The sequence below is a fragment of the Rosa chinensis genome, chromosome 6 (genome assembly GCF_002994745.2).
Source record: "Rosa chinensis cultivar Old Blush chromosome 6, RchiOBHm-V2, whole genome shotgun sequence".
Lineage (NCBI taxonomy): Eukaryota > Viridiplantae > Streptophyta > Magnoliopsida > Rosales > Rosaceae > Rosa > Rosa chinensis.
In genome coordinates, this window is record NC_037093.1 from 44702916 (window position 1) to 44775004 (window position 72089).

At 36.7% G+C, this 72089-nt stretch overlaps 5 protein-coding genes and 2 long non-coding RNA genes across 7 annotated transcripts in view; 4 read left to right on the forward strand and 3 right to left on the reverse strand.

Annotated features, from left to right (window-relative positions):
- LOC121049755 overlaps window positions 1–2147 on the reverse strand; it is a 3136-nt gene extending 989 nt beyond the window's left edge. The window contains exons 1-2 of the long non-coding RNA XR_005801235.1: window positions 1768–2147; window positions 1232–1292 (exon numbers count right to left, since the gene is read on the reverse strand). This is a non-coding gene — a long non-coding RNA (uncharacterized LOC121049755). The remainder of the gene's footprint in view (window positions 1–1231; window positions 1293–1767) is intronic.
- Window positions 2148–3329: 1182 nt separating this feature from the next.
- LOC121050274 lies at window positions 3330–3756 on the reverse strand. The gene is made up of 2 exons (XR_005802533.1): window positions 3586–3756; window positions 3330–3508 (listed from the first exon to the last, which is right to left on the reverse strand). It is a non-coding gene; the product is annotated as an uncharacterized LOC121050274 (long non-coding RNA).
- An 11907-nt stretch (window positions 3757–15663) lies between these two features.
- LOC112172112 (3-hydroxy-3-methylglutaryl-coenzyme A reductase 1) lies at window positions 15664–17706 on the reverse strand. The gene has a single exon (XM_024309300.2). It carries the CDS (start codon window positions 17553–17555, stop codon window positions 15771–15773), a length of 1785 nt encoding a protein of 594 aa, XP_024165068.1. The 5' UTR covers window positions 17556–17706; the 3' UTR covers window positions 15664–15770.
- Window positions 17707–34346: 16640 nt separating this feature from the next.
- Window positions 34347–36782, forward strand: LOC121050025. The gene is made up of 3 exons (XM_040508559.1): window positions 34347–34649; window positions 34852–36656; window positions 36770–36782. The coding sequence occupies exons 1-3, from the start codon at window positions 34347–34349 to the stop codon at window positions 36780–36782; spliced, it is 2121 nt and encodes a 706-aa protein (XP_040364493.1).
- A 3-nt stretch (window positions 36783–36785) lies between these two features.
- On the forward strand, window positions 36786–38198 carry LOC121050026. The gene is made up of 5 exons (XM_040508560.1): window positions 36786–36918; window positions 37051–37150; window positions 37233–37319; window positions 38086–38146; window positions 38188–38198. Exons 1-5 carry the CDS (start codon window positions 36815–36817, stop codon window positions 38196–38198), a joined length of 363 nt encoding a protein of 120 aa, XP_040364494.1. The 5' UTR covers window positions 36786–36814.
- A 1220-nt stretch (window positions 38199–39418) lies between these two features.
- LOC112174516 lies at window positions 39419–40906 on the forward strand. Its single transcript, XM_024312296.2, has 3 exons — window positions 39419–39488; window positions 39576–39905; window positions 40760–40906. Exons 1-3 carry the CDS (start codon window positions 39432–39434, stop codon window positions 40877–40879), a joined length of 507 nt encoding a protein of 168 aa, XP_024168064.1. The 5' UTR covers window positions 39419–39431; the 3' UTR covers window positions 40880–40906.
- Window positions 40907–51544: 10638 nt separating this feature from the next.
- Window positions 51545–53720, forward strand: LOC112170950 (3-hydroxy-3-methylglutaryl-coenzyme A reductase 1). The gene has a single exon (XM_024308215.2). It carries the CDS (start codon window positions 51669–51671, stop codon window positions 53454–53456), a length of 1788 nt encoding a protein of 595 aa, XP_024163983.1. The 5' UTR covers window positions 51545–51668; the 3' UTR covers window positions 53457–53720.
- The last annotated feature ends 18369 nt before the right edge of the window (window positions 53721–72089 follow it).

Consider the following 72089-nt stretch of genomic DNA (forward strand, 5'->3'; position numbering starts at 1 on the left):
TCCTAGGTGGCCCTGCGGGGCCCACCTTAGAGATAACTCTACTGAGAATTGGCCAAGTCACCCCTAAAGTGAACTGCCCAAAACTATTAACTCACAAAATATCAGAGCCAAATGAAGAAGTGCAGAAGCTATTCATCAACTATGCCTCGAACCACGTACGCCCGACCTCAACTAACAACTCCAGCAAACTGGGAATTAGAAACCGAAAGGCCCAGGGGAAAGTAGACGAAAAACGTTAGCGTGAGTGGACAAAAATAAACAATTTAAAAGAACAAGGATTTCATACTTTCCCACATTTATTCCTTTAAAAACTCGATGCATGCACAAATGTTAAAAACACATTTAGCTTTAAATCCAAGGATTTCAAAACGATAAACCGACTAGCCTCGCTAGTCACAACATTCGAAAAAATAGATCGTAAAACCGAAATATCGTTTCTCAAAAAGATAAGGCCAGCCCCGCTGGCTACAGTGAAAATCGGACTAGCCCCGCTAGTCAAGCAACAATATAATATGGGGAAGAAGTTTCACCATACGAAAGAAGGGAGCCTCCCAGGCTTGGGTCGAAGTGTCCCACACTCTGGAGCATCCCATGCTCTGCTCTTACTCACCCACAAACATATAGTAAGCAGGGAGGAGTACTAATAGGCTAGCTAATAAATATGACGACCCAGGTATGGTGGGTTAAAATCATACGAAAATCGAAAATCAGTAAGGCTTCCCCATAAGTCCCGCGAATCAAGAAAACACGGGTACGATTCCCAACAGTACCCGGAAATTCTCGTAGAGAGTCACATAAATAGACAGCGTGTCCCACACGCTAAAAGAATAATTAGATCATCAACAAGGCATTCCCAATGCCAAAACCGAAAGTCGATAGATAAATAAGAAATAACTTCATCGAAATCCCATTTCGAAAACCTTTCCAGAAATCTCAAAACAACGAATAGAAATATAATTAATTCAGGGAATCACCTCGGAAAATAATTCATCGAAATTCAACATCAATTATAAATTCGAATCTGAGCATAACAAATTAATATCCAAAATTCACCGGTATAAATCATAAATACTTCATGAAAATCATTATTGAAAGCAAATCCACGAGATAAATCGAAATCAAATTCCGAAATCAATTCATATGCTGGGAAAATAATATGTTAATTAAATAAAGCATTAATTCAAGAAAAACATTTGCATGCATCCATATTTAAAAGCAAAGGTCCACTCACAGTACTATTGGGCGACCACGCAAACGAGTTCCTTCATCTAGCCGTAGCTCGCGACATTGCCCTGTACACAATTATATTTCCGTAAACGGCAATCCGATAAAATAAATACGAACCTAAATGAAACCCGAAAATCCCTATCTCCATTACTTCTCAAATTCCACCCAAATCTCTTCCACAACACCAATTCCTCAATTGACATATTCCACAATGAAAACGAGGGAAATCCGACGGTCGGATTTCCCACAATTCCATACAAAACTTCAAACTTCGGAAATTCACAAACAATTCCAAACTCCTCCAAAATTCACCAAACTTCACATACAAGCTCTACAACAATTATACAATTTAATGGGCTAAAAACTGAAATTAAAACACTGCCCTACAAGCCTCCACGCGCCACCAACAGTGGCAGCGCGTGGGCCCCACGCACCACCGGCAACCACCTCCGATGGCCGCCAAATTTTGGCAGCACCATCATCTCATCAGACCCAACAACTTTCTCAACTGAGACAAAGTCAGAAAATGAGTAGAAGCACCTCAACAATTAAGGAGAAGTTGAACCCGATCGGTGAATAGTAACCCAGAATTTCATCTCTTCGATTCTTCCTCCACGTTGCAAATCGTGGCTCAAGGCTAGGGGCAAAAGGATCCTTGGCAAAAACCGAACCTTCGACGCCGGTTTGGTGGCCGGAGACAGCTGAAATCGGAAAATATCGGCGTTGACCACTTCTGCTACAGTGAAACTTCAAGGACCCGATGCGTCGTTTTCCGGCCAAGCCGCCGTGAGTTACCGTCGTGGGGAGGTTGGGTAGGAGTAGAGGAGTCCAACGGTGCCACTCATTCGTCCCCAGGTGGCCGGAATCGTGAGGTGGCCAGAGTTGCAGAGAAGAGGGAGAGAGACGCGGGGAGGAGGAGAGAGAGAGAGGGAAATGAAAAGTTACCGGCTGCTACAGTAAAAATTCAAATATATACTACTTACCATGAACAGTACTTTAGTATTTCACTTATAACTTTCGCATACGAACTCCGATTTTTACATACCACATATGCACGCGCTCGGTTTAACGTCCTCTACAACTTTTATGCAGAACATTTTCTCAAATTTTGACCCGAACAAAAAGTCAACTTTTAGGGCCACTAAAAGGACTAAACCGAAATTAAAAGTGAAAGTAAATGTCGTTTACCGTCCAAATGACTAGTAAACCGGTGGATTCAGGTTCGGGACGTTACAATTCCACATATAGAAAATCCTCTAATAAGGAAGGGACAGCTCACCCTACCGGGATATGGAGTTCTCGTCCACATTCGGGTTCGTTCCCAACTTTCGATCATTTGTCCAAATCCATATGCACACGCTAAAGTCCTTTGAAATAAAAATCGAATTAGTGAGTAACTTAACGTCACTATAACTCAACTAACCAAGCAACCAAAACATTTACTTAATTTCCTTAAAGTCCAATGGATTATCCTTTAATCGAACAATGATCTAGAACTTGTGTTTGTAGAGATCTTCCTTTAATAGATAAATTCTATTACCCATTCCCAAATAATCCAAATGACTAGTGTAGCATTTGAATCATTTGAGATATGGCGATTATACTTGGCACTTTCACCTTCATTTCTTTACCTTTTACTTTAAGAAAACAAATGGCAATTTCCATTCCCGAACATTCTACTAAATAAATTTCTTTCAATTTTCGGGACATGGAGAAATTAACAAAGCTATGATCTGAAATTAAATGTTAGGTCAACTCGTTAGACCTTTCTATTTTCTTGGTATACGTTAGCTTCCTTAATTTCCCTTGTAATCGTCAAGATATTTACTAAACGAACTTCTTATTAAGTTCGGCCCAATAATCATTAGCCAATATAACTTCATTTTGAATACCAATTTCTTATGAACTTGAGCAATTTGCATTTTCGTTAACAATAACCAACTCACTTCTTGTCTTACAACCGTGGTATCCGAAATGATAGTTATAGACATTCTTATTTTACACTTCAACGTTGATAACGAATTTTTGCTAATTCACAAGACCAATTTCCTCTATACTAAACTGATTTCATCCTTTTCCTCTATCATGCAAGGTTTCCAACATAACTCAAACAACAAGTACCACTTTCATTTCTAATATTTCACATACCCATAATTTCACCGAGTACACACAATAAACAGCAAAAACAGATCCAAATACCCAGACCCTTACCATTCTTCTTTTCCAAATTAGAAGCTAATCCAACGTATCTGCATTCCACCACTGTCAACCATTCAGATTCCTAGCAGGCAAAACACAAGTTAATAGACAACCCCGAACCAATCTTCATAACCAGAAACCGAGTTTGAGAATCCTTACCAATCTTCGATATCAATTGGACTGAACCAATAATTTCTCTCTTCTCCAACATCTCCCAGTATGTAGAAATCCACCAAATCCTCACACAATCCCAATAAACGACAGCATTAGGGTCCTTAATCCAATTCAAGATAGAGGCCTTAACCAAGATGAACTAGACGAAAATCCAGCTTACCGCGGTAGCTCATGTGCGTTCGACGGCTCTGGTGAAGTGAATGACCTGGTGGTGCTCACAGCGGCGCTGGGTAGCTCATGTGCGTTCGACGGCTCTGGTCAGAGACAGAACTCGGAGCCATGGGTTTTGGTGATTGGTGAGGCACTGATCCTATTTCTGGGGGTGGTGTCGCTCAGGAGAGGTCAGAGAAAGGTGAATCGATCTTAGTAGAAACTGAAATTCTAGAGAGGGCAAGAATTGAGGTTGACCGGCCATGGAATTTGAAGTTGTGGCTCGAGTTTGCTCGTCATCCTCTGAGCTATGGTTTGGTAGTGGCGGTGATGTGAGGTGGTGACCGGAATTTGGGTTTCCTGGCAATGGCAGAGAGAAGGACAGCGGAAGAGAAAGGTCAGGGTCGATGCATGGCTTCGATTTCAATTGAGCTTAGGTCACATTTTGGTGCTGCGTTGATGGGCGGTGGCAATTTTGTGAGATAGTAGTCGGAGATGTGGTTTTCTGGTGGTGGCAGAGAGAGGATGAGAGGGAGAGGACGAGAGAGAGAGAGAGAGAGAGAGAGAGAGAGAGAGAGAGAGAGAGAGAGAGAGAGAGAGAGAGACAGAGAATGGGATTTTAGTGTAACGTCCCGAACCTGAATTTACCGGTTTACTAGTCATTTGGACGGTAAATGGCCTTTACTTCCACTTTACTGTCGTTTTAGTGCTTTTAGTGGCCCTAAAAGTTGACTTTTTGTTTGGGTCAAAATTTGAGAAAATATTCTTCATGAAAGTTGTAGAGGACGTTAAACCGAGCGCGTGGATATGTGGTAGGTAAAAATCGAAGTTCGTATGGGAAAGTTATAAGCGAAATACTAAAGTTACTGTTCATGTGGTAAGTTTCTATAAATAGCCGAGTTACTGTGGTAAGTTGCCATTTTTGGAAACTTACCCAGTTTTTCTCTCTCTTCTCCCTCGACCTTTTCTTCCTCTTAGGCCCGATTCTTCCTCCTCCGATTTCTTCCTCCTCCGGCCACCCCACGATGGAATCTGGACATCAGCTGGCTCGCCTCCTCACCCTGGTCATGTCTGTGGTGGTGTTTTGCAGCAATTTGGCAGGAAGAGCTCGATTTGGAGCTGTGAAGGTTACTGTAGCAGATCGGGATTTTAGTTGATTTCCGACGAATCCGGCCGTCTCCGGCCACCAAATTGGCGTCGAAGGTTCGGTTTTTGCCAATGATCAATTCCCCTAAGGTCTTTCATTTCAATTTGCAGTGTAGAGGTTGAATTAACGATTTGCAATTTCTAGGGTTCTTGGAGTTTTCTGGAAAAATTTCACCGGCCAATTTGGGGCTCTTCAAGGTAAAATTGGAACTTGTTGTAGTTATGAAAAATGTTGGGTCTGTTGTGTAGATGGTGCTGCCAAATTTTGGTGGCCATGGGAGGTGGTTGCCGGTGGCGCGTGGGACCCACGCGCTGCCACTGTTGGTGGCGCGTGGAGGCATGTAGGGCAGTGTTTTAATTTCAGTTTTTAGCCCATTAAATTGTATATATGTTGTAGAGCTTGTATGTGAAGTTTGGTGAATTTTGGAGGAGTTTGGAATTGTTTGTGAATTTCCGAAGTTTGAAGTTTTGTGATGGAATTGTGGGAAATCCGGCCGTCGGATTTCCCTCGTTTTCATTGTGGAATACGTAAATTGAGGAGTTGGTGTTGTGGAAGAGATTTGGGTGGAATTTGAGAAGTAATGGAAATAGGGATTTTCGGGTTTCGTTTAGGTTCGTATTTATTTTATCGGATTGCCGTTTACGGAAATATAATTGTGTACAGGGCAATGTTGCGAGCTACGGCTAAATGAAGGAACTTGTTTGCGTGGTCGCCCAATAGTACTGTGAGTGGACTTTTGTTTTCAAATAAGTGATGCATGCATTTATTTATTAAAGCATGTTCTATTTAATTAACATATTATTTTCCGAGCATATGAATTTGATTACGATTTATCTCGTGGATATGTTTCCAATAATGATTTTTGTGAAGTATTTACGATTTATACCGGTTGTGACTTTCGGTTATTAAGTTGTTATGCTCGGATTCGAATTTTGTATTTGATGTTGATTTTCGACGAATTGTTCTCGATGTGATTTCCGCATTTATACTATTTATACTATATTTATATTCGTCGATTTGAGACCTTATTTGCGAATTGAGTTTTATTGGAGTAAATTTTCATATTTATTTATCAACCTACGATTTTTGGCATTGGGAATGCCTTGTTGATGATCTAATTATTATTTTAGCGTGTGGGACACGCTGTTGACTGATACGACTTTTTATGAACATTTCCGAGTACGGTTGGGAAACGTACCTGTGTTTTCTTTATTCGTGGGACATGGGGAAGCCTTAAGGATTTATTGGATTTTAATAGTTTTTACCCACCATACCTGGGTCGCTATATTTTATTGCTAGCTAGCCTATTAGTACTCCTCCCTGCTTACTATGTGTTCGTGGGTGAGTAAGAGCAGAGCATGGTATGCTCCAGAGTGTGGGACACTCCGACCCGAGCCTGGGAGGCTCCCTTCTTTCGTATGGTGAAATTTCTTCCCCATATTTTATCGTTGCTTGACTAGCGGGGCTAGTCAGATTTTCATTATAGCCAGCGGGGCTATCTTCTTGAGAAATGGTATTTCGATTTTTCAATATATTTGTTTTTCGAATCTTGTGACTAGCGAGGCTAGTCGGTTTACCGTTTGAAATCCTTGGATTTAAAGATAAATGTGTTTTACCATTTGTGCATGCATCGAGTTTTTAAAGGAATAAATGTGGGAAAGTATGAAATCCTTCTTCTTTTAAATTGTTTATTTTTTTCCACTCACGCTAACGTTTTTCGTCTACTTTCCCCTGGGCCTTTCGGTTTCTAATTCCCAGTTTGCAGGAGTTATTAGTTGAGGTCGGGCGTACGTGGTTTGAGGCATAGTTGATGAATAGATTCCGCACTTCTTCATTTGGCTCTGATATTTTGTGAGTTAATAGTTTTGGGTAGTTCACTTTAGGGGTGACTCGGCCAATTCTCAGTAGAGTTATCTCTAAGGTGGGCCTCGCAGGGCCACCTCGGATTTCAGGGTGAAATCCGGGGCGGGTCCTGTCATTTAGGGTTTTCTACTTGTTAACTTTATATTTATATCCATGTGCGCGAAATGCCCATTTTGCCCTTGCGACGAATTACGAGACTCTCTTAGCTGATTGCTTTCTATTTTGGGCTCGTAATATTTTTCTTTTAATCACTACTTCCGCAGTGTAGGATCCCTTGATCCTTTACTCTTCTTTTTATATCCCTGTGTATAGTAGTATTTCTCTGATAACCTTTGAGATTAGTATTGTTGAGTTTTGTGTTTTGTGAAAGTGGAGTTGTTGGTAATTGAGAGCAGTGTGGCTCCAGGAGTATAAGATTGGTTTGCTTGAAGTATTTTTGTGTGTTTTACAGGTTTTTGGGTAGTCCATTTTAGGGGTGACTCTGCCTAATTTTTGGTAGAGTTGTCCCTAAGGTGGGCCCCACAGGGCCACCTCAGATTTCAGGGTGAAATTCGGGGCGGGCCCTGTCAATTTGGTATCAGAGCATTAGGTTGTTAGGTTCTGTAGACTCGTTTCTATTCCGTTACCTTATATGCTTGATGTTGCCCAGTACCTCTCGAGTGATGACCCGACTGCAGCGGTTCCCCATTGTGTACTCTTTGGTACTGTGGTATTCATCAAGTGCGTAAGGTACAAAGCTAGTTGGTTTTCTTCTGGTGCTATGCCTCTTGTACGCCGACCTCTTAGGGATTCCGCTGCGTATTAGTCTCCTTACATATGCACTTTTCTCTGGTAATGGTAGAGTAAGGTTACTCTACAGATTCGAGTTGTACTATGAAATATGATTCGAGGAAATGTTATAGTTATCCCTTCCTCGATGCCGACAAGTCGTTGGGGCATGGTTAAGGTGCGAGACTGGAGTTTTATTTTGTACTCGATGGTTAGAGATGAGCGACCATTGTTTTGGGCTGTCGCTGAGTACTATAATTCCTTCAGAATCAGGATTGTTGTTAGAATTGGAATTAGTAGTAATGATGGTTCTTACCTTGAATTGAGTTTTGGAGAATGTGTTACTTGATACGATCGGCCCTGTAAGCGGCATGAGGAATATTACTGGAATTCGATGGAGATTCTTTGTGAATCTCATTGTTGGAAATCATTTATAGAAAATCCACATTGGAATGTATCTTAACTGGACACCTTATGTCGGCGTCATGTACGCATCACCCTCCGGTAGACAACAGAGAAAATTGAAGAGATGTTCTGGGTTGTTATGTCTAGAGGTTGTGTTTTCAAGTGGCTATGGTCACTGATGTTGGTAAGTGGGAAGTGATAACAGTAAATGAGAATTGTAAGTGGAAAGAGATTTTTAAAAAATTGTCGATTTGGGTCGTTGACCTAACCAGGGTGTATGAGCATAGTTTTGCTCGGAATAAAAGAAATTGATTTTAGATACCACAACTTATAGTTTTGTCTACCTGAGTCTTGGATGGTATCGAGTAGGGAGATGAACATGAGTGGGTTTTTCTAGTTATGTGCTTGAAGTTCTAAAAATCGGTAGAATGCTTAAGGTTTTATAATAGAGTTACTGTTTTGGTTGGTAAATAATTGGGAGAGTTGGAATCAATTCTTCGTATGTGATATTATGCAAATGGGTGTCCTTAGTTATCCGCTTTTGAGTGAAACAGTTACACATAAGTTTGGGGAATAGCGGTAATGACCTTGTTGGGTGTCCATAGAAGTTCGAATGGAATTACTATGTGATACAGAATCTGATTCGAGTTTTGAATCATAGAGCCTTGAAGGTTGAATTGTGATAGGCTCTTGGTGGAAGTTTTGCCTGACGGATGGGTTGTGATATTATATTAGCGGTTGGTGGAATAACTTTAAGGAAATAAGTTTTCAGTTAGCTCCGGAAATATTTTAAGTCAAGGTTTGACCAGGACTCTTGTTATTTTGGGTGGAAGGTATTGTAGCATGTTTTTAAGTGATGCACTTCAGTGATGATTACTTTGAGGAAATTGGATAATTATTGTGGTGGGACCATGTTCGGATCCGGATATCGCTTGGTGTGCTACAAGATGTTGGACGGGTGTCCTATGATTTATATAAAGGATTGTTCAGGAAAGATCTTGTGAATTGTGTTAGCTACCTTGAGGGATTGATTATTGCTTGAATCGAATATACGTAATGGATTCCTTTGGAAGAATTGAGCGAACTTTGCCACCCTGGTGACCTTTGATTGGAAATGTATAGGAAGTTGTTGGTATGAGTGAAATCCGGTCACCACTTCTCTAAAGGTAAGATGACTTGAATAGGAAGTAGGAGTTGAGTTGGAATAAATTGATTGGGCTTATGTTCTATCAAGGGTTCAACAGATATTTAAGTACTAATTGTTGAGCAACTATGATTGAGTTAAGTTATTGGATTAATTCTTGGTGAGAAGATTTGGAAAGTTTTTGGTACAATTTTAGTTAGCATAGGAAAGTCATAGGGATTCTTGTTGTAGCTGAAATTTTATAAGTTAAGCGTTGATCGAGGAGTGGATTTGTGGCTATCTTATCCTCTTTTCGGTAAGGACCGTCGTCCTTTATCAGCATTGGCCTTAAATTAAATAAGAAGAGTTGACTATATTCTAGTACTTGCAAGTTCAACGTTGTTTGACATGACTGATTTTTGGTAATTCTTGTAACATCAGATAATGAACTTCTTTGATATCTCATTTTCTTGTCTTGGGAATTAGATTTTCGTTTCTGTGGTACGCAAAGTGTTATTTTTTTAATTAATTGACTTTGAGCTTTTCCATTTGGGCTCTTATTCGACTTTCTCTCTAGGTTGTTTTGAGCACAAGAGTTTTTGCAAATTTTTGCTTAGTAGTGGATAAGACTTTTCGGTAATGCTTGAGGGCATATCTATACTTTAGAACTGTTGAGTCAACAAGTGATGCTGTGAATTTTATTGGGATTGTGGTCTCTGAACAGATTCTAGCTTGAGAATTTTTTCATTTCAAATGTTGAATTTCTTTTCCTGTTGGTCAGATTTTGGATCAAATTTGGAGCAATTTCTAGTGTTGTTGGATGCATCATAGTCCATTAGAGGTATGTGTCCATTTGAGGATTTGACACATATATAATTTAGAACTTTTCTATAATGTCATACCTGTAGTAGAATTGTTATGAGGTGATGTCGGACAGATGGTTGGAAATGTTCTACTTGGGACTGGTGGAGCAGTTATGAGAGAGTTTTTCTAGTTATCTAAGGAAGCTATTTTATTTGAGTTTGATCAGAATTCCAATCAAGTATTTAATAATACGGATAGTGGTGTTTTCGGTTGTGAGAATTACATTGGCATACAAAGTAGAATTATCAATTGTGGCATTAGAGGACAGCGAGAACGACATGGATTTAACCAGATTTCTGACTTATGATTATTAAAGAAGTGTAGCCTCAGTTAAGAACAGTTTTAGTGTGATGCATCTCCTCTTGAATTTGAGTTTTTGGGCTGGAGTAGAGTGAGTAGTTACGGTTCTTGCTTTGCACCGGGTTTCGAACGACAGGGTACTCGTTGCATACCGTTAAGTAAACACTATCATGTGAGGAATTTTAGCAGTGTTGATTGGGGACGTTGGTAATTAGTAGATTCCTTGAAACACATTTGATTTAGAAGAGTCTTCCACCCCATTATAATTATTGGAGGTTTTTGAGGGACAATGCTAATTAGCCAGTTTGAGATACTATAAGTGTGGCCAGCAGGGCAACTATCAAATGAGTTTTCGTAGTAGAGACTCGGAACGTCATTTCAAGGCTGGACCAATGATTTTTAGGCAGGTATCAGTGTAGCGCAGCGGAAGTGTAGTGGCCCCATAACTTACATGATTAAGAACTTATAGGTTGTTCGGAGCTAACTTTGTTATACTTGACAATTGTGGAACCTTTATGTGAATGATATTTGATCAATAATCTGTGCACAACAGGCAAAAGAGGAAGTGTTGTTTTGGGGTAGCTAAGTTACTTGTTTTGGACTTGTTGGTTAACAGTGACTATCTTGTGCCATATTAGTAGCAGTTGGGTTACCCCTATGAGCACACATTGATATATTATCACAATGTTATTGAAGAACGGGGTGGAACTTCACTGTGCGATGTATTTGAAGAGGTTACGAATACTACTATTCCGACCGAATGGTTTGTGATGTCGATACCTTGCATCTAAGCCAGTAGTTGACTTGAGGTTGTTAAAGAAAACTTAATCAATGGAAGAGTCGATTTCCCGTTATGCGGTACTTAAAGTATAATTTGTTCAAATAACCGATTTCGATTTAACCTCGAGTCTTTATTCTCGAAATTCTACCATGTGTTTCTTCTCACATATTCAAATAATTTGCGGGTTGCTTCAAACATAATGCTTTGATGATTTTCTTCTTTAGTTGATAAGGACTTTTGGTAATGTTTGGAAGTAAGATGGTGAATTCATTAGGAACGCTATGAGAACTGATCAGATATCACCTTTAGGACTGTTCCTTCTAAGTGTTGATCTCTCAGTTTTACACGGCCAATTCTTGGATCAATTTTGAATCTAATTTCTACATATTACGAGCAGACTTGCATATCGATCGTGCGATATCATCCCCACTTTGTTATGATTCGTGTACTACCTTCGTTGAAGATGTTGTATCGCAGATTAGTGTATGTGTGCTACCTCTACTTTGACAGTATGAAATTTCGAGGACGAAATTTTATAAGGAGGGGAGATTGTAACGTTCCGAACCAGAATTTACTAATTTACTAATCATTAAGACGGAAAACGACATTTACTTTCACTTTTACTGTCGTTTCAGTACTTTTAGGGGGCCCTAAAATATGACTTTTTGTTCGGGTCAAAATTTGAGAAAATTTCCTTCATGGAAGTTATAGAGGACGTTAAACCGAGTACGTGCATATGTGGTACGTAAAAATCGGAGTTCGTATGTGAAAGTTATAAGCGAAAGATTAAAGTTACTGTTTACTGTTACCGTTCATGGTAACTTTCTATAAATAGCCGAGTTACTGTGGTAAGTTTCCATTTTTGGAAACCTACCGGGCTTTTCACTCTCCTCTCCCCCGACCCTTTCTTCCTCTTCGGCCGATTTCTTCTTCCTCCGAATTCTTCCTTCTCCGGCAGACCCACGATGGAATCCGGGCACCGGCAAGCTCGCCTCTTCATCCTTGTCACGCCTGTGGTGGTGTTTTGCGGTGGCTCGGCCGGTGGAGCTTGGAATTGAGCCGTGAAGTTCACTGTATCAGTTTGGGAGTCTTGTCAATTTCCGGTGATTCCGGCCTTCTCCGGCCACCAAACTGGCGTCGAAGGTTCGGTTTTTGCCAAGGATCATTTCGCCCCTATCCTTGAGCCACGATTTGCAGTGTGGAGGTTGAATCAACGATTTCAAATTCTAGGGTTCTTAGGTTTTTCTAGAAAAATTTCACCGGCCAATTTGAAGCCCTTCAAGGTAAAATTGGAACTTGTTGTAGTTATGAAAAATGTTGGGTCTGTTGTGTAGGTGCTGCTGCCAAAATTGGTGGCCGCCGGCGCGTGGGGCCCACACGCTGCCACTGTTGGTGGCTCGTGGAGGCATGTAGGGCAGTGTTTTAATTTCGGTTTTTAGCCCATTAAATTGTATATATATTGTAGAGCTTGTATGTGAAGTTTGGTGAATTTTGGAGGAGTTTGGAATTGTTTGTGAATTTTCGAAGTTCGGAGTTTGTGATTGAATTGTGGGAAATCCGGCCGTCAGATTTCCCTCGTTTTCGTTGTGGAATATGTTAAATGGGGAATTGGTGCTGTGGGAGAGAGTTGGGTTGAATTTGAGAAGTAATGGAGATAGGGATTTTCAGGTTTCGTTTAGGTTCGTAATTATTTTATCAGATTGCCGTTTACGGAAATATAATTGTGTACAGGGCAATGCCGCGAGCTACGGTTAAATGAAGAAACTCGTTTGTGTGGTCGCCCAGTAGTACTGTGAGTGGACCTTTGCTTTTAAATATGGATGCATGCAATTGTTGATTTGTCTTGATTTGATTTGGGAAATGAATTAGTGACTTAAATCATTGTTTTAATTTATCGAGCATATTAAACGGATTTAAATATTTTGTTACTATGTCAATTGGATTTTCGAATTAAAGTTGTTATGCTCGATTTTGAAATTGTGATTTATGTTACATTTCGTTGAAGTAATTGTCTGAGGTGATTTCCGGAATTAAGTATATTGCTATTCGTTGATTTGAGATTTTTGGAAAGATTTTCGAAATGGGATTTCGATGAAGTTATATCCTATTTGTTTATCGACTTTCGGTTTTGGCATTGGGAATGCCTTACTGATAATTTAATTATTCTTTTAGCGTGTGGGACACGCTGTTGACTTATGTGACTTTTTACGACAATTTCCAGGTACGGTTGGGAATCGTACCCGTGTTTTCTTTATTCACGGGACTTATGGGGAAGCCTTTTAGATTTACTGGATTTTAATGGTTTTTACCCACCATACTTGGGTCGCTATATTTTATTGCTAGCTAGCCTATTAGTACTCCTCCCTGCTTACTATGTGTTCGTGGGTGAGTAAGGGCAGAGCATGGGATGCTCTAGAGTGTGGGACACTTCGACCCGAGCCTGGGAGGCTCCCTTCTTTCGTATGGTGAAACTTCTTCCCCATATCTTATCGTTGCTTGACTAGCGGGGCTAGTTCGATTTTCACTGTAGCCAGCGGGGCTGGTCTTATCTTCTTGAGAAACGAGATTTCGGTTTTACAATGTGTACCTACATGTGCTAGAACGAGCATAATTAGCTATAATGAGCCACGCTCATTGTACCGCCGGAGGTACCGAATCTCACCAAGGGGATGACCTGCGAAGTCACGGCCAGGCGGGCTACTGCTCTAGCCCCGGACCGCCCCCAGATCACCGCTGACGCGCTGCCGTGTCAAGATAGCATCAGAAGCCCCTGACGCTGGGAATCGAAGCACATCAGTCCCACATCGGAAACAAGAAGAAGATCAACCCCTTCCTCGCCTATAAAAGGTTCTCTCCTCTCTCCTCATTAATTACGCAATTACTACTCATTTATTGTTATGCTGCGCATATACAGTGACTGACTTAGGCATCGGAGAAGTGAAGACCGCCCAACGCGGTCTCCCTCTGACGCCCTGTCTATCGTGTTGCAGTAACAGGAATCACCTAATCCTAGGAGTAGCGGTCCGCCCACCGGACCCGCGTTAAGCAAGGAATCGGCTACCGCCGGACTTGAGCATTAACACAATGTATATTTTTTCGAATGTTGTGACTAGCGAGGCTAGTCGGTTTACCGTTTTGAAATCCTTGGATTTAAAGCTAAATGTGTTTTACCATTTGTGCATGCATCAAGTTTTTAAATGAATAAATGTGGGAAAGTATGAAATCTTTTTTCTTTTGAATTGTTTATTTTGTCCACTCATGCTAACGTTTTCATCTACTTTCCCCTGGGCCTTTCGGTTTCTAATGCCCAATTTGCAGGCGAATTAGTGGAGGTCGGGCGTACATGACATTTGAGGCATAGTTGTCACTACTTCCGCAGTGTAAGATCCCTTGATCCTTTACTCTTCTTTTTATATCCCTGTGTATAGTAGTATTGCTCTGATAACCTTTGGTATTAGTATTGTTGAGTTTTGTGTTTTGTGAAAGTGGAGTTGTTGGTAATTGGGAGCAGTGTGGCTCCAGGAGTATAAGATTGGTTTGCTTGAAGTGTTTTTGTGTGTTTTATAGGTTTTTGGGTAGTCCATTTTAGGGGTGACTCTGCCGAATTTTTGGTAGAGCTATCCCTAAGGTGGGCCCCACAAGGCCACCTCGGATTTCAGGGTGAAATTCGAGGCGGGTCCTGTCATTTTTTTCCTTTCTTTCTTTCTGTTTATTTTTTTCTCCTTTTTTCCCTTTCTTTCTTTCTGTTTGAAAAAAAAAAAAGAATAAATAAAATAAAGAAAAGAGAATAAATAAAAGAAGAGAAAGGAATAAATTTATTTAAAAAAAAAAAACCGAAGGCATAATGGACATTTCGCTGGGACTTTTAGACGGCAATTACCTATTGGTCTGAAATTTTGAAGTACAGGGACTAAACGTGTGAAATTAGAAAGTCAGGGACTGAAGTGTTTTATGGTCAAAAGTTCAAGGATTAAACAGTATTTAGTTCTTATTTCATCCAAACACGACATAATTGAATGATCGTGGTCTTAAGAATCTATGTCAATGGTCGAAATTGATATGATGAAGTGTGAAGAAGAAACATGTATTACAACGTCTAGGGTTTAGAAGAAGAGACGTAAAAAAGAATATAGGCGTGATTCAATTTTTCTTCTTCTTCTAATATATAGATGTCTGTTTTGGACATTTAACATACCTATAAAATTTGATTTGAAAAATAAAATAATAGGGATGTGAATTTAAAATTTTTCTTTTATAAATCCTTCAATGGAATGTGTTCAAGTAAATCCAAAATATGTGTCTGACCCAAACTCTAGGTTACTTGACCTAGTTGTAATAGGGTTTAGAATTAGAAATATTCTAGGAGATATTCATAAATATCCGATTAATTGTACGATTATCTTTCCTTATACAACTCTGATTCTATGTCTTGTAATCCTCTATATAAAGAGATCCCAATTATCAATGAAAGCATGACTCAATTCTCTCCAAATTTCAGTTTTCCTTAAACAACTTCGTCTCTCTTTTTCAACACAATATTTCTCAACTCAATATCCTAAAAAAAAAAAAATGCAGTGAAAATTGACCAAAAATATGTTTTTGCAAAGATTTGTAAATTTTATGCTTTAGTAAAACATAGTTTGATCAATCATCGCAACAATATTTGAGTAATAAAGAAAAAATTTATTAACATGAGATAAAAGATTAGACTTGAAGTAATTTACAAAGAGATATGTCGCAAAATTTCTTGAGGTTCAAGGTTCTAGCTCTTAAGAGGAAGCAACAGTTGTGACATCTTTGCTCGATCGGTTGTACTTCATGTGGCTCTTAACAAGTTGACCAGCTGCAATAGCTGACATCAGAGATAGCTCTCCAGCAAGAACAGAACCAGCCACAACACAAGCCAACTGCCTTGCGTTTGATCCTGGTGCCTCTCTGTTAGCACCCTTCACTCCAAGCAAGTTTAAACAAGCCGACTGCGATGCAAGTTGGGTACCTCCTCCTACTGTACCAACTTCAATAGAAGGCATGGTTACAGAGACGTGAAGATCCTTTCCATCATTGATGGCTTCCATCATGGTGATGCAGTGAGAACTTTCGATGTTCTGAGCAGGGTCTTGGCCAGTTGCAAGGTAGACTGCAGAAACAATGTTACTGGCATGAGCATTGAACCCACCAAGAGCACCAGCCATGGCAGAACCAGTAAGGTTCTTGAGCATGTTAAGCTCCACCAAGGCCGCCACGTTGGTTTTCAACACCTTTGTCACTATGTCTCCCTTGATCACGGCCTCACAAACCACAGATTTGCCACGACCTTCAATCCAGTTAACAGCAGCAGGCTTTTTGTCTGAGCAGTAGTTACCAGAAATGCCAATGACATCCATGTCAGGGAAGTCATTCTGGAGGAAATCAAGAACGTTTTGAACACCTTTAGAGACCATGTTCATCCCCATAGCATCACCGGTGCTGCAGCAGAATCTCATGTACAGGTTCTTCCCAGCAACGGCACACTTGACCGTCTGAAGTCTACCGAATCGGCTTGATTTGTTGAAAACCATGGAAATGGTTTCATAATTGGCAGGGTCTTCCATGTAGAACTTCAACTCAGCAGCTCTTTTAGCAGAGTTGAATCTGACAACAGGAGCTCTGGTCATTCCATCTTTCAATAGCACACTTGAAGCTCCACCAGACAAGTTAATAGCTTTGCAACCGCGGTTGGTACTCGCCACCAAGCAACCTTCAGTGGTGGCCATGGGGACAGAGAACTCTGTTCCATCAAGCATGAGAGGCCCAGCAATCCCAACAGGAATGGTAATATACCCAACTGGCATTTCGCAACACTGACCCAAGATGGACTCGTAATCAAAGCCTTCCAAAGGCAACCCCTCCAAAGACTTGCCTGTAACTCTCTGCAAAGCCTCACGCCTAATAGAGGCTGCCCTCTTGCAGTCGCCGAGCTTTGACTCGAGTGAGTATGAAGGAATGGTTCCGGCAACCACTGCCTTTATAATCTCTTCGTCTTTTTCAGTAGGTGGTGGTGTCTCGATCATTGCCTTTTCTTCAAACACTTTTGGGGCAACTTTAGGAACAGCTTTTGGTGAAGCAATCGGAGCCATTTTGGGAATTGAACAATCAATGGCCTGGCCACAAGGGATTTTGCGAGCATCCTCCTTAAGAATAATATCTTCATCATCGTCGGCAGCCCAAATGTCATTACTGGGCTGGAGAATGAGGGACTGAACGAAATCCATGCCGAAGAAGCCAAGGAGGTAGATGAAGGATGCTACAAATGCAATGATCGCAACGATCTCGGAGAGATCTATGATATGAAGAGGAGTGTTGGTACGTATCTTCTCACGCCAGCTTGTGAGCAAGAAGTAGACGACGGAGAAAAAGAGAGTGAAGAAGACCGCATTTGTCAGGTACAGAGGCAGAGGCAAGGCGTCTGTGGCTTTGACGACATCCTTTTCATCGTCGACAAACTTGACTTTCATTTTTAAAGGCTTGCCTGACTTGGTGTTATGCTCCATCGCCGATCTCTTTCCGACTTCCATCTTATGTGTTGGATGTGGAAGATGATAGACAAGCCGCCGTGGGTCAGACGGAAGAGATCGAAGAGAGAAAAGTAAGCTTTGGAAAACTGAACAAGAAGGCTTGAATTCCCGTTCTTGTTGTTTTCTGTGTTGGTTTTGAGTTTGATATAAATGGAAGGAGGGAGGTCTATATATAGTGTTGGTTGCGGAGAGTTGTTAGGCGTGTGAGTAAGAGCTCGCGTGCGAAGTAGGAAGCTACGTACAGGGTCATCACTGAGAATGAGTAAAGAGTCAAACGAGTACGCCTATTATTGTATTCGTGGTGTTTAATTCTTTCCCGGCAATTTCTTACTCTCTTTGTCCCAGTATCTTTTCTCTTACTATATATTGCTCAACTCTGCGAATTTGTAGTCTTTATCTCCATCTTTGTTAATCAATTTTAGGGTTCTGGTATTTAAGCCAGACTATGCTCAAAATTTGACGAAAGAAAGAATAAGAAAAATGGTCAAGGTCTGTCCTCCATGATAGAACCCCTATCCTGATCGTTTTAGTGCTATTAGCCACTGTGGCCATTAATTTACTACAGTGTTTACCGGTCCATTTTCGACATGTTTTAAATTTTTAGTTTTCTACATGCACTTTACTTTCATGCAATCTTATTTTAAAAATTCCAAAAAAAAAAAAAAAAAAGAGCAACTTGCCGATGATCCAGACAATTGTGTGATCTGATCTCCTAGTTCTTCACTACTAATGCCATTCTTGGTGCACTCCCACATAAAATCGACTTGCACGAATAAAACTATGCCCTTCGGTTTTATCTTCATCTGTGGTGCGGGATGTGTCTCCCTTCTTTTATTTTATTGTATTATGAGAGTGAGGGAGGGTATTCCACAGTTTAGAGTTCGTCAATTTGTTCTTTTTTGGTTGTCGCTTTCAAAGATTTTGGTTAGATTCCCTCTTTTGTCATTCATTTTTTAGAGTAATAAAACGCAGTGTTAGGGAGGTTGTTCATGTGCTATCACTCATTTAATAAAATAAAATAAGAAATAAATATATAATCTCAAAAGGGATTTGAGGATCCTAACCTTTGAGGCCAGCCCCTACTAAAGTCTTTGCTTCCAAGGCAATTCGAATTTGAGATCGGGATATGATCATTTTTGGGTTATAATCCATAATATGGCAGCTAAATCCGAGGCGCAAACTACTATTAGTACATAAAAACCTCACTATATTTCCTACACAATGAGCTAGTTAGCACGTCCATGTGCACTAAAAAAATCAAATGAACTCGTGTAGACTTCTCAGTAGGAAAATGATTTGTGGCCTCAATTCTAAGTGTCATGCCATGTCAGCTACACAAATCACCTATTTGTCAAATCATGCCATGTAATTCTTGAGAAAAAGACAATCTTTTCCTTCCAAAATCTAATGCCTCTAAATTATTTTGGTTTTCTTCTAAAAAAATTATTTTGGTTTTTCTTTCTTTTCATTATACTCATGCTCATATTTAATCATTTAAACAACAAATTTTTTTCTTCAATCAATAATAGAAAAAATTTCTTGTAATTCAGTCAATAGATTTGTACATACATTCGATCAATTGATTTGCATAACACATGTATATGAATTTGAACTTTGTTGGATTCCTGCAAATTTTAAAAATATAATGTGAAAAATATATATTCATATGATTGTATATATGTATTATTTTGCTCATTTTTTTCTCTATCTATAGCTAGGATTTAAACGTTGTATTTGAGTTTATTTATTTTTACCTTATCGTTAGATTGTAGATGATAATTGCTGGCGGCTACTGACATGGAGTATTTTCTTAATTACCACTTAATTTGGACATATGTATTTTTCAAATTCAATTTATTAATGCTATTTTTTAGATGAAATTAATCAATATTTAGAAACAAAAGTTAATGCCTATTTCTCGACACCTAATTCAATTAATATATTAATACTATTTGGAAATCGAAAAAAATAATAGGAAATAGTTTAATTAAATGAAAAAAAAAATATTGGTCAAAGAATCTGTAGACATATATCCCTTAAATTAATACATAATTAATAGCTGATATTTTTGTTTTGTCACCTAGTTAAATTCATTAATGTCATTGATTCATCCCCTAACATCTAAAAGCACATACAAAAGGGTAAAGTTGGTGTTGCAATAGTATGATGTGGCAAAATATATTATGTGGAGTTGAAAATAAAATTTCTATTTGTTTACATGACATGACACATAGAATTTGAGGGTATAAATCTTAGGCCTCCGCCCATCATTGCCCTCCCAGTTATCACCTGTGCCACGTGGACATGCATGATCGATTCCCTTATACCAATTGAAGTTAGCATTAGAAAAATGAGAGACAAGTTTAGGGGATTGGTGGTATTTCTTCGACGGCCGGAGTTGAAAATAGAACCATTAATTACAGCAAAATATACTAATGAAACTCAAACAAATTTCCTGCTTTTATAATCACGGATCGCCTAGATAGCCAACCAAACAAGAATATATATAGTTTGAAAAGAGTGACAGAGTCAGTATTCGCCTAACTCCATTAGTCAAACATGTTTGATTGCTTCCTGATTTGCAACTTGCTAGTGTGCACTAGTAATTGCCTGAACATAATCTGAAAATCACTTTAAAAAGTCTATGGCCTCTTGTTCTTTGGGATCGATTGAGATTCGTGATTAATTGGCCAACAACCCCTGGCCTCTATAGTCTGAACTGGCTGGCGGGCGCCTATTTCCTTTACTAAGACTGAGAAATTCAATGCACTTCAATTATATGTGATAGTAGTAATACTAGTATATAACTATATATAACTCTGTGTACGTATTTCTGATTTGTTATAGTCCTCAGCACGCACTCTTACCCAGTCAACATCACAAGAAAGAAATATAAATTCTAGCTATATATGGTGCCGTAACTTCAACAATGCAAATATTTTTGACAAAGACAAAAATGTTTTGACTCCTATAATTGATCATGTATGAATGATTCTGTTGATTGTGGATGTATAGCTGGCTTCTTTTCTGAGAAAGCCCATCCTATTTGTTTCTTCATTACAAACATTGAAGAAATTAAAAATCATTTTGATCGCCACGTTATGCGCGCAAAATGCAGAAATGATTTCATTGAGGGTGCAACCTAAAACGTGCACATATGAAATGAAATTTTTTTTTTTTTTTGGTCTGGATATGAAATGAAATTTAATAATAGAATCGATCAACATTGGGTGAAGGAAGATCGATTACGTAGTAGTAGAATGCAAAATCCAAATTGATCCACCAAAATAAAATAATTTAACCGAGTCCACTGACTCAATAGTTTAAATTGTTCACGCGTCATTTGAAAACTACAAGTTGGAATTAGAAAATCCACCATATATATATAGCTAGGTCGGCATGACGGCATTGGCTACAAGCTAGAGCGGTTCTCTTTTTTTAGTCTTATAATCATATATATATATATATATATATATATATATATATACATATCCTATCCAGAGCGAGGCATCGCTTTGAAATTTCAGAGCGAGGTTAGGGTTTAGGGTCACTTTTCGGTCGCATATCCACATCTCAACCGTTCAGTTTCTAGGTACTAATGTATAGATCATCTCTGCAAAATTTCAACGAAATTGATGGTCTTTAAGGTATTCAACTCGCTTAAACCAATGGACGAACTAAATCTGTCCAACCTGAACCGTACTAGATTTAAGGCAGTTATCAATGCCTTAACGACCATCAATTTGGCTGAAATTTTGTAGAGATGATCTATACATTAGTACCTAGAAACTGAACGGTTGAGATGTGGATATGCGACCGAAAAGTGACCCTAAACCCTAACCTCGCTCTGAAATTTCAAAGCGATGCCTCGCTCTGGATAGGATCTGTATATATATATATATATATATATATATATTCCGCAGCCGCTTCTTCGTTCATCTGTTTTCGTCTGCTTTGTTATTTTTCTGCAATATATACTTCACAGAGTTCAGAGACAAAAGAAAAGAAAAGAAAAAAGAACAATGTTCTTCATTTTACCTATTCTGGGAGAAAAATTCAAAAGTACGTGTTGTTCTTCATTTTGTTTTAATCCTTTGCTTGTTTAGTTCTCTAGAGATTCTTCTTTGCAGCCTTGACGGTATGACTTTAAAAACATAAAATCAGGTTTGAATGATTCAACAGTCCAAAGCCTGGTATATATTTAATTTGATCTGATAATAACAAGAGTACTAGAGGAGAAAGAGATTACGTACCTAATATTATTTTCCCAGTTCACACTGGCCATGCCAGTTGCTCAGAATATTAACAACGTGCATGCTGAACTTATATTTCGTAACCGTGTTGGGTGCCGTTATGAAGGCTAACTAGCTAGATCACTGACAGAAGATTCAGAAAGATCTTCATTATTGCTTTAGGTTTTTTAATAGGTGAAGTAACATTATGTACGTAACATGCCAAAAAAAAAAAAAAAACATCTCAAATCATACATCAACTTTAGTCATTTCTATATTTGATCAAAAAAAAAAAAACTTTAGTCATTTCTACACTTTAGCGTACCAACTTTCATAACTATAACATTAGTATATCAAGTTTGCCATAATCTTTTATTTTGGTGTACGCCGCTAACTTTTCCGTTATCTATCCAGTTACCCAAAAAAAAAAAAAAATGACAAAGTGTAGTAGGCTCATACTTTTGAGTTTATTCATTTGACATATTGCAGGTATAAGCCTATCCTCTATACTCGAAGGTAAACAGTAGTTAATTTTACTATTCATAATTTCAATCCTTTCCATACTAGATTTACTTGCTATTTGCAGCAGAACTAGTAAAGAATTAGCAGAAGAAAAAGAAAAATTGAGAAAGTTAGAAGATTTTAGATCAATGGCTTAAAAGAGAAACTCCAGGTTAATGGGATATTATTATCTTCATAGTCCAGAAAATTTTTTATAAAGTCGAGAAAAATATTAGTGAAATTAAAGAAACTTTTGAAGAGGAACAAAAGCCTCTTGATTATTTGAGCATCGGTTAGATCCGTCTAAACTGGTATCAGAGCTTGCTGAGAAAGCTCAAAAAAATCCCTAATGGGGACAATGTCTGAATTAATTATAGAGAAGTTGAACTCTCTATTAAAATCTTCTGATGTGAAACATCAGAATCTAATAAATGAATTATCTAGATCTCAAGATCATCTAGAAAAATTACCAGATATAATCTCTAAATTAGAAAAATTAGAAAATAAACTAGATTATATCAAAGATCTTCCTAAAAGGGCAGAAGAACAGCTAATCAGTGTTAGCAGAAAAATCATAGAATAAAAAGAAATATTGGATTCTATGAAACAATTACTAAAGAATAAGAAAAGTCTTCCAGTAAAATCCAAGAAATCTAATGGATTCAAACCATTAGAGAAACCTATGAAGAATCTTGTTCCAAATATGATTTTTCCAGAATCTACAACTAGTTTGACTAGCATCAAATATGAAAAACCAAAACACTTGGTAGCAAGAGATGCTAAAATAATGAGTATCTTTGGAAAAAAGAAAGGAGTACAACTCCTAAATGCAAAAGAATTCGAATACAACAAAATAGAACAAGAGGTGAAAAAACTCTTCAATTCCAAAACTAGATTTCAAATAAATCTATAAAAGAGGAAAATTTGAACTGATGGATAGCCACCATTTCAAATTATTGGAATTTACAACTCCATCGACAGCAGGAGAAACAGATCTCTTAATCATCACTCCTCAAGAAGTTGCTAGAGCAAAAGAAAAAAATTATCAATTCATGCATATTGGAGTAGTCCAAGTTGGAATAAAAACTCTTGTCCGAGAAGGCATAAACTATTCAGTCCTATGTGTCTTACAAGACAAAAGACTAATAGATTTTGAAGCTAGTCTATTGGGAACACTTGAAGCATCTTTATGCAATCAAGTGGCATATTTCAACTGTTTCCCAAACTCCTCAACAAGCTTGAAAGATGTTGCTCACTGTTTAAGATTAAGAGTCAAGACAGATGGCATAACAATGAAAGAAAATATGCAAGAACTTGTAATAGAATACAGAATATACTATAAACTGATGAGTACCACTGTCGAACCTAAGACAAGGATATTGAATATCCCAGGTCTTACTACTGAGTTTCTCACCAGCCAAATGAATCATTCGCAACAAATACACAATGTTACTTGGAATGAAGTAACTTTTTCAATCGAATGGAAATTATCTGGTTTACAGAAACCACCAAAAAGTGCTACTGCAGCAATTTATGAAAGCAGAAAAACTGGGGATATCAGTCTAAAATTTCATGATCACAGAAAAAGTGATGTTTGTCCTGAGAACATCAGGATAAACAAAAATTTCAGAAGATGCAACAACACTATAGAAACAAGTACCAGTGGTACTAAATTAATTATAGAAGAACTAACACATCCTATTACTGAAGAAGAACTAAAGGCTGATCTAAATAGACCAGTAAATATGCTTATAGCAGAAAAGCTCTATGAACTATATGATGAAGCAGAATCTTGCAAAGACACAACACGATTAGAACAACTAATCGAAGAAATAAAGAATTTCAGAGTATGAAAGGTAAGAAAAGTCCTTCCCTATCAAGATATAGAAATGGAAGAAGGAGAAAACTCCAATTCCAAAACTTTCATCACTAGAGAAAAGGGAAAACTAAAACTCCCTATACAGAAAGCACCTATAGACAGAAAAGAAAAAAGAAACTCTCAAAGATAAGTCCCAGAAGACAATCTGCCTAGAGTACCAATTACAAATTGCGGTACATGGCTGAATTTAGACAAAGTTCTAGATAAAAGAAAAGCTATTGACCAATGGATAGATAGCCTCATGATGGTTGCTGCTCTGACCCTTGGAAAGTTTGAAGTACCAGATCTTTAAGTATATTTTGAAACTACTCTCACTGGAGTAGCCAAGAAATACTACTCTTTTAAAGAAACTGAAAGAGGAAAAGAATGATTAGAACATATCAAAAACTCGAAATCACCATATGATTTTGCAGTATCTCTGTATGACCAATTCTGTGGAGATGTCTTAAACATAAGTGAAAAGGCCAAAGAATCGGCCAAATCAAACATTTATTTTCTCAAGATTTGCAACATGCGATATTTTGAAGAGTATTTAAATGAATTTCAGGAACACTATTGTACAATAGGTGAACTAGAAAACACTGATCTAGTAAACTTGTTACACAGAAAACTTCCTAAACCATGGAGAACAGCTATGAGAGAAAGTATAGCTAAAAAATCAATTGAAAAATTTTTAGTAGGAGGAATTGCTGATAGAAATAGACAAATACTGAGAGAACAATGCAAAGCAAATATAATCACTACTAGAATTTTGGCCTTAGACATCGGCCAGAAACCGATGTTAAAAAAAAAACCATCCGATGTCTTAGTGGGTGATGTTAAAGATCATGAACAAAAAGACATCAGTCAAAAACCGATGTCCAGATCAAAAATAGACATCGAATAAGCTTATGGAACCGATGTAAAACCGTTATTATGATGACATATTAGTGTGTTTAGATATTGTTGAACCTTCATATTTTGGCATTTAATGCTTAATGAAGTATAGGTCCAATAGCAGAAGTATTCATTTTAACATTGTTACTCATATTAGAAATGATGTTTTATATAGTGTCAGACATCGGATTCTTTTCATTTTGCATGCTGTTTGTGAGGTTCACGCATATTTTCCATATATCCTACTATTTAAGATTCAATCTACATTCCTTAGTATTGTATGAACGATGTGCAATGTTATAATAAACATCGTTTCCTTTTATGAAGTGATGTCCATTTTACTATATTACATCAGGTTTTAGGTTAACAACGATGTCCATATTAATAGTAGACATCGTTTCCCAAATTGTAAATCGATGTCCATTTTGAATCTAGACATCGTTTCCCAAATTGTAAATCGCAAATTGTAAATCGATGTCCATATTGATGCTATACATCGTTTTCCAAATTGTAAATCGATGTCCATATTGATACTAGACATCGTTCCCTGTAGTTTACATCGATGTCCATTAGTTTTTTTAACATCGCTTCTTGAATATGGGGCATTGCATTAATTCAAGCAATCTGATTATACACAATCTTAAAGCATCAGCCAGTGAACATATTTTGGACATACAAACCAGGCCAAAATCGAATCAATACATCTTATTTCCTTAAGTACATCATAAATTGAGTAAAACTACAACCTTTCTTGAAACATCAAGTATCCAGATTGCTTCATAGTATATATAAGAGAAGTGCAAACAACAAAGAACGTAGTTCAAATCATCTATTTATTCACAATTGAATCTGGAACATTAATACACAACTATGGGATAACATTTGTACAGGATGTACATCAACCATAAATGTGAATTACAAAGCCCCACAATTAAGTTCACTGAGAATCAGCAACCTTCATATTGCAAAAAGAAAAAGTGTTTTACTCGTGCCAAGTAAGATTTGAGAACTTCAAAAACAAACCTAGGGATCAACAATCCAGCCATGATATAGGGGAATGTCTAATAGATCCAATACTGGAAATTTTGGAGTAAACTCAAAATCACTTATCCTACAAGCATTAAGTAATTTGAATGAAATGTCACAAAATATATCATCATAATAAACTATGGGTGAAGATCACAATTAAAAGTAAATATAGTGTTGTTTACTTGTTTTAGTTTCTGTATGTTATTGCCTTATGACAGCAGCCTCCTTATTGTATCAAAGAACCACCCTGTACCATATTACTAATGCACAAAATTTTACATCTCCCAGTAGTTGTTAATTGATTGATAAGAAAAAAAAATCCATATACACAGCCCTTCCATTCCGAGATGTGCTCTAGAACTATTGTCACCAGGGGTTTGATGTAGCTTTTGCTGACCTGCTGAAGGGATTTAGGTGTGCAGGTAATTTTTCTTTTCGTAATGCACTATAAATAAATGCAGAATCACGAATCAACATAAAGAATTACCTGTTGAAACTCTTCATGGTTCAAAAGAATTTTTGATTGTTTCCAATCACTATGAGGTGCAATTGGTATCCCTCCTGACAGTGCAATAAGATATCCAACTTCAAGACATGGCAGAGGAAACTATCAAAAAGGTTACCATCATAAATAAAACTTTAAAAACACTGAAAAATAAACGTTTACTATAATGAAGAACTACATAGGGTAAGGATTTAAAATGAACAGGTCTAGGTATTGGGGATCAGAATAATCAAATAATAACCAGTTAATAGCAAGAGACCAATTGTATAACTGAACAAAAAATAAAAAATTTACATAGTAGAGTAGAAACTTTATTGAATAGATTGGTATTAATGCTTATCATGGATCTCACCAGTATAACAATCATAAAAAAAAATTCGATGTCAATAAATTACACCAAATAAAAAGCTTTACTTGCCAAAGTACCTGAGAGAGACTAACCCAAATTTCTCTCTCTTTGGTCACCCAAACAACATATGGTTCCTGCAAAAGCGAATTGAGCTGCTGAAACAAACAAGAAAACAAAAGCCCCAAATTGAAAACCCTAAATCGTGAACTCACTGGGTAAGGACGGAGAGAATCGTCGATCAGACGGTGAAGCTTCGACAGATTTGAATCGATGGACATTTTGAATCAAAGTTTCAACTTCGAAAACTAAGAGTCTGAGATTTCAAAGATGACGAAACGGTGCGTTTAGGCTCAAGGTCAGGGATGCTTTCTGATTCTATATCTTCGAATGCTTCCCCTCCAGCTGCTCCGTGGTCGGACTTGATCAGAATCTGGCCGCTTCGCTAGCGGTCTCTCTGGTATGTGGATCATGGTGGATTGAGCGAAGGATTGTTCCCCTTCTTTCAATCTTTTGAGATCTGAGAGAGAGAGAGAGGGAGCGAGCTTGCAGGCAGAGGTGATGGTGCTGGCGAGAGGGAGGAGGCCGTTAATCAGGGAGAGACAGTAGAGGGAGGCGGTGGTGGTCATGCATGGAAAGATAGCGGAAGAGGAAGGAGGAGAGAGCCAGGGTTTCGAGGAAGAGAGAGTGTGTAAAAATTGGGAGATAAAAGTGAGTGAGATAGAAGTGGGAAATCTGACAAAGTGTAGGTGGAATGGAAATTTTGTTGCCCGCCTCTCAAAATTTTTAACTTAATCTTTTCCGCGTTTTTTTAAATTTCAGAATCAAATTGTAGACATCGGTCAACAGTAATAAACGATGTCAATTATATGCATATAAATCGGAATTTGAAGAATCGATGTTAATGACATTTTTTTACATCGCGTGAATTCTTCACCAATGTAATTGGCATGATGTCTAAGAGCAAAATTCTAGTAGTGGTGCTTAAGGTTTTGATCTAACGACCGGGGGTCGGAAGATTTGAGAGTCACAAGTGGTGATTTCTCCTTTTGATTTGATTTAACATTTTGGGTCTTGTGTGACTTGCTTAATGTTTTGAATCTGACGACCAGGGAGGTCAGATGATTCGGAGGTCATGGGGTGACATCTTCTTTTGAGAGTCGTGTAACTTTGGTCCTGAGTGACAGCTTTGAAATGTTTTGATCTGACGACCGGGGAGGTCTGAGGATTCGGGGTTGCTGGGAGTGACCTCAAGCAAATATATCGGGACTTCACGACTTTGGCCGGGTTTGTGGATACGATCAGTTAGAGCTCTAGTCTGTTGCCATTTTACATCATGGGAGGTAGCGGGGAGCTATTTGATGCTCATGAGTACGTGTTTTTTTTAAAAGGGAGTGTCGGGGATTCTTTCTTTTAAATGTCCGGGATGGACTTATGTATAATATTTAAATTGTCAGAGTTTCAATTTATATGATTTCATCACGGTGTGACTTTTATTGTGATTTTGGGAAATGCATATTGAATTGTCAGAGTTTCAATTAATATGGTTTTTATCACGGGGTGATTTGTGTTGTTCTCTTTTGGAAAAAGAATGTGTTGTTTTGGGGAAAACAGAGTGTGTGTGTTTTTGAGTTACTCATAGGGCTTGCAAAAGCTTACCGGATTTGTTGTGTGGCAACCCGGTGCACCATTCAAAGGGTGTAGGGGTTAATCCTGCAGGTCAAGGAAATCGTGGCTGAATCTGAAGTAGCGTGCTAGCAGCTTTACTGTAGGAAGTCATTTTTGTGACCTTACTGTTATTAAGACTTTCGCTTGTAGTGAGCTCTGAGGAGCATTTACTTATTATCATGTTGTGACAATTTAATTCGTAAGCTTGTATAATACATAACTCTATGGAGAGCGATTATATATCAACTTTGAGGGTTCAGGGCATCAGTATGTACTTGGTTTAAAGGGAAAATGTTTCCAAGTATTTTGTATTGATGGCTGAACTATCACTCATGTATAATTATGGGATTATATATTGATTTTTATTTGTGTTAAAAATCAGGGGCGTGACATCCTATATTTTGTGAAGGAGTCGAAAAAGACTTATCACAAACAATGCTTCATACCTGAAGCAAGAAGAAAAACAAAGAATGGTGCCATAAGCCAATTAGTAGAACAAGCATACGAAGAGTATTTTTTGTGAAAAGAAGGGTTCAGAAGTTTTACATCATAAAACCACTGAAACTATTGTTCTATCTTCTCCAAAAATAAAGGAAGAAAAGATATGAGAAAATATAGTACTAGTCGAACTAGAAAACAATCCAGAAGAAGAATGTAAACCTTTCGTACCACAAGAACAACCTCAAGATGAGCTTCAACAATCAAAAGTAATCTCTACTAGTAAATACGGCAACTATATAGAGATTGGATTAAAATTCCTTGATCACAAAAAATATCATCTATATGCATTCGTAGGTAATGGGTCAAGATTCACAGTTGCAAAAAAAATTGCAATTCTAGAAGAACTCTAGAAAGGAGATAATAAAAGAATAGCTACTGGTGTTCAGTTTGATGGAAGCTAGTTTACCATGAACAAGATAGCTAGAGATGTTCACATCACCATCGGTGGAGGAACATTTATCATCAACACTCTTTGGCAAGCAGAAGGCCAAGTAGCAGACTTCTTGTTGGGAAATGATTTCATTCTCCAACAGAGATTTGTTCAAGATGACGAAGCTATAAGCTTCAGAAAAGGAGATATAATGTTTTGGGCAGATAGACTTACCCAAGCAAAAAGTATAGTATGTCCAAACTTTACTACTCAATATCAGAGATCGCAACAAAATAGTGGTGATTATAAGCCCAGATTTGAACCTGTGCTACAATACAAACAACAACAAGAATTGCTTATTGAAGAATCTTCAGATGAAGAAAAGGAAGAAACTAGTGAAGATGAAGAAGCTAGTTTTATACATGAACATAACCTCAAGCACTTTCAAAATAAGCTTGAAACCCAGAAAATCCCTACGCTTGAAAAAATCAAGAAAATGCTTGAACAGAACATAGATGTCGACCCTCAGAAATTTTGGAAAAAGACCCAGTGGTCTGTGAATTAAGATTACATGATATACATGTTATATGTCATGCTAAATCCATTCCTCAGTACAAAGAGGAAGATAAAAAGAATTCAGAAAAGATATAGAAGATCTCCTGAAAAAGAGATTAATTCGACCATCTACTAGCACTACAAAAAAGAATTCATTTAGCTTCACCAGTTAGCGTCGGCGTTAGAATGCCGTCGCCATTGATCAAAAATTTGCTACGGCAAATGCCGCGTCGCAAAGAGAAAAATTATTTGCCACGGCAAGGCGTCGCCGTCGCATAAATGTGCCTTCAATTGCTACGGCATATTTTTTCCGTCGCTAAATTTCTCTACTTTTAACTACGGCAGAATGTGCCGTCGTGTATTTTCCTTTTATACATTTTTTTTGGTTTTTTTTTTTTTTGACTTTTGGGTGAATATAGGTGCCAAAATTAAACATGTCAGCAAAAACTTTGGGTTCATGAACATTGTTCTTGTTCCCGCTCCCTCCATCTGCTATTTCCTGCTCCCTCCATCTGCTATTTCCCGCTCCCTCCATCCAGTCCCGACAACGAAGTCAACCATAGCAATCTGCGAAGTCGACATCTGCTAGTTCAGCTCCACCTCCTTCTTATTTTTCTTCTTCCTCCCAAAACCCCAAACTTCACTCCCCTTCGTTCATTCAACAACAACAACAACAAAACCCTTATTTTTGTAAACCCTAAATCAAGCTTCCGAATTAGAGCTTCCGCCGCCAGCGATAATAGCCAACCGCCGTGGTGGGCGAACCTGTTGCCCGCCCAAGCTTTGGGATCCGATAAAGTTCTCAGATTGATCTCCGGTGCCACCGCTTGCCCCATTGGCCAGTACGTGTCGGAACCCGTCACTTTTCTTCATTCTCTCGACCCCAGAGTCAAATTGGTATGCTCTATTTTGATGGGTAATGCTTGGTTTTTGATTCTATTTGGTGGGTTTGGTCTAATTTTGGTTTTGCAGGTTTTTGACTGTTTAAGTTTTGGTGATAGAATTTGGTTTGTGGGTTTTGGGTATTGTCAGTTTGTTCTTCACGATAGAGTTTCACATTTTATGAGTTTGATCTGCTTATGATAAGAAAGTACTATGTGTATGTGTTAAGGAACTTATGAATTACGATGAATTCATGAACCATGACAAAAAGTAATGCAGGAGTCGCAAGAAAGAGTTATATTAAAAGAGAAGACGCAATTGAGTAAACCATATATAGATTTGTGGTTTTCTAACAACAAGCTTCCTATGAATAATTGAATATGAAGTCAATACTGTCAATTAGTCAATGACAGAAAGGAATAAGGATTTGAACTTTTGAAGACGGTGGTTATGATTAACATATACAAACTGGAAGAAAACAAAGATCTTGATACTCAAAATTAATTCCTTAATTTCCATTCTTCCATTGAAAGACAAAAGAAACATTATGTGCAATTGCTTCTTATCTTCACTGAGAAAAGTAGGTTCTTCGTCTTCCTTTATACGTATGGTTACTCTTAATATATACGATTATTTTCTTGAATATTATTGGTTAATGCAAATATGTAATATTTGTAGGCTCCAGTGCTTCAGAACATAAATGACAGCAGGTTGAATTCAATTTGTATTGTTCAAGAGGGGAAGCCACTTGGGAAGCTGCTTTTTATCACTCAAGGTACCGCAGTGACCTACTCCGATCTAATGGTGAAGAACTCTTGAATTGGGCAACAATTCTCCCATCTCGACAAGGACCGTATAGTTTTCACATTTGCCTTTTGTACTCAAACCTACTGATGGCCTGATGGGCATTTAGAATTGGTAAGGTAACTCTTGTAATAGGGTACAACTTGGGTCTTATGAACTTTACATGTTTTTAGAAAGAAATTAAATGAAAGAATGTATTCTTTTCATGTTCTGGTGAAGCAAATAGAGAGTTGCTGAATATATAAAGGCTTCCTTAGTATCCTAGTTGTAGTTTAAGTGGTGAACTTGGAGAAGTTTAGTGACATCTTATTAGCATGTTGCAAGTGCCCCCTAAAATTTGAGATGATAGAGTGGAACCGGTTCCGTCTTATACACTTCAGATCACCAAAGATAAGTTATTTATTGAATTTGCTGACTCGCAGACCGTGTGGTCCTTCTCTGTTTAACTATAAAGTAACTTATTTCAAGGTAAAAACATCATTCTAAAGTAATTGTCAGTCGAGCAAAAAATAGTTATTGAAAATTTACTATCAATCTATTGATAATGATAAGGTTATGCATGCTGGAGAATTATCTGTTCTTAAATGCCTATTTGTTGTGACATCTCCCTTTTGGTAAACTTGCTTGACAAGCATTGTATTGAAACTGTACACATCTTTACTTCCTGTATATTCTGCTCATGCAGGGTATCACTCTCTATGCATCTGTTGCTGCAACTCTTGGACTAAAATATTGCTCGAGTTTGCTTGAGAACTGATCTCAAAGGTAAGCGATCCATATTGGTTAAGTTTGAAAATTTTACTTTTTTGTTGTTGTTGTGAATTTATTTAATTTGCTGGCATTTTGTTTTGGTTTTGAATAAGGAGTAGTTTAGAGAGAAGCACAGAAACATTGCCTCAACAAATCAGTCTCTGCTGTAAGTGAATCTCATTTCCTAGATCTGCATAAATATGTCAAGTTGTTAGTCAATTTATGATTCATAAATTGGAACTTATGCATATATCAGGATTACCCAAGCAATTAAAGTTGTTAGTCAATTAATATCATTTGAGTCCATTACAACTTTTTTGTTTTGTTCCTGCACTCCAGACCTCAAGATTTGAGCTTTTGTCTTGTTCAGTTTTGATTACAATTGATTAAAACCTCATGATAAATCCCAAAAGCCACCGCTGCATGACAAAGTTTCATTGATGCAAACAAGAGTCCAGAAGATTTTGACAAGAAGCCATTATATTTGGCTAGTGCATGATTCCATTTCTTATCTTCTAAGTGCTAACACCACCACCACAAGTAGCCAAAAGTTTTATTTTTAATTATCTCTTAGCAAAATAAAAGCTCTCAATTGCTTTTAACTTCACCCATGGCAGCAACGAAGACATGTATAACTTCAAAAAATGAAAACAAAAAGTCTAGAATTATGAGATTGATAAGTAGTTCATTTCATATCTAATTGTATCTAGTCACAAACTCGTACTGCATCATATCTAATTATCTTGTTAGTTCAATTTTGTTAGTTTGGAATGAAGAAAGTGATGGAATTGGACTGGTTTGAAATACTTGCTTGCTATACTCATCTGACTAGTTAATCAAATGCTTAATCTAAAGATTGTCTGATTATGTATATTCCAAGTTTGAGAACATATTTTTTTCTTGTCTGGACATTATTCCACTATGTTAAAAGAAAAACCTTAGTTATGACTCTTTAGTATATCTTGATGTTTTTGATTTTGATGAAGAGACTAAACCAATATATTCCAACTTGATTTTATGCCTCTACTTTGTCTTAATACTGCTTTCTTCATGAACCTCTGCATTATTTTTGGCACTTTGGCCAGCAGCTGAAATAGATACCCATGCAATTACCCAACTTAATGTCATTCTGCTACTAAATAATCAAACATTTTAATGATTTAAGTTGCTTTTAACACAACCCCACACAACCTACCATGCATGCCTATAATTAAAGCGCGCGCGCACACACACACACACACACACACACACACAACACACACATATATATATATATATATATATATTCATATAATTCGATTTGATTTTTCCATACATATGACTTTGCCTGAATTATTCTTTTTGTTTTTGGTTACAGGTTCTTTGCATTATAATCTCGTTGTTCGATCTGTGTCATTTGTCTTCCTCTTATCAGAAGCTCTATCTATTGGTTTTGATTCCAAGTAAGGCTCCTCTTTTTGTTATATTGTTTTTAATGATAATATTTGGTTGTAAATGTAGTGGAAAGTTATGCCCTTGATCTTCGTCTGTTGCATTTTGTTTTAATTGGTATGTTGGGTTTCTGATATAAAATCTATGACAGGAATTCTATAATTCTTATTATTATTTTTATTACTCAATGTCTTCTCCAAAGTAATGAAGCTCCCTTATCCTGCATGTGTTTTATGACTTTGCATATATCTGTGCACATTAGATTAATTAGATGTTAATCTAATATACATATTGTATCATGTGTGTTCTCTAATTAAAGATTTAGTTTTGTTTATTTCTGCTTGATGTGATGTTGTTCATTCAATGTAGAGATTTATTGTTAGTATAGTTGGTATATATTTTCATACTTAGCTATTTGTGTTACTGTATTTCTAGCTGACATAGATATTGATAAGGGAAAAAATGGACAAGTCATGGATTGATTGGGCAGATTGGTGTTCTAAGCCATATCGTGCGAAGTTAGAAGATTTCTTGAACTTTGCATATGTCAATAGGGATCCGAGTTCAAGGATTTACTGTCCTTGTAGAAAATGTGAAAACCGAAAATTCTTTGAAAAAGTAATTGTGCGACAGCATCTTCATGGTAATGGGTTTTGGAAGAAGTATAAGATCTGGGATAAGCATGGTGAGTCCAGGGATGGTGCTGATTCATTGCATAGAGATGAGATGTTTATGGGGTCAGATGATTATATGGAAGAGGATATGGTTAGACTAGTCCCAAGAAGCTATAGGAACAGCAAATGTTGTTAGACCACATGATGAGAGTGGTGGAGAAAGTTCAAATCCACTTGTTGGGCCAAACGAGTCTACTAAGCAGTTCCTAAAGTTGATGAAATCTGCAAACCTTCCATTATATCCTGGTTCTAAGAAACATACAACATTGTCATTCATTGTCAGACTCCTACAGGTGAAAGTGTTAAATGGTTGGACTGACAAATCTTTCAAAGACTTGCTTGACATATGTAACGAGTCTATGCCAGAAGGTGTAAACCTTCCTAATTCTTATTATCAAGCTCAGAAGTTAACTGAAGATTTAGGGTTCACGTATAACACAGTGGATGCTTGCCCTAATAGCTGTATGCTTTTCAGAAATGAAGACATAAATCTTGATCAATGTTTGATATGTAAGGCATCTCGATGGAAAGAAGATGGTTGCAGTTTAGTTTCTGATTTGGGACCTGGGAAACGGAAGGCAGCAAAACAAGCAAGATATTTTCCTTTGAAACCAAGGTTGCAGAGGTTGTTTATGTCCTCTAAAATTGCAACGCTTATGAGATGGCATGCCGAGAAACGAACTGATGATGGTGTGTTTAGGCATCCTGCAGACTCTCTCGCTTGGAAGGATTTTGACAAGAAACATCCAAGTTTCTCCGGAGATATTCGCAATGTAAGGCTTGGGTTGGCCTCAGATGGATTTAATCCATTCCGGACTATGAACATAGTTCATAGTACTTGGCCTGTCATACTAGTTCCGTACAACTTACCGCCAATGATGTTGATGAAGCAACCTTTTATCTATCTTTCTGTGCTTATTGATGGCCCAAAAGGACCTGGTGATAAGATCGATGTTTACTTGCAGCCACTCATTGAAGAGTTGAAGGAATTGTGGGATGAGGGCATAGAAACTTTTGACGCATCAAGCAATCAAATGTTTCAAATGCATGCTGCCTTACTTTGGACGATTAATGATTTTCCTGCCTATGCTAATCTATCAGGGTGGAATACAAAAGGTGAATATGCATGCCCTTCTTGCAACTCTGAAACTGCTTCTATATGGTTGCCAAACGGTAAAAAGTTCTCATATGGTAGCAGCCGGCGGTTTTTACCTTATGATCACAAGTATCGGAAGGATCCCAGATCTTTCAATGGCTTACGAGAATATAGACGATCTCCTACAACATTATCTGGAGTAGATCTTCTCACCCAGCTTCAATCAAATGGTATCCTTACAGAGTATAGAAGAGAAGATTTGCAGACAAGGCAAATGATGGGGCTAGAGAAACCTGAGAAAGATCCTTTAAAGAAAAGGAAGCACAATTGGAAGAAAAAAAGTATATTTTTTGAGCTTCCTTATTGGAAGGATAATCTGATCCGTCACAACCTTGATGTCATGCATATAGAGAAGAATGTGTGTGACAATGTTCTTGAGACCATACTAGGAGTTGCTGGAAAATCAAAGGACAATATCAGTTCTCGACGTGATCTTGAGCTTATGGGAATTAGAGAGCAGTACCATGTGAAGAGGAGGGAGTCCGGTTCAGAATACTTTGATCCTGCAGATTTTGAGATGAATAATGATGGGAAAGATAAGTTCCTCATAGCCTTATCAGAAACAAGAATGCCGGATGGTTCTGCTTCTCATATTGCACGGCGGGTACGTTTGAAAGATCGAAGTATCAGCGGTCTTAAAAGTCATGACAATCATATTCTTTTACAGCAATTGATTCCATTATCTATACGAAGTTCTTTACCGAAGAAAGTGGTCGAAGGGCTGATTGATCTGGGCAAGTTTTTCAAAGTATTGTGCTCCAAACTAAATTGTGCAGCAGATTTGGAAGAGGCACGTTCTCGGATAGTGGTGACCCTTTGTGATCTTGAGAAGATATTTCCACCATCATTTTTTGATGTGATGGAGCATTTACCTATCCATCTAGTCCAAGAAGCATTAATTGCTGGTGCTGTGCAGTTTCGGTGGATGTACCCCATTGAGAGGTATCTGTTGACTCTAAAGGAATATGTACGTAACAGAGCTTGTCCAGAAGCATCAATAGCTAAAGGTTATCTAATGGAAGAATGCATGAATTTCTGTACCCAATATCTTAAAGATGTGGAGAGTAAGTCAAACAGACCATTAAGGAGAAAGAATCGTGATGACCCTGAGAAGGGAAATTGTGTTCTCAGTGAAGTTACGCGCATACAAATTCATCGATGGGTCTTGTTTCATACAAGGGCAGTCACGCCATTTCTCAAATATGTAATGAAAATAACTCTGCATATTTCTTTAAAAAATTATGTATATATGATTATATGTTTTCTGGTCGGAAGGAACATGTTGATTCTTCTTCAGGGATTGTAAAGTATGACACATCGGATTTTTACTGTGCAGAGAACATCTTACTGCCATTAAACAACAATTTCCGGATGCAGATGACCATTATGTTCAACGTGTTCATTTTGATGAGTTTGCGAACTGGTTTAAGGATCATGTGAGTTGTTAGGTGTTTTCGTGTACATTATGTTCAGTGGTACTTTTGTAAAGGTTTGCTTTAATTTATTTGTTCCTCACAGGTTATAACTCTGCAAAACACAAGTGATATCTTGTTATCAGAAGAAATTATTGCCTTGTCTAGTCCTCCTAGTCCTTCAGCAACTAAGGTGAATTCATATACATCTAATGGGTATTTCTTCCGTGTGAAAAGTGTTGATAACAAGAGATCAAGATAAAACAGTGGTGTAGCTTTACAAGCAGATACCATGAGTGTCGGCAATAAGAAAGATAAGAATCCACGTGTAGATGTTTTACCATATTATGGGAGATTAACAGAGATTATCAAAGTCACCTACTCTGTTGATATCAAATATGTGTTGTTCAGGTGTGATTGGGTACATCCTGTGGCAGGGATTAAATTAGATCCTTTTAACTTCACTTTAGTTAACTTCAATCGATTGTTGTATCGAAATGATCGGGTTGGGGATGAACCATTCATCTTAGCATCTCAAGCACAGCAGGTGTGGTATGCTCCAGATCCTTCAGGACAAGGTTGGCTAAATGTCGTCGAAATGGAGTCAAAAAACTTCTCTCATGTGCAAACTGACAATACTGAAGAAAATGATAGCTCAGGGGAGTTAATGGATGGTGTTGAAATGGATGAATAAGGCGATTACAATAGAGATGTTATGACTAGTGCATATTGGCCTTAATGTGTACTTTAGTATTCTTCCTGGAACTTTTTGATAAGGATAATGATTCATGTTTGAAGTCAAATATTTGTAAGGGTGTCATCATTTTGAGTTTCTAGTTAATATCTCAGTTCCCTTTCCCTTTCATGAACTTTGTTATTTTATTTAGTATGGAAGGTTTGAGTTTTTAGTTTGTACCTCACCAACACCAAATTTAATTGAGTTTGCCTTCTTATTGCAGGTGACCATGAAGAAAAGGAAGGTTGGGAGACCACGCACTATGTCTGAGTTTTTGACTTCAAGTGGATCTAATTCTTCAAACAGCAATGGTTCCTCATCGCAGTCATCCTATAGGTCTACTAATCCACCTCCTACACCCCCACCGCCTCCACCCCCACTGCCTCCACCCCCACCGCCTCCTTCTGCACCTTCTCCTCCAATATTACCTCTTCCATCTCTAGGTATTACTTCGCTTAACAAGTTTTTTTGTTTGTTTGTTTGTTTTTTTAGTTTATTTTTACATCCTAATTCACTTATCACTAGTTCCTACATCAGCACTATTGATATGTTTTTCAATGATGGAATTTAATGTTTCTTGCAACTTTGGTAGAAGCTGAAGTACAATCTGCTACCTTTATTACTAGAGGTCACAATAAAGGTATCCCAGAGTGGAATACTGGAGTTAAAATCAAGATTATGTTTGATTCTAACTTCCAACCTGTTGGAGAAAGAGCTACACAGCTAAAGTCACAATTGGGGCAAATTGTACGCGATGGCCAGAGGATTCCACTAACATTACTTGACTAGAAGGCTGTTGGACCTGATGTGAAAGAGGGAATATGGAAAGAGGTTCAGGTAAACATGTTACTACGTGTGTTATTTGAAAAATAGTAGGAAATTTCTTAATTATCTGTGCTTATTTAGTTAATGATGATTAGAAGTTATTGATAAATCTCCTTTATGTAATTTGTAGCAAAATTTGCTTGATGTTCCAGAAGGATATAAACATGTGTGTCTTCGATGTTGCAATACACTGTGGAAGGATCACAAGAGCAAAACCAAAGTCAACTACTTTCAGAAAAACAGAGATAATCCAAATCTAAGTTCTCTAGTTCCTCCACATATTGTAGCAGAGCAGTGGAGTGAGCTCATTGCTTATTGGAGTAGTGAAGATGCAAAGGTAGAAATGCTGAAACATTCATAATCAGATTGTGCTAAAAAGATTGACACTAGCATGATGATTTTGGAATTGATTTTGTAGCTGATAGCAACACGAAATTCTATCAATCGGGAGCAGCGTGGACCAGTTCATAGTACTGGTCGAAAACATTTCGCCCAGCTGCGATATGAGGTATTGTTTCTAACATTATTGGTCAGAAATGCATGGAGGCACCAACAGAAAATGTTTACTTCTTGTGCAATGTTTGCATCCATATTGTTTTAAATTCTAGTAACATTTAATACTATTTATTATAAAGTATTTGTAAGATTTGTTCGTAGTATGTATGTGTGTGTGTGTGTTATATGTACATAGATTCATTGTTTTGTACTTGACAGATGGAACAAAGTGGAGAACAAACTGATAAGATGAGTGTGTGGAAAAAAGCACGCAACCAATCAAATGCAGATGTTGCCCAAGTCATTGTATGTTTAGCTTCTTATATCTTATATTAAGAATTTCAGTTATTTTTTTAATCTTTTCCAAACTAATTGATCAGTACTTTCATGTAGGAGGAATATGACAAGAAATTGCTAATGGAACCTGAGGACCAGCGAGAACTTAGGGCTGTAAAAGATCGAATATTCCATGAATTGCTTGGGGAAGATGGTCATGGTTATTGTCGTACCTATGGTTCTACTGTGCCTCGCAGTTTGGTGTATCCACAGGAATCAATGCCTTCTCATAACACCAATGACCTCATACAGAAAATAACTGAAGAGGTTACAGAGAAAGTGAAAGAGGCTTTCACAAGGAAGATGCAGGACCAATTAGATATGCTTCAAGCTCGGATTAACTTTTTAGAGAGCAATGAGGGGCAAAACAGAAATCCATGTGGACAGGTTGGTACACAAATCCATAATATTATTTGTTACAACAATTGACTATTTTTATCTTCGACAAATTTGTTTATATACATGTTTGTGTATATATATGCATGATTATGTAAATATTGAATGTGTATAAAACGATCTGTGTAGATATTGAGATTGCTAGCTCAGATAGGTTGCAGACTTGGTTGCAGTTTTGGTTGTTGATTTTGAGTTTATGAACAAACTATGTTAGCTTTAGGTTTTTCATATGGCTGAGAGGATAAAGTATGAGTCTAATATCATTTCAATATCGTTTATAGTATGACAGTTGATGAAACTCTTGCTGCAAGTTGAATTGTTTTTTTTTTTTTTCCCCAGTTTTGAAGAAAGAAAGGGAAGTTGTGTTTGTGTGCTTCAATGATTTTGTATCATCTATTATGTGTCAAATGTTTCATAACAAATGCATGTTATATGAGTATGGAGTAAGCCAAAACCATCATGTTCTGTAGCCAAAATCATCATGTTCTGTAACCAATATCATGAGGATAACCTTCATGCAGTAGTTCTTTAACAAATAACAAATACATGTTTCTGACACTTTCTGTTTTCGATTAAAAATGGAGGAGGAAAAAAAAAAAAAACAGTCCAGATTACTTGCAGGTTGTTCAATGCTACACATTGGGTTCATTACTAAAAGGCTATTGATAATAGACCTTACACAATTATATGACTTGAGATTTATATGTAACAGTTGATTCTTATCAGTGTTAGGATAAAATCCCAGATTTTGAATTCAAACTACATGTGATAGTATCCGATCTATTCATGTTTCATTTTCATGTGAATCCGGTTTGATATTTGTATACTTGTGCATTATGTGATAGGTTCAAGATGCAACTAGTGGCCATGAAGTTAGAAGGGAGTCCATAGGAGAAGGAGTTCATCCACATTCAACTAGTAATCAAGAAATTGATCATGCTCCAGTACTCACCAAGCCCCTCTAGTTAATGATAACTAGTATTGTGGTCAAGGATGCTTTTGAACAATGTTTGGCAATGTTTCCTTTCAGTTATCAAGTATGGTAGCTAGGACCTTATAATTATGAAATGTGGTTGGTTTGGTTTGTACTTGGTAATGAAGTATAACTTGGCACTTATCTTTTGATTATATAATTTCAATTGTGAGATACTATGATTGAAGTGATTGTTTTGATGCTTTATATTGTTTTACTATATCTTTTGATTAGGTGTGTAAAACGGCAGAAAACATTTTGGTTTCAAAAAAATTGGGTGGCCAATTAGTTGCGACGGTCATTAGCTGTTGCTAAAGCTTCATATGAAAAATACTTGAGGTGGCGACGGCAATGACGCCGTCGCAATTATGGAGGGAAAATCAATTTCCAACCTATTTCTAATAAATTTGGAGGGAAAATTTCTGGAAAAAAAAAATATTTGAAAAAATAGTTTGTTGCAAGCAACGGCATCTGCCGTAGCAAATAGGTTACTTGCGACGGCGTTTTCAGTTGCTACATGTCGTCGCCTAATAAGCGACCAATGGATTGCTACGCTTGTTGCCGTAGCTAAATCTTGTTGCGACGGCGTTTTGCCGTAGCCACGACCAGTGGCGACGCCACCAACAACAACGGTGTATTTGCCGTCGCCTAGCCGTCGCCATTGGTGTTTTGCGACGGCAATCAGACTTTCCGCGACGGCACAAAGCCGTGGCAAAATGAATTCTTTTTTGTAGTGTAGTCCTCATCATGCTCTAGCATTTTATGTAAGAAACCATGCAGAAATGTTAGAGGAAAAGCAAGAATGGTGATTGACTACATAGACGTCAATAAGAAAACCGTTAAGATCAATATCTGTCCAATCTAAAATATGTGTCGGGTCTGGTTCATATTTTCAAAGTATTGAAACATGAAAAACATCATGAATACCCGAAAGCTGTGGTGGTAGAGCTAATTTGTATGCTACTTCACCTTTCCGTTCTAGGATCTCAAAATGACCAATAAATCTCGGAGCTAATTTCCCAGTTTTTCCAAACCTTTGAATTCCTTTTCGAGGTGATACTTTCAAAAACACATGATCACCCACGTTAAATTTTAGTGGACGTGTTCTTTGATCGGCATAGCTCTTTTGTTGACTTTGTGCTATTAGTAGTCGTTGCTTGATAATTTTTATTTTCTCTGTAGTCTCCTGAATAAAATCAGGTCCAACTATGGTAGTCTCACCTACTTTTGTCCAGCACAACGGTGATCTGCAAGGTCTGCCATATAGTGCCTCATATGGTGCCATTCAAATGCTAGATTGAAAATTATTGTTATATGCAAACTCTGCTAATAACAAATAATCTTCCCAACTTCCATGGAAATCCAAAACACATGCTCTCAACATATCCTCCAAAATTTGAATTGTTCTTGCTAATTGACCATCAATTTGGGGATGAAATGCATTACTAAAATTTAACTGTGTAGCGAGAGATCGTTGTAAACTTTCCCAAAATTTAGAAGTGAATTTGGAATCTCTGTCTGACACAATTGAGAGAGGAATTCCATGTAATCTAACCATCTCTTGAACATATAACTTGCCAAGTGTTTCTGTAGAAATTTGTAGCTTTCACTGGTAAGAAATGAGATGATTTTGTTAAATGATCCATGATAATCCATACTGCATCTTTACCTTAAGATGAATGTGGTAAACCAATTACAAAATCCATGGTAATATAATCCCATTTCCATTCAGCTATTGGCAACGGTTGAAGTTTCCTCGCTGGCTTTTTATGCTTCGCTTTGACTTGTTGGCAAGTAAGACATCTTGCTACACATAGTGCAATATCTTTCTTCATTCCATCCCACCAAAATTGATGACGAAGATCATAGTACATTTTTGTACTTCCAGGGTGAATAGTATATGATGAGTAATGTGCTTCACGTAAAATTTCATTTCTGAGCTCTGGAATCTCATGTACATATAACCTTCCAAAATATCTCAAACCATTACTTTGATCCAAGATCCAACCCTTAAATTGATTTCCAGACAGCAATTTGTCCTGAATTGATTTGGGTAGAGTATCCTCTTGTTGTTTGTCGATAACATTTTCCATCAAAATTGGTCGCGTGACTAAGTTACAAATACGAGCCATATTTTCGTGTACATCCATATGTAGATCATATTCACAAAGAGACTCCATCATCTTCCATTTATGAACATGTAAGCTTGCCACAAACCTTTCTGATTTTCTACTTAAAGCATCTGCAACTGTATTTGCCTTTCCAAGATGGTAATGCAATCCGAAATCATAGTCTTCAAGAAATTCCATCCAACATCATTGCCTCATGTTAAGCTCCTTTTGAGTAAATATATATTTCAAACTTTTATAATCAGAATATTGCTCGAATCACTCACCATATAAGTAATGTCTCCAAGTCTTAAGAGCATGGACAATAGCAGCTAATTCTAAATCATGACTTGAATAATTTCTTTCATGTGTTTTCAATTGTTGAGAGGCAGATGCGACCACTCTATCTAATTGCATTAACACACATCATAATCTGGGTAAAAAAGCATCTGTGTAACCACGTAACATTTTCCTCGCTCAGGAATAATTAATATCGGAGCAGTAGTTAAGCGTGCCTTCAATTCTTGAAATAAATCTTCACACTGTTTACTCCAGATGAATTTGACTCCTTTCCGAGTTACCCTAGTCAGAGGTGCCGCTAACTTAGAAAAATCTTTTATAAATCTTTAGGTTTGACTCGAAGTTGATGATAACCGGAATGAAGATCAATTTTTGAAAAGAAACAAGAACCCCTTAACTGATCAAACAAATCGTCAATTCTTGGTATCAGATATTTATTCTTCACAGTTACTCTATTCAATTGATGATAATCGACACACATCCGAAGAGATCCATCTTTCTTTTTCACAAAAAGGGCTTGTGCTCCCCAAGGTGAAGTATAGGACGAATATAACCTTTGCCTTCTAATTCCTGAATTTGTGCTTTGAGTTCTTTCAATTCTGCTAGTGCCATACCGTAAGAGGGTATCGAAATAGGTGATGTACCCGGATATACTTCAATTACGAATTCTATCTCTCGCACAGGAGGCAACCCAATTAAATCTTCTGGAAACACATCATTAAATTCCTTTACCACAAGAATAGTTTCTAACTTCATTTCATTCTCCTCTTCGGCCACAATGTGGGCAATCCAATTCTAATAATTGCACTTAATATCAAATGATACTTCTGGTTTATAAGTGCTCTTATCCCCGTAAAAACTAAAAGTTTCACCTTCCGGAGTACAGATAGTTATCTTCTTTTTACCACAGTCCATGATAGCATCATAACAAGTAAGCCAATCCATACCCAGGATGATATCGTACTCTGACATTTCCAGCATTATCAAATCAAAGTCTAATTTATGATTTGATATTTCTATCATGCATAGCCTGCACACTCTATTTACTCTTACACCCTTACTCAAAGGAGACCCAATAATTAATGAAGTCTTCATAATCTCGGGTTTCATTCTTAGTAAAGTAGCCCAAGTAAAAGATTCTCAGTGTTGCTATGAGGCGGGCTCTGTTCTCTAGACTGAATGAGGACACTCATTCAAAGTTCTAAATGTAAAACGCTTCACCACAGGATTAGAGTATAGGACATAATGAAGCTTTATTTTTTTTAGTCTTCCCTGTACTCTTTATTTTCTGTGTATTTTCACTATTTTGAGTGGGCCGGTGTAAGTGTGGTATTATGTAATAATATGTATGGAGAACTTATTTTCTCCAAGTCATACTGTGGCATGTTCTTTTGTAGTGCTACCAATTTATATGAATGAAGTGTTCTCGTTTCTATTCAAAAAATAAATAAATCTCAAGTCCACAAGCTATCATACTAGATCATCAACTACATAATCTCTAGCCATTAGAGTACCTCAATCAAAATTATAATTAAAGATATTAAAATGTCAGATGAATTCATTGTTGTTAATGGTATGTAAACATCAGGAACCAAATTACTTATAGATTACATAATTAGATCTTGTTTCATCCTAGGTTTGTAAACACTATAGGTGGTCAAAGTGTTTTATGGAAAATGAATTTCAGTGTTTAATGTTTTCTCTTCTAACAAATACAATTTGCAGTTTTTCAAACGGTTGGTGAACAATTTAAAATAGTGAGTCGGTATAGTGGGTTGTTAAAATATGACAGATAATATGAGGGATCGATTTGGATCTTCCAGGTATGTTTATCAATTCTATAATTCCAGCTGATATTTGCAACTAAGTTGCACCATATATAGTTAAACCACTATGAGTATATTGTAGTGATCAAGATAATATAGGACTTTGTGAAGGAGATCCTCTATCTCCCTTCCTTTTTTTGTCTGTGAATGATGTCTTGTCTCAGATACTTCGGAAGCTTTTCAGGGTTAATATCCTTTACTCTGTTTAGATTGGGGCTTTGGGGCCAAAAATAAGCCATTTGTTCTTCGCGCGCATATGATTCATTGTTTTTTCTCCAGGCAACAGTGTTGAATTGTGAGGTTCTCTCTGACGTTCTTCATCATTACTGTTCAGCCTTAGGTCAACTTTGTCTATCTAGTTATGAGTGAGTAGTGAATTTGTTGAGGCTAGGGTTGAACCCAATCTTGTATGATAATGATGTGAATACTATATTAATGCAAATTTTTCAACCCTAGCCAGTCTTGTATGATAATGATGTGAATACTATATTAATGCAAATTTCCATTACTACTTTGACATGCTAAATCAAAAAGTAAAAGGCTTATATTGGAATCTAACTAGTTTAAGTATAATACATTTGTCATGTCATGATTAATGTTTTGAGATTAGTCACCTCTGCATGAAAGCACACCATGTGTGCATGTGAGGATAGTGAGTTAAAATCACCTAGAATTAAGATCGGTTTGCTTGTTTGGTTATCTAAACTCTAATCTTTATGCATCTAGGAACAATAAATTGAGACTTACCTGGTAATAAAATTTGTTCTTAGGTAGTTAATTCAAGACTTACCCGGTTGGAATTGATATAATCAAAGGAGTTTAGGCCTTGGTAATCATCTTATCCAGATGCTAAAAGAGTAATTGGGTATTTGGGATTGCATCACTTGTAGTTTGATCATCAATGCATACAAGAGAGGCTATGGTGGACAACCTAAGCTCTAACTCTCATCCATTTGATAACAACTTGTTTAGCTTAGCTTAGTTGACTTTACTTGCTCTAGTTGTTCCAATTTAAATTGAAACTATTTCCAACATCAAATCAAATCACTGCACACCACTTGCAGATACTCACCATGAACTTGAGTTCACTTGTGAGGTTTTGTTTGTGATTGTGTATTTGTATATTCTTTCTAGTTTTCGTCTGGGTCTTCCCTAGCTAGAGTGAGATTTACCAATCTCTTGAGTACGATATCTCATACTCTAAATCTAACTACATTATAACTTGGTCATTATACTTGAAAGTGACTTCGATCCTAACTTAATCTCAATCAATTGTTTAATCTCAATTATTTCCAATGGGATTGAAATCAATCTCAATCAATTGTTTGTGAATTATTGTTTAAAAGGACAGGACAGTATATTTTAACCAAATCATCAGATGGTGGCATAATTGTTTTCGTTTTCTTGCAAAAATGTATGCTATGCGTTTTTCTCATGTACGTCTATCGTTAGGGAAATCGGGTGGTAGATATATATACCGGTAAAATATATAAATGGGAGTTGACAATGGTGGCACAGCCTTGATGGAACTCTTGCCATCCCTACTGTGCGGCCGTCCTGTTTGTGATCGAGGAGACTTTCGGCCACCCATAATTTATTTTTATTGATTTTCTTCTTGCTTGTACGTTGGGTTTTTGGGACTGTTCCCTTTAGTTTTTGTATTCTTTTGATTAGGGTGGAGGGTGGGCACAGCTAGTCTAGGAGGAGCTAATCTTGTGTAATCTTTTATTATACTAAAGTAATAACTAAAAAAATTATCAACGCTTCTATTTCTCTGCTCTCCGATGGAATATACACTATGCAAGTATGCAGTGGGATTATTGCCATATACATTAACAATTCAATTAATAGTGTGATGTCAATCGAGTGCTACGTCCTCTTGCATGCATGTAATATATATCAAATAAAATACGAAATTACGTATCAAAATAAATAATAAATTACAGTATTTAATGTTTTCTCTTCTAACAAATAAAATTTGCAGTTTTCAAAAGTCGTGTGAATAATTTAACATAATGAGTTACTGCAGTGGATTGTTAAAATTTAACATGGGCATCGATTTGTATATTGAATTGTAATCTTGCTTCGACCGATGTTGATCGATTCTATTATTTCAATTGGTATTTGCACGTTTTAAGTTGCACCATATATATAGTAGAACCAGTATGTATATCGTGGTGAGCAAGATAATATTTGAAAAAATTTATTGGATGAATTTATGATATAAAGAAAGTGCAGAAGATGGGATTCCTTCAATTTACAAGTATAAATAATGTAAATTAGCTGTAAGGTTTTGACAGAGTCTTCAGGTCTTGTATTTAAAAGAGTAATTAGTCTACTTGCGCTTACAATTTGTATGATTGTGATCGAGAAAAGTCACAAAACATATAAATATAATAAGATGATTATATAATGGTTTACTTGAAACACATTTTCTTAGAAAAGAGGACAAACATATCTATCTATCTGACAAAAAAAATATATATATGCTTTTTGAAACCATAAACAGTATTTAAATTATTTCAAATGGGATTGAAACCATGAAAAACTCATTGTTTTCATTGTTTGCGAATTTATTGTTTAAAAGAAGGACAAAACACTTTCGTTTTGAATCCAAATCAGCACATAGTACGTGGCATAACTGCTTTCGTTTTCATTGTTTGGAATTTATTGTTTAAATCCAAATCAGCAAATAGTACCTGGCATAACTGCTTTCGTTTTCTTGCAATGAAGGAAATCTGGTTGTCGATATACATACCGGTAAGTAAACTTTATAAATGGGGTTGACAATGGTGGCAGGCAGCAGGCACCGCCTTGATGGGACTCTTGCCATCCCTTCTGTGTGGAAGTCCTATTTCTGAGTAGTCTCTCGGGGCATCCATAGTTTAGATTTTGTTGATTTTTTTCTTTGTTTTTATGTTAGGTCTTTCTGTGATTGTTTTCGTCATTTCTTTTATTTTTTTGATTTAATAAATTTAAAAACAGAGACTGGATGTGATTGCAGCTAGTTCAGGTAGCATCTTGTGTAATCTCTTATTATACTAAAGTAAAAACTAAAAATTATCAAACACTTCTCTGCTCGATCTCTGATAAAATATACACTTCGCAAATATTATGCAGGGGGATTATTGCCGTATACATTAACATTTAATTAAAGCGATGTCGACCAGAGTATATACGTACGTCCTCTTGCATGCATGTAATATATATCAAACAAAATACGTACATAATGTAGAGGAGTTGGATGCTCAAACAAATCAAAGAAAAATAACGGTTGTGAGATAGCGGTTTGAACCTCCATATTGTGATCAATGCACGAGTCCACCTTAGGAGTCTTGGTCAGTATTATTATATGCATTATTGGGGTACAAATTCTCTGCAAGATCGCTAGCCAGGGCTTACAATTAATTAGAGTACTGGTTGGTAAAGTCCTTATCCACACATCTTCTACCTTATATATCGTCCTTCTTAGGGCTGTCAATTCCGACACGACCCGATAACACGACTCGAAACCCGCACGAAATAAAGCGGGTTGAACCCGCACGATTAAAAAGCGGGTCAGCCATGGGTCAACCCGCCATGACCCATTTAATAAATGGGTCGGCCACGGGTCAACCCGCCAACACGAAGTGAACCCGTATAACCCGATTAAGCTATACTTCATCTTGAAATTTTAGACGTTGGGAGTATTTGATCATAGGATTAGACAATTTGAAATATTTTGCTTTATAATTATTGGATTTAATTATTTATGAATTATATATAATTATTTATATTCTTCGTCTTATGGAGTTTTTAGTGAATTTAATCAATTTATGCATTTTTTAGTTAAATGGGTCGCATTGTTAACCCCTTAAATGGGTCATTTTATCAAACACGACACAACCTATTTATTAAATGGGTTAAGCGGGTTGGAAACGGGTAACCCGTTTAATAAATAGGCTGGGTTTGGGTTTAAATTTTTGACACGATTATTAAATGGGTTGAGTTTGGATTTGTATCTTGCGACACGACAAATACCTTGACCCTACACGAAACTTGACACGACCCATTGACAGCCCTAGTCCTTCCTTTGGCGTAGCTATTTATTTTAATATTTATAACCTTAGGAAAATCAGAGAAAGCTACAAAATTATATATACCAAATTAAAGTCCTACATGTTGACTATCATGATGTAAGGGTATGGGTATCTATCACATTCACATGCAATGTGAACTGGAATTTGTTAGTCTTAGTAATAGAAATACGCGCCACCCAGTTCAGACTATAAATATATAGGAAGCTTAATTTGGCTAAAACACGAACCCCTTTTCTGTGTTTCTTTTGTAATATAAATTCTACAGTTTTCAGTTGGACTTTGTGAGCTGTCGATCTCTTTCCACAACCTTATAAATCAAGGTGAATGATTACAGAGACATATTATATTAGAGTTGTGCCATTGAGGTAAAATACAATGCAATGCATCGTCTTGACTCGATCAATAGCCGTTTTAATAATAACAGCTAATCATTCATTAATTAAGAATCGTTTACTTAATGTGTTTTCTTCTCCTCCTTCATTTACAACTCTAATCTCTCCAACCACTTTATCAGCGAACTAATTGAAGAAGAGAAATACTTACTTGCACTCAATTGATCTCGATCACCAGCAAAAAGTAAAACTTAATTGGGTTCACACTCTCTCTTTCTCTGATGAATGCGTGTGAAGCTGTTGGTGAATGGATAATGAGGTCACCGCACATCTCGTTATCATTGTGGTGCTAAATTCGCGTGAAACTCATGGATTGCATTTGGTACGTTGTATAGTTTAGATGACATCAACATTGTGATTGTCATCATACAGAGAAGAAATTTTTATGAAAACTTACAAAATGAAGGGTTTCAATCGCTGAACCAAATCCAACGATAGTTAGAATGGTAAAAGTTGGCAAATTTTACTAGAACCAGGCTTTATAATACTATAGTTACCGTCGATTGTTAGATAGGTTTTGTTGTTTGATTTCTTATGATTTAAAATTTTAAAGAAATACAATATTTTAAAGGGTAGTTATCACAAATAGTACCTGAACTTATCATCTATCTTATCGATGGTATCTGAACTTCAATTTTGATCACAACTAGTACCTGAACTTTTCGATTTTATTTCAAATGGTACCTATCACTAACTTCCGTTAATGTTCCGTTAAAAACTGACATGTGCCAAACATGTAACTCATTTTTCAAGGATAAATTTGTAAAATTACCCTTTTTTTTTGTAATATCACTTATTTTCACTTATATTGTGGCAATATGGCTATAAAAAAAATGAGATTATCAAAAGGAAAAACTTTCAACTTCAATTAAAAATATATATGAATGACAGGAAAAAAAAATTATGAAAGTTTTGATAAGCTTTTGGTTTTAAATATTTTATAGTTTGTCAAAAAAAAATGTTTTATAGTTTTATTTGAAATGTTTTGTCTGTATCTATAAAACAATTAATTTTTATTGAGATCTTGTTTTTAAATTTTATTTTCATAAGAGGGTAGAGATACATTTTTAATTTTATTTTTAATTGAACTTATATTTTTATGAACATATTAATTGATCAAAATATCTAGTAAACAAAATTATTTTAATGGGTATTTTAGTCAAACTACTCTTGAATATAGGTCATGTATTTTGCACATGTTAGTTTTTAACGGAAGTTAGTGATAGGTATCACTTGAAATGAAGTCGAAAAGTTCAGGTACTGGTTGTGATCAAAATTGAAGTTCAGGTATCATATATCGATAAGATAGAGGATAAGTTCAGATACCATTTGTAATAATAACTCTATTTTTTAAAATATGATGTTAAATCTATAATTTAGCAACGTAACAGACGTTAATAGCAGTTAATAGTAATTGATGAAGAATTATTCCTCTACACATATAAATATACGTCCCTGTCTTATATGAAGTGTTTAAGATCGTCAATCTAAACTGTACAATTTTTTCACGTATGAGTTAGCAAAATATAAGTGAATGTTACTCTTCCAAACCCATTCTTCTTTGGCCGGCTGATCCATAATTATAAAATTAAAACTTTTGTTTGACATGTCTTTTGGTACATGTAATTTATGATCCCATCTTTGACAAATTTGTATATTGCTCATTTTCGTTTCAAAAGCACATGCTAGATTTAGGGGTTTCAAGTTGATTTTCATTTACAAGAAACAGTGAAGAAAGAGACAACACTCAATAAAGTTAAATAATAGGTTCATAAAAAATAAAAATAAAAGTAAAATAACAGGTGTATTCCTTTGACTCTTCATTCATTCATTCATTCATTCAATCACACTGACAGTGATGAACTGATGACCCTCCATGCAGCTCCCTACTTCGCACGCGAGCAATGACTCGCACGCTTAGTAAACACTATATATACGCATCGCCTCCGCCATTCTAACTCAAACTCAAACCAACAACTCGAATTCAAAGCCTTCACAGTTTCTCAAATCCCACTTCTCTCTCCTCCGTCCGATCCCCGGCGGCTTGTTTAGCATCTTCCACATCCAATACATAAGATGGAAGTCGGAAGGCTATCGGCGACGGAGCACAACAATACCAAAGCAAGCAAGCCTTTGAAAATGAAAGTGAAGTTCGTCGACTATGAAAAGGACGTCGTGAAGGCATCAGACGCCTTGCCTCTGCCTCTGTACCTGACCAATGCCCTGTTCTTCACTCTTTTCTTCTCCGTCGTCTACTTCTTGCTCACAAGCTGGCGTGAGAAGATCCGCACCAACACTCCTCTCCACATCATCAATCTCTCTGAGATCGTGGCTATTCTAGCCTTCGTAGCCTCCTTCATCTACCTCCTCGGGTTCTTTGGTATCGATTTCGTCCAATCCCTCATTCTCCAGCCCAGCAATGACATCTGGGCCGACCATGATGACGAGGAGATTATTCTCAAGGACGATGCTCGCAAAGTTCCTTGTGGCCAGGCCCTCAATTGCTCAATTCCCAAAATGGCTCCTATTGCTTCACCTAAAGCTGCTCCTGAAGCTGCCCCAAAGGTGTTTGAGGAGAAGGCAATGATCGAGACCCCGCCAACAGCTGAAGAAGACGAAGAGATCATCAAGGCAGTGGTTGCTGGAACCATTCCTTCATACTCACTCGAGACAAAGCTTGGCGATTGCAAGAGGGCAGCTTCTATTAGGCGTGAGGCTTTACAAAGAGTTACTGGCAAGTCTCTAGAGGGTTTGCCATTGGAGGGGTTCGATTACGAGTCCATTTTGGGTCAATGCTGTGAAATGCCAGTTGGATATATTACCATTCCTGTTGGGATTGCTGGGCCTCTTATGCTCGATGGAAAAGAGTTCTCAGTTCCCATGGCCACAACTGAAGGTTGCTTGGTGGCTAGTACCAACCGTGGTTGCAAAGCTATCAACTTGTCTGGTGGAGCTTCCAGTGTTCTTTTGAAAGATGGAATGACCAGAGCTCCTGTTGTCAGATTCAACTCTGCCAAAAGAGCTGCTGAATTGAAGTTTTTCATGGAAGACCCCGACAACTACGAAACCATCTCTATGGTCTTCAACAAATCTAGCAGATTTGGTAGACTGCAATCAGTTAAGTGTGCCGTTGCTGGGAAGAACCTGTACATGAGGTTCTGCTGCAGCACTGGTGATGCTATGGGGATGAATATGGTCTCTAAAGGCGTTCAAAACGTTCTTGATTTCCTCCAGAATGACTTCCCTGACATGGATGTCATTGGCATTTCTGGTAACTACTGCTCAGACAAGAAACCTGCTGCCGTGAACTGGATCGAAGGTCGGGGTAAATCTGTGGTTTGCGAGGCTGTTATCAAGGGAGACATAGTGTCGAAGGTGTTGAAAACCAACGTCGCAGCCTTGGTGGAACTTAACATGCTCAAGAACCTTACAGGATCCGCTATCGCTGGTGCTCTTGGTGGTTTCAATGCACATGCCAGTAACATTGTTTCAGCTGTCTACCTCGCCACTGGTCAAGACCCGGCTCAAAATATTGAGAGTTCTCACTGTATCACCATGATGGAAGCCATCAATGATGGCAAGGATCTTCACGTCTCTGTCACCATGCCGTCCATTGAGGTCGGTACAGTAGGAGGAGGGACTCAACTTGCATCTCAATCAGCTTGTCTGAACCTGCTTGGTGTGAAGGGTGCTAACAGAGAGGCACCGGGAACAAACGCAAGACAGTTGGCCAGCGTTGTAGCTGGTTCTGTTCTTGCCGGAGAGCTATCTCTCATGTCTGCAATTGCTGCTGGACAACTCGTTAAGAGCCACATGAAGTACAACAGATCTAACAAAGATGTCACAACGGTTGCTTCCGCTTGAACTACTACAAGACCCCATATTGCCTCTGAGCGTTCAAAAGCTTTGATAGTTAATGGTCTATGGCTGCAAATGATCACGCCCCGGACGTACTGTTGGCAATGGCACCGAAACATATAGAGATTGTAGTTACTTGTCTTAGCAATCCGTTAGTGATTTGTTAACTGAGGTAGCCTCTGTTTAGGCCCTTCCCATTCTTTTTGTAAACAATTTCCTTGTAAATTTCTTTGGAAATTTAATCATATATCTCATCTTTTCAAATTAGTACTCATTACTAGTCGTGTTTTTCTGGGATACCCAATCACAATATCTCACGCTTTAGATTCTTTGTTTATCAGAGATTCATAACATCACTCTAATTGAGGGGGGAAAAATAACAAGAAGAATAAGAAACAAATCACAACTCAAAATTTGGGAATTTTTCATTGCAAACGTGAGTTCAGGTTATGCACCGTACCCAAACTTACTCGTTCACTAGTTATTTGAACGGTAAACGACAGTCATCTTTACTTTTTACCTTCGTTTCGAACTTTTTAGGGGTTTCAAGAGTTGATTTTTTCTTCTACTTCGTAACTAAGGAAACTTCCTACTACAAATTTTTAGAGCATTATAAACCGAGCTCGTGGACACGCGGCACGTTAGAATCGGAGTTGTGACAAAGAAGTTATAAGGGTTTAGCATAGTGGCAATTTTGTAATTTTAGGAGGTCATTGTAGTATTTTGGGGTGTTTCCCGAAGGGGAAACTTACTATTTTCGGGGGCTTCCGTTTTGAGAAGTCGAAGAGAGAGAGGAAGGGGGGGGGGGAGACCAGCGTCAAACTTGTCAGCTTCGCTGGTGCCGATTCTGGCTACCTACGGCTGTGGCGGCGACATACGGCAATTGTGGAGGTAGAAGGCGCGACGTCAATTTCAGTTTTCCAGTCAAATCTCCATTTTCTGACCACTTCAGGCCGCGCCACCACCCACATCTCGAAGCTCTCTTCTTTGTGGTTCGAACCCAACTCGTGGGTAGCTCCAATTTTTTCGGAGAACGGCGAATCGACGACAAGAAGAATCTAGAGGTTTCGAGGTAATTTCTGATAATTAGACTTGAAATTGAGCTTTGTTGGAATTGATGAGATGATCAAGTTGATGAAATTTGGTAATCCAATTCGGGATTGGAACCGGCGGCATGTGGGGCCCACACAATTGCCTGTGGTTGCAAGTGGGGCTGTGTCCGACCGTTCTCAGCATCCATTTTGGTTTGTTGGGTCAAGCATATTGTTACGAGCGTGTAGATATGAACTTTGTATCGATTGGTGCACAATTTGAAAATGATAGGAATTTTCAAAGTTTTGGGAAGTTCGGGTTTTGATTTGGGAAGATTGGACCATTGGATTGACCCCAGCTTTCAGTAAGTTGTTATAACTATTAAGTCAACATAACATATGAAGTTTGAGCTCATTCTGATATGATTTCGAGCTTCTGATGAATTATCGATTTTAGGGTTTCGATTTTATTATTGTCAATTTATTTCCAATTATCAAGAAACAGTTATTTATAATATCATTTTGTCAAGACGACGTGTAGACCGAGTTCGAGGAGGAAATAATTAGACGGCCATCGTAGCTGCAATCTCTGAGTGTACATTTGATTTTAAACTAAATTGTGCATGAAGTACTACTTTTGATCATTTATTTTATTATGAGATTTATTTAAGATTTATGGGATTTTTATTGAATTTCCTTTCAGAGTGTTTTTATTAATTACCGAGCTATTTAAGTTATGAATTATTGATTTATTGAGAAATGATTTTCGAAAAGTGATTGATTAAGGAAATAGTATGAGAATTAATGATTTTCGAGTATTTGAGTACGGTTGCATTATTGAGATATCTTTTAGGAAAGCAAATGAGTTTATGAGATTATGAGTATGATATTAAAGTATTTGAGTATAAACGAGTTATCAGAATTGCATGAGTTTAATATTTTAGAGGGATTGATTTCAGTTTGTTTGAGGAGGTAAAAATGTTAGCGCATGCATGCATTACCTGATCGACAGTCCCCTCCAGGTAATAGTAATAGTGTGGTCGGCGGCACCCTCCATAATATATATATTTCGGTCGGCAATACCCTCCGATGCATTATCTGGTTACCAGTACCCTCCAGAAGGCATGAAATAGTTAGTCAACAGTATCCTTTGACTATCTACGGTTAGTCGGCAGTACCCTCTCTAACCATCACCTCCTCATCCAGTCGGCAGTACCCTCTTATGCGTCCCTGGTCGGCAGTTCCCTTCAAGTGGCATGAGATGACTAGTCTGCAGTTCCCTTTAGTCATCACCTATTTTGAGACATGAGTATTTCTATCGAGATTTTTGAGACTTCTAAAGTGGTTTTGAGTTATCATTATATATATTTGAGACAAACAGGATTTATGAAAGGATTTCGAGATACTTGATTATATGAGTATTTTAACAAGAGTTTTGATATGAGATTTACAATATGATTTGAGATATTTATCACATCATGAGTAGATTTACAATACATTTTGAGATTTCAGTACAAAAGAGGTTTAAAAGTAATTTCAAGAGTCTTGCACTATTTTTGAGATGCTCGCTTTTGTATTATTTAAAAGTATTTTCTCGAATTCTTATTGCATGCTTGAGTTTTAAGAGAATAAATTTGGGAAAGTATTAAATATTCGTTTTACTTTATTTACAATTACTTATTTTATCCACTCACTCTAATGGTTTTTCAAATGCTTTTCCCTGGTCTTTTCGGTTTCTCGTGCCCAGTCTGCAGGGTAGTTGAGGTCGAGCTTGCGTAGGATTCGAGACATAGTGACCACTACTTCCACTTTCCTTGTAGGTTACCTGTTGACCTATGTGTACTTTATTTCAATTCATTTGTCTAGTTTGCTCTGATGACCAGCTTTCAATTGTATTAATAGGAAGATTATTGTTATTAGAGATTTGAGTTTCAGTATGGTTTTATGTTATCTGTTTCGGAGTTGGTTTTGAATTGTGGGAAGCAAGTAGGCTCTAGGAGTTGAGGATGAATCAGTTTATTAAGAAGTGTTTGAATGTTTTTACAGGCTTTTGGGTAGTCCATTTTTAGGAGAAGTTACGCCAAATTTTTATATAATTTTTTCTAAGGTGGGCCGTACAGGATCACTTCATATATATTCAGTATTTTTATCTATTGGGGGCAATAAATATTTCCGGCGACCTATGAGATCTCCGACGACCTCTTTGGGGATCTCCGGCAATGTTTTCAGAAAAGTCTTGTGGGCGGCAGCCGATGACCAGGCTCCGGCGAAGTCTCCTATGGTTTCTCTCTCTCTCTCTTTTTAAGTAACAAATGGATGAGGGTAAAATGGTATTAAAAAAAATTAATGGGGTATTAAGGAAGACTTCCTTAGAGTGTTTTGGGTAGGGGGGGAAAATCCTTAGAAATTGAGTAAATAGACAAAAACCCAAATCAATATTCAGATACTGAGGTTGAGTCTTTGACAAGGTTCCCAACCTCTTTTTTTTTTTTTTTTTTTTTTTAAATACCCTCTTACTTTGACAACATTTGTTACTCTAGCTAAACCCTAAATGGTGTTTGATTTTCCCTAAATTATGAATTTACCTCATTGAAATTTTTTTTGGAATGTTTATCCTCTTACTATTGAAAGCTAAGGCAATGTTTGTATGGGTGAGGTTCTAATGAGGACGTCATTTAAATTAAGAGATATTTAAATCAAGGTCAAATTTCGTAGTTCAATCGTGGATGCAGTCCGGTCACTTTTTCTTTGTTAATTGCGGTCCATTGATTATTTGTTCTGTCCAATTTGCCCCTTCAAGTCAAGAAAGGAAACAAATTTAAATTACGTGATTTTGCGAAATTTTCATTATTATTATTTTAAATTTTTCAAAGATTGAAATTTAAATTACTAATTATACATAATCATTCCAAAAATCATGAATAAATATAAAATGAACATAACTAAACAATATAAAACTTAAAACATCAAGTCAACCTAACTACGAGGTATAATTAAAGAACTTGAAATCAATTTAACCAAAAAGTATGCAAGCATGAGTGTTTTACATCATAGAAAGGCATATATTTTTACCTCGCAAAGAGAAAATATAATATTCTAGTATAAACCTAACTAAAAGGTGGAAAGTGAAGAACATTAAATAAACCTACCTATAAGGTACATATAATTATAGAACACGAAATCAACATAAAAAATAATATGCAAATCTAGACCTCATATAGAGGTATAATTATTTTCACCTCATAAAGAGGTATGTTTTTCACTATATATGTCTAAAACAAAGGTAAAAGTTTAGCCACGTACTATACCGAATATGAGGTATACTGAAATTTTGAGCTCTTAATACATATACTACAAAAATTACATAATGTTTACCTTGGAATAAGATTCAATAGTGGTTTGTCAACCAACAATATAAGCACACACATGCATGTTCTTTTATAGGTTAAAGGTAAGTTAAGAAGGAAATGTGAAAAAAAAGAAGAAGAAAAAAAAAAAAAAGAATAGCTACCATCGATGGAATGATTTACACCAAAAGGACCACAATCGTTTAGGGCCGACAAGAAAATATCTTGACCATAGAAACCTTAATGCTAAAGAAGGAGAACCACGTTCATAAAATACTTGACATTACATACAAGAGCCACAACCATAGAAACTTTGGTGTTGAAGAAAAACATTATCAAAATATTTCTTCAAAAAGATTCTTAACTTATAGAAGACATCTTTTAAGTTAGAACAATTTTAAGAATGATTTATATTAAATTATCTTATTCAATTTCATATCAATTCCATAATTTTATACCAAATCAATAAGAATAATTTAAGAAAGATATGCATCAAATATGATATTAAATTACTAATCAGATTGCTAATTTTAATCCTATTAATTCTTGCTTTTTATGTGCAAAGACATTCAATTAGTCATGTAAAAACGAAAAATCAATAACGATTGAGTCAGCACGATGAAAGAGTCAGCACAATGGAAAAGGAAATAAATTTGAGGTGCATGACAGCTGAGTCATTGGACCGCAATCAACAAGAAAAATTGATGCGGACTACAATCAGTATGGAGTCTAGTTTTTGGACTTGAATCTAATTAACTCTTCAATTAACCGTTTTTGGACGACATGTGTGTGGTAAAATTAATATTTTAACTAAAATTGGGACCACTTATCCAATCGTTGATTTGAAAACAGAGATGCCGAGATTGCTCTGTTTGCCGGCGACCCGCAAACCCGATCGCTCGACCCGAAACGTGGTACGATCGCGAACCAGATCGGTGACTCCAGCGATCCCATATTTACTCAGCGGTCCCATCTTCTGCATTAGCTCTGGTGCGCCTGTTTCTGGACTTCGTCCATTGCTAGACTTCTGCAACAAATTGGTTGGGTTGTTCATCTTCTTCTCCTTTTTCTGAAGAAGATAATGACTATTCTGATAAGAAAAAAATGATAATATCTAAAAGATTTTTAACCTAATTCCTTGTAACTTCTAATATTTAATTTTACTTGTTTACCCTTTTAAATTTATGTAGTTTTCATAGTATATGTATAAGGGATATTTACGTAAAAAAATTATGTTTCCAAATAAGCAATTAGAAATATGTTTAGGAATCCTGATTTTTATTTATAGTGTGGTATCTATTTATTATTTTTTATAATTATATTTATCATATGTAATTTATTTTTAATTTAAAATTTTAGCTATTAGCGTACTGCGTTCCATAGAGGCTGGCGTACCGCGTACCCGTTCCGCAACGACCCGCGATCCAGGTAACACTGTTTGAAAATCCTCATTGAATCCTTATTTAAACGTATTTAGTAGAGCCTCTCAAATGTTTGTCTATCTCCCTAATGTATTTAGGCTTCCATTAATTTTTTAGTTAATAATAAAGACATGTTGAAGAAATAGTGAATTGTCAAAGAATTTTCTCCACTCTGGTCTCCTGAGAAGCACGCTCTAGTCTGTCGTCAATTGACAAGCTTTAATTGGCAGTAATAGATGATCGATGAAACACACAAATAAAGTGACAAGTTTGCTACGAGGATACAAAATCTTCAATTACCATTCTTGTGCCAAAGCATTGTAAGAAGAAAAGAAAACATAGGTGGAAATGGGAGGGAAACCAATAAAGCGGTGTTGGAGTTATCAAGTTTTTATAGACACACTATTTTGAAACTTTTTCCCGTTTTAAAAAACACACTTATAATATTTATTATCAAGATAAACAAGATATATGTAACATATAAGACTTACTTTTCAAAGGTGACGGAGTAATTCTTCAAATTCCTTTGCAAGGAGTAAATTAATAATCTAGTATGGAGAAATTGCGTTTGTTAAGCTTTTTGCTTAGGTGGGTTATGATTGTTATCTATTTGTTACGAGCTTAGGTAACCTTTATAAAGTTTAAAGCAAGTACCCTGGAAATTGTTAATTAAAAACGTGAAGCCTAAAACAACAATAGAATGTGGCCTCCAAACAGTCTCCAGTCCACTATCGACTTTGTATATTCCACCAAAAATCCAAAATGACGCTTCTTATCTCTATCCTCGAACCGAATGTGAAGCCACACATTCAGACCTTTCCCCAATTTGCAACTCCTTCCCATCTTCTTCCCCCCTTGGCATATGCATAACCACCTTCACACTCCTCTTTTCCACTCAAACCACTACTCTTCACTTTGAATTTCAAACTTCAAATACCTTCCAAGACTTCCAAACATTAAAAATGGAACAAGCTTCTGCCCTAGACATGATCAGCCAACACCTTCTCAGTGAGTTTAGCTCCATGGAGAGCTTCATCACTGGCCTCAACAACTGCACCTCCAACATCGATCAAACCCCACAATATCAACAATATGGTATTTGATAAGTTTAGTTCTCTTACATCATTACCCTCTCGTGTTCTACCCAGATCAAACACTCGGCACTTGCATGTGGTGATTGTGGTTCTATCCTTTTTGTTTTTTTGTTTTTTAATTTTTAGAATAGTGTCCTATCCTTCCAATGGTCAATACTACTGCACTTTAGATTCTTTGACCAACTGTAACTTCTTGTTTTTTTTTTTTTTTTCACAAGTAGACTCCAACCCAACGAAATTTGTAAGATAAGCATTTATGAAATTTTAAATTTCATGAATGTAGAAAAATGATTACCCAACTGTGACTTCTTCTTTCATGGTTGACATCAATCATATAATAATTAATTATAGTTAATTATTCATATTTTCTTCTTATTTAAAATTTTTCAAGTAAATATTCATATACGATTAACTGATTAACTTCCCAACCCCCCGGAGTGCCCAAATCATAATTCCATAGTGTACGTGGGAACACAAGAAAAAGGGTCATAGAAATGTAAGACAGCATACAAATTGGGTTCGATCGGTTTTGACTTCAAACCGTCTATATGTTAAAGTACGCGGTTTAGATATTTTAGAAAACCGATCAAAAAAAAAAAAAAACTCAATTCGATCCAATCAATCCAATTACAGATTGTTTGGTTTGGTTGGTTAGGCGATTTTCACCTATATAATATTAACATGTTATTTATGAAAAAAAAATTCCATTACCAAAGCTTAGAGTTCAACTTAGACTCAACCCTAAAGTTAGTTGAAGATGAGCGACCCAAGACATGGTTATCCCTACCCTGCTCAATATCAAGGCCATCCAGTAATGGCCCCTCCTTCACAAATTCATCCACAATATGCTTATGCTCCACCAGGACCTCCACCCAGGAGAGAACAGGGTTTCCTAGACAGATTATTGCAGTGCATCGGCCTTTTCAACTGTTACTTCAACTCCTCCGACCTCTTCAGTGATATAGGTACATCCCTGCGTACATATGTTTGGATTAGTTTGACTCCTCCTATTTATGTTATGCGAGATCTTGCTTGATATTGATTCTATAATTTTCATGTACAAGACTGATCTACATGCTCGTTTTCCATTATACGTTGTAATCTAATGTGCGATATCTTCGATTTAGATTTTTCGTGTTGATTTTGTGCTTATTTTCAATTGAAAATATAATCTCAGTATTATCATATAATGATGAATTTTTTGTATGTTTCTTCCTCTATATATAGAAGTTAGTGAATTCATTTGTCATTTTTTCTTTGGGTGGAGACTTTTCACAAAATTGCATATGATTTCAAATGACCTATTTATGTAATAACCCCGAAATTCGTTATTAATTTCTTATGGTTTTCGGGAATTAATAAAGTGTTCGTTGGTGCGACTTAGTGATTTAAGGGTAGAGCGAAAATTATTTCAAACAATTATTTGCTCGAAAATGCTTCGATTCGAGGGTTGACTTTTTATACATTAGGATTATGTGAAAACTTCTTTCAAGAAAGTTGTAGATCGCGTCGATACGAGTTCATAGACATGTGGAACGTGAAAATCGGAGTTCGTATGAAGAAGTTTTCATTTTTGAACAAATAGAAATTTTGGGGAATTTTTCAGAAAAATCCTAAATTTCCGAAAATAGAAATCCGAGCTCTCTTCTCTCTCCTCTGATCGGAAATCGCCGATTTCCTTCCACCGGCCATATCTTCCTCCTCCGGCGACCAATTGACGTGAAACAAGTTGGGTTATCTTCGCCTCGACCTTTCGCACCTCCCCGTGGCCTCCTTGCAACCTATCTCGGCCTGTAGACTCCGCAGAAACGAAAGCCCGATCAGAGCTCATTTTCGAGTCAACGGCTTTTTCTCTCAACTCCGGCCACCATTGCTCAAGATTGTTGGCTTTTTGAACTCGCCTCAAGATGCTTAACCAGATCCAAGAAGGATCGGACATGAAGTGAAGCTTTGACCAGAAAACTCAAGATCGCCGGAAACTGGGAAAATTCCGGCAAACCCGAGGCTTCCAAGTTACTTTTTGATCACTTCCTTTCATTTTCAGGCTTCGTCCTAGTTATCAAAGTTGTTCACCATGTTGAGACGAAGAGGTACAGCCTGGTTTCACCGTCATCCACGGTGGTTGGTGGCGGCGCTGCCTCCGTTTGTGGCCGCCGTTTTCGAAGTCCTCCGGCTACCTCTGGGGCAGTTTCTGCTCCTCATGGTGATCTACTCGTTGATACGAGCATGTCGATTTATAGTTTGTAATTTTGGAAATTGTATGAGCAAGTTATGAATTTTCAAAGTTTTAGGGTTTCAGTTTGATCGATGTTCAATCCGTCAGGATTCAGCCGTCCGATCGACTTGTAATTTTGATATGTTGATCGTATAAGTATTCCGGAGACCTCGGGTGGTCTCGGATGAAGTTTCGCTTCAATCAGCATTACTTTTGGAATTTTATGGCAAATGCGAGTTCGAAATATAATTGTTTTTGATTCGTGTACTAAGTTAAGATCGTATTGTACTTAGGTGACTGATGAAGCGTATTTAATACCTTATCTGCTGTAAAAGAAGACGCAGCAGAATTTAGAGTTAAGCAAATCTCACGTGGTTCATTTACGAACCGAGTTATTTAATAGTCGGAAATTATAAATTTCTTGGTTTTAATACGTATGAACTATAGTTAGTATTAGTAGGCATTCATGAGTGGATGACTACGTGTATATATATATGTTGATGGCGTGACATTGTGATGTGCGTATGAATTGTGAGTTTTCAGAATATCGTTTTGAACTGTTACATATGGTGTTGAGAGAGTATTCGAGCGTTGGGGTAATATTTTGAGTCATGTGGGATTTTGTTAAATGTTTTCTTATCTATGGATCTGGTGTTATAGTGGTGACAAGTTCTGATCTACGGATCTGGTGTCACAGTAGTGACAGAGGCAATTGATATCGTAAGACTGAACCTTGGCCGAGGTGACAGGTTACGATTCAGTTAAAGCTCTAGTCTGTCTGCCATTGTATGTCATGGGGGTAACACGGGGTTACTTATGACTCATGAATACACTTTTTTTTTAAAGAAAGTTTCAAGTGGTATCCTTTTTTTGGCGTCCATTTAGGGACTGGGGTTCATACTAATTGTGGAGTCGATTTTGGATTGCTTTAATTACTCTTGAGTTATGAAATTGTCAAGCATGTGGGTTTGTGTCATTTTAATTGAGATTACTCATACGAGCTTAAAAAGCTTATTGGGTTTGTTGTTTGCAATCCCGGTGCATTATTCCATGGTGTAGCAGTTATTCTTGCAAGTGAGGACCACCATGGTTGAGTACGAGGGGGTGGTTGCAGCAGTATAGGTTCAGAACCTATTTTTGTTAGTGTACTGCTGTTTTTGGTGTGCTCCTAGTGAGCGTTTACATTTGTAAATCAGTTTTCTCGAGTTTTGTAAACACTTCTTGATGTGATATTTGACTTAAGTGATCGAGTCTTTATTGACGTTTTGTTGTTGCTTAGATTAAATGGAAAAAGTGTCTATGCAAATTTCGGAAAGTTGGTTAAGTTATCATGTTTCGGATTCGAATATCTTTATTCAAAATTCCGGGCGTGACAATTCATGAGGTTTATTTCATCATTTTCTTATGGGTTAGAGACTTTCTTTCACATAGGTATATATATCATATTCGTAATTCAAATTACTTATTCATAAGATTTATTTAGTATAATATCTTTGCTAATCTCTTGATTTTGTGTAAAGCTTGAATTGGATGGATCTTTAGTGTAATAACCCGAAAATTAGTGCCAACTATAGAACACTATATTATTAACTATATTCGAAAAATCTTTGTTATTGAGCTCTCAATCTCATCTATGTTATTTTTATGATGCATGTCATTTTAGTACTAATTATTGCTATTTTTTTTTACCTTAAGAAAGCACTAAAGTTTTTTACTTATTAATTGGGTAAATGTGCATATGGATGTGTGTGTGTGTGTGCATACATACATATACACACACACACACACACACACACATATATATATATATATATATATATTTAGCAAGTGGATTTATGATCTGATTTATGCTTTCTTTCTTTTATTATTTTTTTTATCCTTTTAATCATTTAACCTAAATAGTAATTAGTCACTCACCTTATAATAATTAGTCACTTACTTATTTTATGCTTAATTCTAGCCTATTTAAGCATATGATCTGATCATACTTCCTACAAGCTTGAAGATCAAATGCAAAATTGATCAAAAACTCCCTTAGTTGAAGAGAAAACTCAACTAGAAGTTCCTCATACAAATCCTTCACCCTTTTTCCCTTAAGAAGTTTCCTTTTTGTGAAAGAAGTCCAAAGTTTGATCACAAGACCTTCTGAGTTCCTTAAGTAAGTACATGAATACATTTTTATGTTCTTTTGTCTTTAAGATTTATCAAACTACATAATCAATGATAAGATGGAAAAGGATCTGCTTTGCTGCAAACCGGTATTTTCGTAAATAACAAAATCTTTTTTGTCAAAAATAATTACAGTATTAAATTCCTCATCAAAATTTCTTCAATTTAGGCTTTTGAATCACTAAAAAAGGTTAAGAAATGAAGAAGTTATGGCTAATCAAAGTTTTCAACTTTTAAACTCGCTGGAAACCTCATACAGCCATCACAACTTCAAAAATTCATATCTCCCTCATTTCTTAACCATTTTCTACAAACTTTATATCAATTTGAAGCTTAGGACCTCAACTTCTGATCTGGAGAGTATTAGAAGTAATGGTAAAATACACAGTACGTAATTACTTAGACATCAAAGGACAGTATCAAAAATATCGGTTTCTGCACTGTTATGGTTCTTCACCATTTCTGGACTATATCACTCTGATCTGGACTACATGCATGACTTATTCCATTGCATTTCTTGTGAAAAACCCTTTGAAACGGTGTACTCATTTGACTAATTCGGACTTGTGATGGACAACATAACACATTTTGAAGTTTGGCGACTCTAATCGGAGAACCATGAACATGGTTGATGAACTTCAATGGATTTGGACATAAGGACTGAAATACTAACTATAATATAATTTTGTTAAATTGTTTATAGTTACTTATTTAATGCTTGTGCTTTATTATTACCTATTTTACTTGATTTCAATTATGTATAAGCTTCTTTTTAATTATGTTGTTTGCTAGTGAATTTACTTATTTGTGTTATACAATTATGTTACACATGTTTTCATATGAGATTATTCCTAAGTATATGTATCTATATGTGTGTGTACATATACATATATTACGATCTATAACTCATAAAGATTGTATTTTGTGAATTTGATTATGTCTGAAAAGTACAATTGTGAAGCCGGGTGTTATCTACTATCCCGTGCTTAAGTGAATTACTGGTAAATGTGTTTTGGTGTTATGTGGAAGTTAAGCTGTGGGCCCTAGTCCCTTCAGATAGTGCACTATTATACTCTTAGGAAGGGTGCTTACTTTGAGTATACATACTTTGGTAGTGTCCTTGGTATGCTGCGGCTTACCCGTGCTTTGGTATTATGGACCCTAGCACGTGGATTTATGATTTGTTACCAGTCAACCTGGCTTTCCCGTGTTTTGGTATTATGGACCCTAACACGTGGATTTATGATTTGTTACCAGTTAATCCGAAAATTCACTAAGAAGAGAAGTGTACTTATATTATTTTGATCAAATATCTGTCTGCGATATATATATTATCAATATGTTATGGTGCTAAGTGAAAAGAGAATCAAGCATGTATTGCTTAAAGTTTATTTCACATATTAATGCTGCAATATTTGTTGGTTCAATAAGGAGATGTGATTAAGTGATTTATTACCAGTCTCATACATGAATATATTTGTATATATGTGTGTATGCATTGTGTGTGTATATATACATATTTAAGAATTCGTATGAACATATAAATGGTTCTCGGTACATTTTAATTGGTTGTTCAGTTTTGATTTCTTATAAGACACATTAATATAAGAATGTAAGTTGTGTACTTGCTGGGCTTGTGTTGCTCATGATGCTACATCTTCTTGTTTTCAATTATTGAGTAGATGCTTGGGGAAACGGGATGAACCTACTAGATAAAATAATATTTTTCTACTACTATTTCTAGTGAATACCTGTACTGATTCGAATTTTGCTTAACTTTGGTTATGTAAATATATTACCGATATTTGTTTTCTAATAAAAGTACTATTCAAACATGTATATAATTTCTTTTACTTCCTGTTGATTTATTCAAGAAGAAAATTTTATTTGTTTTGACTCACGTCACAAATTCACGAGCCATATTTCAGTACAATATTGGCCTTGGATTTGGGGGCGTGACATTTAGTAATTAGAAATTTCAACCTATGAATTTGGTACAAAAGTTAGTTTCATTCCTTTAAAATAGAATCGTTGTTTCTAATTACCTGATACTTAGATTGCTTTAATATGTTGTACCTATGATTTAGATGTCTTTTTTATAGTTTTAAATTATTCGTATGACTCTAGATCATACGTTGTTTATGTCCATAAAGTATAGTATTGGCAATTAATATACCTATAATTTAGATAATATATTTTGGATATATGTATGTAAATCCTAATAGAATTTTACCTTTCAAATAGATCTATGAAGGTACTTTGCAATTGTATAAGGAATCACAACATGCAGGGCACTAGTAGTTGAGAGATTTTTGAAGTCTACATTGCAAAGTTCTAGTCGAAATGATGACGAAGTGTTATAATGTCATTTACGGTTGTACTCATTGTCCCTCGTTCAATAAATTTTTAGGTTTATTCCTTCAAAAAGAATTTGTGTATTTAAATTACCTTGATGTTAGAAAGAAACTTCTTAATATTGTAAAGTTCATTTTCAATTGTAAAACCATCAATGATAATAGTGAGTTTGCTAAATTCAAGTGCAAAAACTCCTGCACATTCAAAATTATTCAGTGTGGCCAAAATTAAGGAATAATTATTCATTGAGCAAACACTACAGTTATACATAACTATTATATAGTTTTGTACCACCCCATAGAATACAGACATCTATGTGGAGAAAAAAAATCTTAAAGCAATCAATCTGCATCAAGTACATTTTACATGGGCTAATTACATTAACTCTACTAGTTCAGAAAATTAATGAATATGGACTGATTGTATAACTACACCTATGACCTATTAGAATGGAGAAGCAAATTAATACCTTAATGAGAGGATGTTTAATCATGTCGAGAAAGATAAATATCTATATAATAGGAATATAACACAATCTGATAATACACAAACATATTTACTAAGAATAGCAAATATATAGATAACATCAGAAAGGAAGAAATGCTGGGTAATTAAGGCAATTAACTATTTTAAATAAGGAAAAAATAAAGGATTAAATTGATTGTATTAAATTCAAATTTTTTGTTTATATAACTGATGTCATATTTTAATTCAAAAAATAGTCAACAGTTATATTTGAGGAATATTTTATTTATTCAATCAAAAGGGCAAAATAGTCAAACTGAAAAACTTGAAAAATCTTTATTATAGATTTAAAACGTATAAGGAATGTTCAATTATATGAATTGGGTGTAGATTAAAAGAAAATATAGGGATGAGAAATGACTGTCTAAGGATTATTAGCATAAAAGGAAAAAAAAAAAATCTCTCTCTCGAGGAAACCCTAAAGGCTGGTTTTTGTTATGGGCAATCATCCTCGTCCAGTGGCGCCTGGGCGCACCGGCTGGCCTTTGGCCTCATCGTCGTCACGAGGTTGGCTGCCAGACGGGTATTGGATGGGCTATTGCTCATTGGATGGCATCTGATGGGGGTTTGCTCGGGGCTTGTGGATGGTCCGGCTGGGATGGAGTCAGAGATGGTGGTTGTGCTTGCAGATCCGGCGATCGAACCCTGATGTCGGCGTCATTGATCTGGCTGTTTTTGGCGGTGGCTTGGGGTTTGGTTTCTTTGAGGTGGCTTGAAGCGACAAGGCTCGTGAGGGTTTGGGTTGTCGACGGTATGCTTGTGGCGGTGCAGATCGAGAGGTGCAGATCGTGGTGGCGTGTTCCGTGCGGTTTTGGGTCTCAAGAGGTGGATCGTGGGGCGCAAATCGGAACGGTGTTAGTCGTGGCGGCGTACGGAGGACGGAGCTTGGCTGGCTAGTCTGTGCGATGGGGATGGAGTTTGGCTGGCAAGTGGACTGGACCGGACCAGGCTATTAGGCCTTGGGTGGACCTTTGTTGATGGATATCCTATTTGGGCTTTGAGTTTATGGGCTAGTCTCTCAATTGGGCTAAGGTTTAGGCCCTTGGCAGAACCCTATGCTTTTAGTTTTATCTAAATTCAATAAATTCCTTATATTAGGAACCTAGATCTCTAGCACCTCCGACGTAGTTCCAAAGGAGGATTTCCGCTATCTCTACGATCTGAAATGTATAATGAGTGGGTCTATTTCTATGTACCACTGTGGGTACTACCACTACCTTCTTGTCTATCTAAGTTCTTAAATGACAGCGGAAGGGTATGTAACGGCCTATTCTGGCTTGTGATGAATATCCTAATTCACCTTGTGGGCTTGATTAATATATATATATATATATATATATATTAGATCCTATCCAAAGCGGAGCTCCGCTTTGAAATTAATGTGTGAAGTTCAAGTTTTGGGTCACTTTTCGGTTGCATATCCACATCTCGACCGTTCAGTTTTTAGGTACTAGTGTATAGATCATCTCTGCAAATTTTCAGCCAAAATGATGATCGTTAAGGCATTGATAACTTCCTTAAAGCTAGTACGGTTCAGGTTGATAGATTCAGTCCGTCCATTGGTTTAAGCGAGTTAGATACCTTAACGATCATCAATTTGGCTGAAAATTTGCAGAGATGATCTATACACTAGTACCTAAAAACTGAACGGTCGACATGTGGATATGCGACCGAAAAGTGACCCAAAACTCAAACTTCACACGTTAATTTTCAAAGCGGAGCTCCGCTCTGGATAGGATCTGTATATATATATATATATATATATATATATATATATATATATAATATATATTATATATATATAGGGATGGGCTCGAGGTGAAATCTCTCAAGACGGATTTAGGTGAGGTGAAACCTCTCAAGGCGGATTTGGGTGAGGCGAAATTTCTCAATGTGAATTTGTGTGAGGAGAAATCTCCTCAAGACGAATATGAGTGAGGAGTAATCCCCCTTAAAGGGAATTCAGGTGAAGAGAAATCTCCTTGAGGGAAATCCAAGTAAGGAGAAATCTCCTCAAGGAAAATTTGAGTGAGGAGTAATCCTCTTGAGATGGATTCCAATTAAGGAGAAATCCCTCAATTTTATGAAGATTTCAGAGTCCAGGCCTTGTATTTTTTTATGAACCGTTTCAATACTGATTCACAATACTCTTAAAAGCTCTCTTTGTCTACTTTGTGCCGATTTCAAAAGCAATGCCTGAGCTGGTTTTTCACTTTTCTATGTGTTGCAGGGTGAAACATGAATGCAAAAACGATGTTTATGACTTTGGAGTAATCTTGCTAGAAGTCATTTTGGGGAGGCCCATTATGTTCCAGAATGAAGTTGGTGTCTTGAAAGACCTTGTGGAGTGTTATCTATCAAATCAATTGGTTCCTTCTTTTGCTCAAACATTCGTATCCAAAATTTTCTTTTAATGTCCAACTCAAACAACAATTTTGTTTTGGGTTTTGCGTAGTTATGAGTAAGTTTAACCACTGACGACACAGCTCGAAGGAGCATTGTCGATCCAACAGTGCATAAGGAGTGCTCAGATGAATCACTGAAGACAATGATGGAGATATGTGTTAGGCCTTCTCCAACCCATGGAGACTAAGGGCTAAAGGGCTATAATTTAGCCCAAATCATCTCCAACCCATGAGACTAAGGGCCAAAAGGCCAAAATAGAGGGCCAAAAGAGAGGTTGTAGTGCTAATATAGCACTTTGAGTAGCCCTTTGCCCCTTTAAAAAAATGGATCAGATTAGTGGTGGCCCACGGGTTGCCGGTAATGCTGACGGGAGCATGACGTCAGCAACGGCTAGCTGACGTCAACTAGCCGTTGGGTTTTTTTTTTTTTTTTTTTTTTTTGTCGTTGGCTATATAGCCGTTGTGCGAGAGAAAATTTGGAAAGGGATCCAAGATCCGGAAGAATCATCATGTCGGAATATATGTCTCGATACAGAATTATATGTTCTCCTGTTGGCAACCGACATTTACAAGATGATCTTGTCCAACACCTCTGGAGTCTGCGAGATCAAGCACCATAAATTTGACATTTGCTATGTGATTGAGTTTTCAAAGCTTTCAATTTCTGATTTTAATAATTGTCAGGGTTGTCACTGACAAGTGTTTGCATTTTCTTACTCTGTTGTGTAACTTTTAAATGCTTATGTTATGAATAAAATAAATATTAAAAATATGATTCTAGTTTTATTTCATTTCAAAATTAGCTAAAGATATTTTTAATTATCTTTAAAAAACATACAACCGAAAAAATATTTTTTATCATATAAATTATTTCAATTACTATAAGTCAATTGAATTTAAAAAATAAGCACATATATATATAGGAATTTTCTCAGGTGCGGACGTCCGTACCGAAATTTCGGTACGGATTTCCTGTTTTCGACCACTTTCCGGCCATATTTTTACATCTTAACCGTTCAGTTTTTAGGTCCTAGTGTATAGATCACCTCTACAAAATTTCAGCCAATTTGGTGATCGTTAAGGCATCCAAAACTGCAATTTACACAACGGACAGAATCTGTCGAACCGGAACCGTTCGTATTTATAATGGTAAATTGCAGTTTTGAGTGCCTTAATGATCACCAAATTGGCTGAAATTTTGCAGAGGTGATCTATACATTAGGACCTAAAAGGTGAACGGTTAAGATGTGAAAATGTGGCTGAAAGTGGTCGAAAACAGGAAATTCGTACCGTCCGTACCTGAGACGGATATATATATATATATATATATATATAACCAATCCAAAATGTTAAAATATATTTTAGGGCTATAATTTAGCCTTGACGGGTTGGAGACGGTTGATGTTAAATCAATGAATAGTACAGAATTTAGGGCTAAAATTTAGCCCCAGGGCCATTTTTAACCATTTGGGTTGGAGATGGACTAAACCCCTTAGTTTAAAGGGCTATATTTTAGCCCAAACCATGTCTAACTGATGGGGGAAAGGGCTAAAGGGCCAAATGGAAGGGCCGAAGTGTAACCCAAAGGACAAAATTTAGCCCCAAAAATTGCCTTTTAGCCCTTTAGAAAAATGGATCAGAAAGTGGGGAGGCCCACATTTGGGTCAGCAGCTGTTGCTGACGTCATCAACCCGTGGTTTTTTTTAATTTTTATTTTTGAATAAATTTTCCTTGTAACTTTAAGTTATTATGAAATAAATGTTTGATAAAAGCAGTAAATCATGTGTCATATTTTCAATATTTATTTTATTCATGACAAAAGCATTTAAAAAGGAACAAAAGAAAGTAAGAAAATGCAAACACTTGTCATATCCGAGAATTTAAAAATATTCTATCAAGATAACCTATGCCATATATAAAATCGTAAAAGAAACCTACAACATTACTTGTGAAGCAACACATGGAATTTGAAAAGTATAACCGAAAAAATATTTTTTATCATAAAAATGATTTCAATTATTACAAATAAGAATCTGGTAAAAAATAAGAATATATATATATATATATATAACAATAT

What these genes read in the sequence shown, in the direction of transcription:
- LOC112170950 (XM_024308215.2), top strand. Translation starts at nt 51,669, where the DNA reads ATGGAAGTCGGAAGGCTATCGGCGACGGAGCACAACAATACCAAAGCA.
- LOC121050025 (XM_040508559.1), top strand. Translation starts at nt 34,347, where the DNA reads ATGGACAAGTCATGGATTGATTGGGCAGATTGGTGTTCTAAGCCATAT. An exon ending in ATTATATGGAAGAGGATATG is followed by an intron (nt 34,650 to 34,851) that starts GTTAGACTAGTC and finishes AGACTCCTACAG; the next exon opens with GTGAAAGTGTTAAATGGTTG.
- LOC121050026 (XM_040508560.1), top strand. Translation starts at nt 36,815, where the DNA reads ATGACCCTGAGAAGGGAAATTGTGTTCTCAGTGAAGTTACGCGCATAC. An exon ending in TCACGCCATTTCTCAAATAT is followed by an intron (nt 36,919 to 37,050) that starts GTAATGAAAATA and finishes TTTACTGTGCAG; the next exon opens with AGAACATCTTACTGCCATTA. An exon ending in CTAGTCCTTCAGCAACTAAG is followed by an intron (nt 37,320 to 38,085) that starts GTGAATTCATAT and finishes TTCTTATTGCAG; the next exon opens with GTGACCATGAAGAAAAGGAA.
- LOC112172112 (XM_024309300.2), bottom strand. Translation starts at nt 17,555, where the DNA reads ATGGAAGTCGGAAAGAGATCGGCGATGGAGCATAACACCAAGTCAGGC.
- LOC112174516 (XM_024312296.2), top strand. Translation starts at nt 39,432, where the DNA reads ATGAGTGTGTGGAAAAAAGCACGCAACCAATCAAATGCAGATGTTGCC. An exon ending in CAGATGTTGCCCAAGTCATT is followed by an intron (nt 39,489 to 39,575) that starts GTATGTTTAGCT and finishes ACTTTCATGTAG; the next exon opens with GAGGAATATGACAAGAAATT. An exon ending in ACAGAAATCCATGTGGACAG is followed by an intron (nt 39,906 to 40,759) that starts GTTGGTACACAA and finishes ATTATGTGATAG; the next exon opens with GTTCAAGATGCAACTAGTGG.